At 36.2% G+C, this 72,089-nt stretch overlaps 1 protein-coding gene across 1 annotated transcript; it reads right to left on the bottom strand.

Moving 5' to 3' along the window:
* Positions 1–34,721: 34,721 nt before the first annotated feature.
* Positions 34,722–45,593, bottom strand: LOC113228112 (solute carrier family 2, facilitated glucose transporter member 8-like). Its single transcript, XM_026461270.1, has 3 exons — positions 45,438–45,593; positions 37,023–37,158; positions 34,722–36,509 (listed from the first exon to the last, which is right to left on the bottom strand). Exons 1-3 carry the CDS (start codon positions 45,474–45,476, stop codon positions 35,179–35,181), a joined length of 1,506 nt encoding a protein of 501 aa, XP_026317055.1. The 5' UTR covers positions 45,477–45,593; the 3' UTR covers positions 34,722–35,178.
* Positions 45,594–72,089: the final 26,496 nt, after the last annotated feature.

The raw sequence follows: 72,089 nt of genomic DNA, 5'->3' as shown, positions 1-72,089 counted from the left end.
TGAGTGCCGCTGATTCATTCCTTGGCTTAGTTGGCATAGCGTCTGGCATAGTATGCTAGAAGACGTCGGTTCGAATCCGGCCGGATCGAAGGAATTTTTTCTGAGTATACGATCCATGTATTAATAATTATAACAAACTAGTGGAGTAATTTCACAAAAAATAATTGAATATCATGGTAGTAGAACATCGTGATATCCAATAAACTAAATAAGATATATATGGCCCGCTTGCCAGAACAACGTGTTATCTCTAATACATTGACATAATATATATAAATAACACGTTGTTAACAAACGGGCGAATGAAATTTATTGCATGTAAATAAATTACACTCAACTATCGTATCATCTTGAAAATATAGGAGCTATAGAAAACATCCATAACAACTTAGGTGTTTAGCTGTGGATTCAATGTTACCTTATTGGTATTTTTCTTTCAACAAGTACCGTTCACACCGAGACAAAATATGCGCCCTATGAGTTAGAATAGAATATGTTTATTTGCCAGAATACAGTAATTACAAAGGTCTTAAGTAAAATTAGGTACATTGTATTCAACCTGCAAGCAGATGTGCAAATATTAATGGGATTCAATGTTTGTTTAGTTTGTATAGTTTCTAATTAATGTAATGAATTTGTAAATTCTAAGTATTCTTTATTATAAGAAGCAATGTGTCAAAAGCCATTTTGTCAATTTTAATTTAAAAGTATGTCCTTGTAACAATTTAATTTCGTTTGGTAATTTATTGTAAATAATTGTACACATGTTGAAGCAGTTATTCTTATAAATTACTTTATGGCAACGAGGTTGGTATAAGAGATTCATAATTTTTGCTCTAGCTTGCCTTTGAATGACTTCACCGCGTGTTTTAAAATATTGAGGATGAGAGTTGACAGATACGCAGATATCCCTAATGTACATGCATGGCAAAGGTAATATGTTCAGCCTTTTAAACAGCGGTTTGCAACTGTCATCGAACCACGCACCGCAAATTGCTCGAATACACTTCTTCTGGACTTCTGGACGCTCTTTCTAAGATTACTGAGTTACCCCATAGTACAAGACCGTAGCGTAGTTAGTTTTCGGAAAACATGTTTATTAACTACTGGTGTGTAGACAGATCCAGGTTAAAGTATGATGATGCCCGCACCTCATATGGCTACTTGTGTGACGATGTGACCTCCTTACATCGTCATCCCACCTTTTTATCGCCTTTCTCCGGTTCCTGGCCACTCGTATTTAAATTTAAAATTTGAATTGTTTCATAGTTCTTTTGCCTCGCATTCTGATTTTGTTTCGTTCTATCGTCACTCCTTGCTCGATGGCGACAGCGAACACGTCTTCTCGTTAATTTTTTGAACCAGTTACCAAAAATCTCTTGTGCCATAAACATTTTAAAGATCACAAATATTTATAAAACGGGAATAATATTTATAAAACTGGTTCTATTACCACTTGTTCTTTATCCCTTGAATTTTGAACTTTAAACTCACTAAGCAAGAGTATGGAGGCTGCGGAGGCTACTACTCTCTCCCTACATCATTCCAATCCATAGGACACGCTTAAGCAGTACAGCGATACACGGTTTTCACTTGTATTCGTTATTGGGTGTTTGTTGTACTTGGAAAAATATTTGACGTATACATACAAACACTGACAAATATGGCCGTCTACACATGGCTTAGAAGATGGAAAATTTCCATAGTATTTTTCCATAAGACACATGAGGCAAAATAAGGAGTTATAATAATGAATATAACCATAGAGTGGACGACGGTTTATTTGCGGAGTTACCTATTCGGCTTCTTTGATGTGCGTAGAGAAACCGACCAAAGCGTGGTAACACGAGTTTGGTGTTTGCTGTATTCGTCGAATAGGCAAACAAGGCAAATACTTTGTCACACATGTCATCTACACATGGTGATTGTTTGCCAAATATTATATCAAATACGCAAATACAAATAGTCATGTAGAGTGCCACCACAAGGAAATGAAGTATCGATTACAATAAGCCCAACAAAAGACAACAAATAATTTATTACATACAAATATAAAAGAAAATGTGTTAGTAAGAACAGTAATAATCCTATTATACTATCAAAAGGAGGTTTAATTTCGATAAGAAAATAAATAGGAATTAAGTTACAAAATGTACCTTTATGATGGTCCTTCGAGGATGATGAATGTTTTACCAAAATTGTAAAAATAATAGCGCTTACGCGCTTGTGACCACTTCTATGGAATATGGAATGCATAAATACGTCCATAAGAATAATACAAAGATTTTTAAATGAGTTTAGTTTAAAAGGTATGTTGTTAAATGTTTTATAGATCGTTATTCAATCGTGTTCAAACGACTTTAGTTTTAGTTATCTTAATGGATATATAATGTAAATCAACGTTACCATTTAATATCATTTAATTTTCTCTACGAACCGCAGTATTTTTCGGGGAAGTTTTAATGTGTTGAAGCAACGTGATATCTTTAGTCAGTCACTGGATTGCGTAGGTATTAAAAGATAGATAGAGATAGATAAACGCCTGGAAATGCACATAGCCGCTCACGCGATGCGCTCCTCCTACCGCAAAATGGCGGCTATTTGGTTTCGCAAATTAATTCAGTTTAAATACAAGTTTTTATAAATAAAAATTATTATTCTGCATTGCTAAATAAATACCCTCCGTACTACCAACAAAAACATCTCAAATAAAATGCAGTAATATACCGCAAATCCTGCACTTAAAAAGCACTAATGAAATTTTTGGTGTACTTGGAATAGCAATTAATATTATTTCTTTTACCTGTTATAACATCGATATCCGATAAATCGGTATAAAATCATCACCGGCACCTCTAGGTGTGGTATGCGTCTACGGCTGCATGTATCGCGTGAGCGGATAATATGATATTTCATGTCCTTGCCAAGAACTTTTATGTTGTTACGGACTTAGCGACTATTTTGAGGAGAAAGTTTGAGGCGTCGTCGTTTTGTTCGTATATTCAAAATAGTCAATATACACACATCAAAAGTGTCTAAGGATCAAGTACGTTTAAGAGTATTGCTGCAATTAGGGTTAATTATATTAACTTTTTTGTATCGCTATTGATACTTTTTAGTGAGTTTTAACATTTAAATAAGGAATATTGTTTAAAATTCGATAATAAGAAGAAAATCGATTGTCAATGTGGTTTTGTATAAAAATGAGTTATGGCGTTTTGACAAAATCATTACAATGTCTGCATCGGAACCGAAACAATTTACATTATTACGGAGAGACGACATCATTTAACCCGAGAAGTGATGATGCGAGCCGTCGGAATGTTGGAAGCTGGTTACAGGCAACGTGCTGTGGCTTTCACTCTTAACACTACACAGAGCGTCATAAGTCGCCTCTGGACGCGCTATCGCATGACGGGCAGCGTGGCCGAGCGACATGGAGGACGATCTCGCATCACGACTCGCAGACAGGACCGGTATATCCAAAATACTGCTCGACGGAATCGTACCATGACCGCCATGATGTTGGTTACGAGGCTCCACAGCTCCTCAGGCTTGCTAATAAGCGATCAAACAATCCGAAATCGTTTACGTGAAGTGGGTCTGCGATCCCGAAGGCCGCTCAGAGTTCCACCTATTGCACCCTGCAATCGCAGGACCCGTTTACGATGGGCTCGCGAACACAGAAACTGGGAGGAAGAAGACTGGCGCTATGTGTGCTTTTCGGATGAATTCCGCTTCGGTATGAGACCGGATACAAGACTTACTCGAGTTTGGAGAACATCTGGACGTCATGAACGTTTGAGATATTGTCAGGAAGTTCATCCATATGGTGGGGGAACAATAATGATATGGGCCGGTATTTGGATCGGCGGAAGAACCGATCTCATTTGGATCAGGGGTAACCTCAATGCTCAAGTTTACGCAGAGAGGATTGTTTCAGATGTTATCAACCCTTTGCGAGGCCAGTTGGGTGATTCATTTCAACTAATGCATGACAACGCACGTCCACACACGGCTAGAGTCGTAACACGCATTCTTGCCGAAGCTCGTATCAACGTTCTGCCGTGGCCTGCTCAATCGCCAGACCTCAATCCAATTGAGCACGCATGGGATATGCTTCAAAGAAGAGCTGTGCCGAGTATGCATACCGTACATACTCTACAACAATATTTTGACTTGTTACAAAACACATGGGCTGCCATTCCTCAAAGTGATTTTGATGAACTCATCTTAAGCATGCCAAATCGCTGTTATTGTGTGATTCGTGTTAATGGTGGAAATACAGATTATTAATTTTCTTATCTTTACAATAAAAATGAGCAAAATCATCATTTTCGCCGTTTTTTTGTCATTTAATTGACGCCGTTAATTTGAGTTTTTTCCCACAATTTGCAAAAACATCAATTTTACAATATTTTAATTAAATATAGGGGTAAGCGGTTAAATAAAACATAAGCATTAAAGTAAGAAGTCGTCCTGGAAGACTGGATTTGGTAAATATTGCTTAATTAATTTTTATTTCAAAAATATTCACTGGATCCCTAGACACTTTTGATGTGTGTATTATAATACAATACAAGTAATAGTCAATAGGTGCTAGGTCAATATAGAATTGTTATAGAATTATTTGATGCCATATATTTGGTAATACTATGAGTAGTAATAGATATTTATTGGTGGTTCTGCCGTGGAGAATGCACCGCCACACAACCACATTGAATGAAAGTTTACGACAAAACTAGTGATATAGATATTTTTTAAATAGGACTAGAATTTTATAGAAATCTTATACAGGGTGACTGGTTGAACGAAATAAATATTTAAAGTGGCGAATGAGTAGCTGATACCCATCCCGAATATGTAAAAATATCGCCCCAAAACATTATAAAAAAAATATATCGCACCATTTTACAAATACTAATACTCTGTTCGTTTGAGCTACTCTACGAACAGCTGATTGTTAGGAAAATGAACCGCCCGCCGCCGCCGCCGCCGCGCCGCGCCCCGCGCTACGAGCGCGTGTCAAGCCTCTCTCGTTTAAAATGTTTTAAAAATAATTCCATTTTCCCTTCATACTTTGATTTTGGCTTAGGACAGGCAAAAATACCAATTAAACTACGATAAATTATTTTTTAAAGTACACAATATTTTAGGCAGTTGTAAAACACAAACTAAGCTAGTAGGTATGAGCATGGTTTGGTATTTTTGGCGTATTTAAAAAATGGAATCATACCTATTTACAATAATTAATTTTGATTAAATTTACAAATTTACAGCAATCTTAACAATGTACGGGTGAAGACCGTCTCTGTGTAAGAGTTTCCACACTGTCCATTGTGACACTCCGAATCGTCTTGCTGCATTTCGAGTACTCCGGCGTGTGTCATGCTCAAAGTATTCCAAAATCGCTTCTTGTAAGTCCACTGGATACGGATCCCTTCCTCGCCCTTGAGCATGTGAGGGCACAGTGAACTGCCCAAAAGTCCTCAAAAAAATTGAGTCCTAAACATTAAAGTGTAGGATGGAACTCGCCGATTAGGGAACATTTGCCATAACATAACACCGTATCATGTCCCAATACTCCTCATTTGTGTAGTGATAAGGCATCGTTATGTGTCACTGCACTCCACGGAATTACACAGTTGAATAGACCGATGTATCACGGAAAACAAAGATCGGCGCGGCGGCGGCGGCGGCGGCGCGTGCGTTTAATCGCAAAATCACAACGTCCTGACTTACAGAAGGGCGTAAGCGAACTAACCCGGCGGACGGCGGGACGCGCGGGCGGGATTGGGGTAGCCGGCGCAAGCGGCCTTCAACGCGTAGTGGCGGGGGTGTCTAATGCACATGCGCAGAAGATTTTGTTTTGACGAACGCGGTGTCACGCGCAGAGTAATACAAAATGTTAGAGCCAGTATTTTCTTTAAATAAAAATGTTTAATATTTTTTTTTACATAGTCGTGTTATTTTTACATATTCGGGATGGGTATCAGCTACTCATTCATCTCTTTAAATATTTATTTCGTTCAACCAGTCACCCTGTAGATATTTGTGAAAAAGTAAAAATGTATTAAAGCTTAAGTGGTTCTGCCCGGGAGTATGACGCACTTTTATGTATTAACTTGTACAGGGTCATGAGCACGTCAAGCTTGGCACTTAAGATTTAAATCCAACTCTATGCCGCTTACGATAAGAACGGTCCAAAGTACAAAGTGTCAAGCTTGACGTGCTCTAGACGCGAGTACTTTAAGTAGTAAATTCACAATGTATATTTTTAAATAAATAGAAATCTAGAGTTAACAACGACCCTTTCCCACACCTACGATAACACCGTCATCGTCAGCAGCCCTATTGGCCTAAGTCTTCGATGAACTCAGCATTACATTTCCCTGGGGTCGGTTTAATAATAGAGGTGTTCCATTTCTTAGGGAACTGTCCTGCTTTTCTTAACGTCTTTACTATATCTTACTTGTTATCGCGATCAATGAGTGTGCCAAGTTAGGGGAATAATTTTCATCGATTTTATAATTTATAATATATAAAAGTTCATCAGGTGTATATTCGGTATAGTTAACACTGCAGTCTATTACGGTGAGGGAGGTAAGTTTCGAATTTGGGGATGTTAATAGTTTTCGAGATATCACCTTTTGAAAATTTTATAAAAATAATAATACAAACATACCTTTTCACACTAAGCGCAATTGGGGAGTTGAAGACACTTGAAAATGTAGGAGGGAGGGGTAGGGGTAGCCAACTTACGAAGTTTCGAAGTTAGAACGTTAAAAGATTTTGAGAATATTATTTTTGAAAAGTTGTAAAAAATAACCATATTCCGTGATTGTATAAACAAAAAAAAAACACAACTTTTCCTAACCAATATACAGCAAATGTTGTTTCTGTCCAGAAAAAGAAAGACTTCCGCGTTTTTATGAAATTCACCGCTTGTATTGGCAATGTATTAACGTATACTCGTGTCACGTTTCAATCCAGTGTCCAAATTTTTCGTACCTGTCTCGTCCTGCCCCCGTTCGCGTGTCATGCGCAAGCGCCCCGGGATTCACCTCTACATTAAACGAGTAAATCAGGAGTTACTCACCAAACGTAGATCCGTTTCAAATAATAATTCACTTTTAATAGTATTTATTATTAATATAATAATTACTACGTGCTTTTGAATCACTGACATCAAATAATCACAATTATTAATAATATTTCCTCTAATCGTGGGCGGCCACCGCCACAGCACCGCATTCTATTCTTATCTTAAGTGATTCTTAACCAAAAATACTTTTTATTTATTTACGTCATGACTTTGGATTCAAGTTATTCAGTCTATCGAACGCAGTTTCTTTGAATTCATCGTTTAATAGAAATAGACGATTAGGTAAAAAAACAAATTTTGTTCTAATATTATGCTATTACTTTTCTATATTACTCAATACTCAATATATTTATTGCATTTTTATAGTACATGTCTTAAAATTAAAATAAAGCTGCACACATGAGCCCCTTATTAGGGATAACAATAAGAGCAGAGGTAGGCCAAGGTTTCAATTATTAATTAGAATTGTTATTTATCAAGTAATAATATATTTATTATTGTATTACTTTCTAATGAATACTGATTAACTATAACAAATTAATAAGACGAGGTTTTTGTTAAAATTATGAATACTACGAGTATATATAAATTAAATTTTATTTATCTATTTATTTTATTTATCTATCTATATATTATATCTATATATTAAGCGCACTCTACTCCATTTCATTTCACACACACACTCAAACACACACACACACACACACACTCACTTTCACACACACACACGCACGCACATTCACACACACACACACACACACACACACACACACACACACACACACACACACGCACGCACGCACATTCACACACACACACACACACACACTTACACATACTTTCTACTTACTTTTTATTACTGCTATTGCTACTCTACACTAGATTCACGCCCCTGCACTACACTATTTCAGTTTTAGCCGCAGTTCAAAGATTGTTGTCTTTTCTGATTTTGCCAAAACGGAGAATCTTCGTAACACTCATGGAATTAATAAGTACTTCGTACAAAGTACTTATTAATTCCATGGTAACACTATTAACACAGGTTTTGTACCTAGAATAGGTTATGATGGTTCAACTTTTGTCTGCCCATACAATCGAATTGTATCTTATTGTAGTAGTCATCTAGTTTAAGTGCTGTATGTTTAAATTGAATAAATTTATTATTATTATTATATTATAAAAAAAATAAAATTATAAATGATTCGATGCACCTTAATGTTGAATCGATTCGCTTAAAAATCGTAAAGAAATCAATCGGTACAAAAAATTGAATCTTGAATCAATGTTCATAAAAATCGAATCGTAATGTCGATACCCTACCTTAGCTGTCGCCTGTCATTTTATTGTCGGGCGTGTTTTTAAAGTTACAAGTACAGTTTTTACTAAGATTATTTTTATTTTAAGTATAGCAAGAAGAAAAAACAAAGAAAGAAAGTGATGAAGAAAGTTAGAACTAAATTCCTTATCTTAAACCAAATTACAAATTCTTCTAATTAGGAATTCAAAGTTTTTGCTCAAGTTGAAAATAATGTAATATTAGTGAAAGTGAAAACAAGTGAAGAGAAGAGTCTCATATTTATGAGAAAGTGAAAACATATTGCATTAGAACCACAATCTAAAATATTTATTGAGGAGCCCGATAATTAATTAATCGAAGACATGGCTCAAAGAACTTGTTTGAAATTTCTGTGGTGTTTGTCATAGACAACTACATACCTACATAAGTTACAAGAAAACTATGAGCAGTGGTAAAGGAAAACACAGTTCCTAAGACAAATTTTATTTGGCTTGAAATTTAAGAAATGCCAAATGAACAGACTTGCTGTCATAGAGAAACCAGGAATTGCTTTAAAATGTGAGTATTATTTAAAGCATGTAACATCAAAAGATGATGACAACTGAAGATAGCCCGACAAACATAAAAAAAAAACACTCACCCAAAAATGTATCATATTCTTTTTTAAATTCATACATGTAAATCATATTAAACTGTAGATATTATTCATGCACTAACACTATATTTAACATATATACATGTTTCTAACGACTTGTGTTGTCTAATTTGTGCCGTCTCCTTTGTTCTAGAATTCAATTTGTGCAAAAATCTCTTCAAATCTCCCTCGTGAGTCACCAAACAAAATTCTAAGACACCTTCCATAACGTTTATGAATCTATAAAATAGCACTGGCAGAATTGAGGCTGTGTAGTCTCACAAGCCATTCATTAAGAAAAAAAAAAACTTCAAAAAACATTCTTTATTTGAGTGAGTTTTATAGAAGTCCTTTGTAATGACCTAATGTTGGCAGTGTATAAATATTGCTGGTGTCCAACAGGATGTACCTATCCAGGGAGAAAAGGGTTATTTTGCATGCAGAAAGTCAGGATGTGAGAAAGGTTTTGTACCCAATGCACTTTTAACGTTTATTATTAAATAAACAAGATTATCATTTTGAAATGAACGTACACAATTTTACAAAATGGGGTAGTTATTAGTATTATACCACTCCATTACACACAAGTATTGTGTGTGAATAGAGCGGCAATGGCAAAAACTGTTACCATGCTGAACTGCCCAGGCTGATATTTGTAGGGCCTGCATCTATTTATCTCGTGAGTTTGGGTGTAATTTGTGGTTGTCTATATGTGTGTCAACGACACCCGCGATACAGCGTTTCCCTAGTGCGGGGCTTTGAATGTGTGCATTATTATTATTCAACTGCAATTCTTTAGCCAATGTAATTTTTTTGGTATTCTGCTCTTCAGTACCTAGTTATTTGATGGCACATCAATGGTGTAGTCTACTAATGATATACTACATTTCATTTGAAGGCTAAAGTATTGCTTAAACAAGATGAAAATTAAGATATGCATGGTAATTAGGGATGAAACAATATCATTGATATCAATACTTTTACTCAATACAGTATCAGTCGTGAAGCATTGATACTTACTTGTATACATATTGATAGAACTAAAATAATTTCTTGTCATTGGCTTCAAGACGGACCACCAAAAGAAAGGCCGCTTCCACTGCGTGACATTGGCATACCAAGTGGCATACTTTACTTGATTTCACCAAGACCTACTTTATACTTGGTTTTAAAGTATTGCTTGGTATCGGAAGGAAAGTATCGAGTATACGATAATAGCAGTTTTGACTGATACCTACTTAATACTTGATTAAAAAGTATTGATACCAAAAGCACTTGGTATTGGAAGGAAGGTATCGAGTAAGTACTTGTATTTACTCGTATAGTTTACATTAATGCCATTCCACTGACACTTCTTAGACTCGGCTGCCATTTCAAATAGATTTTAGCAGAATAACAAATAGTATTCTAATTGAAGTATAATCTCAGCGGAGTTTTGATGGAATTAATTAAAATAAGGGCATACAATGGTAACATTGTATGCCGTTACCATAGTGATCTTTTCAATTAATTGGGTAGTGGTAAAAATCCTAATTGCATAAAGAAACTTTTGTGGTCAAGTTGTTGCGAAGTTACTCAAGAAAGCATTTGAGTAACGGTACAGGAATGGAAAAATGTGTTGATGATTTGTCATCAAAATAAAGTAGATTTTGCTTGTGGAGGAATGCTGTATGATGATATAGACATAAAAATTATTATGAAACTAGGTAGTCTTGTTTTATATATTTCTAGTTTATGTGTCTCATTTTATCTTGATTTATTTAAGATGTCATTATTATATCAAACTTAATTTATCTTGCTGGACGTTTTGGTTGACTTGTAAGTCACAAGAGTCTTATTGTAAATAAATAAAATAAATAAACTTGTTCAAAATGCGTGCGTCCGTTTTACCTTCAATGTGCCTAGGCGAGTACACATTACTCCCTATTTGAACAAAAAGGGAATCCTCAACATGAACGCGGGAAGAGAACTCCAGTATGCTTGTTTGGTTCAGAGAGTGGTATGGAACAAGGAACCTGAGTATCTCTTTGAAAAACTCACTTGGCTGAGAGACGTTACGCACAGGAGTCTTCGCTCTACTGCACGCGACATGCTCAGGATTCCTATACATAAGTCGTCACGGTACAGGAGCTGCTTCAGGTTTAGTGCAGCAAAGATATGGAACGATCTACCCCCACCAATGAGGAAGAAAATTGGTGCGAACCGATTCAGAGCCTTATTTAAATCAGCCTTAATAAAAAAGCAACTTGCAGCAGTGGATCTGAAGCACTCTTACTGGAAGGCACTAAAGCTGGGAAATATTTTAAGCCCTAATTTCTATTTGTACCTTATTATATAAGTAATAAACACACACGCACGCACACACGCACGCACGAACGCACGTACGCACGCACGCATACACGCTCAGCCCATGCACGCATACACGCCCAGCCCGTGCACGCATACACGCCCAGCCCGTACTCGCACGCACGCATATTTACACACACGCACACGCGCACATTCACACACACGCACACGCACCGATTCACACACACAAACACACGCACGCACGCACGAACGCACGCACGCACGCACGGGCACGCGCACGCACACACGCACACACGCACACACACACACATAGTATTGGTAAGAGTAACCTATTGATGTTGTTTTTTTATCTTATTTTTTGTTCTGTTCTTTTTTCGTTAAAATTAGTTTATTTTCACCTATTACATGTATAATAACATTGAATTATTAAATAATATAGAATAGCGGTTGCCCTCTGACATGTTTGGCGTACCGTTTATTGGTTGTTTATGTTTTGGCTTAACATGTTATTTATGTCAAAAAGTGTCATTGTGGCAATAAAGGATATTTGTATTTGTAAACTTATACACAGGAGTTTCAGGCAACATTTCGGGAATCGAGAATCTTGACTTAGATTTTGACTCTAACAATAATGTAAGGTAAATAAAAAAGTATTATTATTATTGTAAACTCAATTTTTTTTATTTTCTGTTCTATTCTTCTTCTTTATTTATAAGTGGCTTGTTTTGTGTCTTTCACAATTCCGCGAATGTCACGTAGGTAGCCTCTGCACGGGAGGAGTGGATTTATTTTCAATATTGGTCTATTCTATTTCCTTAATGGCGCCCCCTAGGCTTAGGCCAGTGTCAGTTTCGTTTTATTTTCTGCGTCTTGAGTGTCTGCTGTCTGTCAGACAGATCGACACTGTCGTAGAACAAAGACGGATCTGCAAAATGTCAACTTTACAAGAGAGCATTTCAAAGTTTGGGACTCACATTTTTCAATATAACTTTTCACGTAATCCTTTAAATGAAAATTTATTTAGTAATAGCTTTATGTCTCGTACTAAAGGTTATAATTACACTACAATTCTTTAATTTAAATTATACGTGGAAAAATTTGCTTTCGTATATAATGATCCGACGTTGTACCGCGTAACTTCGAACGTTTGTTGTGACTTTGCGACGTTGTTCTATGGAAAGTACTAGAACGTATGTATACACGTTACACTGTTCCAAGGAATTACATATGAAATTCGATGTCGTATATTGAAACTAGGTAAAATGAAAAAAATATATATTTAGAAATCTTTATTGTTTAAGTACAAACGCTATCTAAAATAAAAAATATAATCAACAATTTTTTTTTAGCGGAAATTGCACAAACAAATGAATAACTAACTACTAAGATTATCTTTAAATTTGGTAACTTCTGAGATCATGAAACATAACTAAAGTTTTTAACTAAAAAGCTTAATTTTAATACTATGGCGTTAATCAGTCTCAATAGAAACAAGATAATCAAGCTGAATCACAAGTCTTTATAACGATATTTAAGACTAACAAAAAACAATCTGTAACAAAGTCGAGATCAATGAGACAATTTTTTAACTTTGCATCAAAATATCAATAGTTTCTTCGTTTGAGTAACTTTTGTATACTTAAATATACTTTTTTATCTAGGAACATTATTTTAGACTTACGAGTACGTATTCAAAATAACAAGATCTAGAAAGAAATATTTACTTAAAAATAAAACAAAATAAAAATTTCCACACGTCGTGCACACTAAATTTCTAGTCACTTGTTCTCTGTACCGTCTTAAATTATTATTCATTAGATATAAGTAATTTGAAGCAACACAATCATACTTTTATAAAAATATAAATCTACTTTTTTATCTTGGAACTTGTCGAAATACTTTTTTGTATCTTAAATAACGAAAAAAGTGATATTTATTTCAGTTATTCTAATAATAAAACAAATCCAAAAATAACAATAACAAACAATACTAAACTTCTAATCGTTTTTCATCCGTAAATATTATTCACAATTATAAGCAAAAAAATAATAGTAGGTACAAGTAATTACCAGATAATTTAAATTTGCCAAAATCCAAAATTCTTAGATCTAATCCTAAACAGAACGAAATTTTTGGTCAGAATAAAATTGTCAAATCATAATAAATCTGGAATGTCGTTAAACCAACATGAAAATGGAAATACAGGAAAAATAATTATATTGGAATGGAAATAGTATAAATTATCTACTCATTCATCACCACTATCATTGTTATTGGTACCATGATTATTATCAAATGGTAGAGATTTGAAATAGTTACTATGTTCAGAAATAATTACATAGGAATAAGATTATTATATTGGTCTTTTGATATTTTATACAAACTGTTAGAAATAGGTGTAAAATTGGGTAAAATAAATTGAAGAGTTTCTGGTACTAGATCCAACGACCAGACACTCATAAGCATGATTTTCATTACGATCATACTTGTAATATAATTTATTGGGTTCATTTTTATGAACATGAATTTCTTTTATCTGATTCCATAGAATTTTTTCATTCTTGCTGTTTTTAACCCATAATTTATTGCTTAATTTATTTTTAAAATCAAAGAAATCTTTTGCTCCATATTTTTTACTCGATAGGGATAATCATCGGTCTTAGCCCATCTTACGAGAGTTCGCCACTCATCTGGAGTATAAACGATCCGAGACTTGGACACACGCTCTACGAAGGAATGGGCACTGACCCCCTCATTTTGCGTGTGTCCCTTCTCTAAAAACCTATGTGTTATTGATAAATTATACTTTTTTGCAGCATATGTATGCTGCAAAAAAGTATAATGTAAAAATAATAGAATGAATTGCTGCGTCCTTGTCGTTATTTTTTAATTTACGAGCTATGTTTTTGTCGCGAATATGTTTTTCATACAATGCAATCTCGTTTTCAGTAGAGTTATTTTTTTTCCTATAAATGCCATCGAACTTTTGAAAAGCTGTTTGAACAGTCCTTTCACTCATGGCCAGAGTATTCAAAAACATAGTTTTATACAAAGCAACGACATCCCTCTCAGAGGTGTTTGACGTAGACGGTATGGGCAAGTTGTACTTGTATGTAAATTTGTGCAAATTAGGTTGATCTGTATTAAGGCATCGATGCTTCTTGACATTAAGAATAAATTTGACCACAAACGCCCACTGTTTTTCCTTGTTACCTAGACTCCAAAATCTTGTAAAGTAATCTAGCCTCTGTGCATGAGTAATTTTATCGACACATTTGAATCGACATTTACATGGCTCACCCATAACCTTTCCATCAACAACTTTACCCCTCTTCGACACGTATTTTTTACCAAGGTTGGTTAAACATTTTCTTTTGACGTCTGACCATGATTCTCCATACTCTTTTCGTTTACTTTGCCCTGGAGACGGTACAGGCCTGGTATCTGATTCAGACAAAGAACTTACTCCACTTATAGTACTTGGCGAAGATGGTAATGCCTCATTCCAGTGGTCATGTACTGCACAAAATGTGTCGTGGCAGTTCCTGTGATTGTTAGTCGGTGAAGGCATCGTTGTGGGAATTTTTAAGGGTGATTTAGGTGTACTTAGAACATTGTCTTCAAATTCCTCCATAACTACAGGTGGGGAAGCCTCAAAACTGGTGTTGGCATCTTCTATACCAAATGATGTCAAGTCCTCAACTAAATTTTGACTTTCTTCGTTATCTGTAAAAACTTCCTACGCTATTTCGCTTAGTTGACTGGATATGATTTCTGCCCCTGGTGGTAATGGTGATGCGGGTTTTTCATCGTCAGGACCTGCAAAGCCCCAAAATATTTAAAGGTACATGTAACCAAAATAAAAATAAAAATATGAAAAAAATCGGGTAAGTTATATAGGTTTTATTAGCATTTAAACTTGCCGAATAAAATCGTATGTGACATTATACTGAAGAACAAAGTCGGTTCTCAATATGCTACTTGAAAAATGTAACAAAACTTCGGAGTACAACGTCGTATGTGCACAATCCACTTGTATAATCGAAATAAATTTGGAAGAAAAACGAAACTTTAAAACATACGACAGCAAAAAAATCGTATTCTTAAAAATTGGTAAATAAAGTACGTAAATAAATTACATCAAGAAAACAACATTACAATAATATTTTAACCAATAAATTCACTATTTTTTATTTTTGTAGAACAAAGTCGGTTCTTCACATGCGACACAGGATTTGAATATTTCGTAATAATAAATATAAAATTACTTACCGGTACCATGTATATTTTCGTGTGAAATATTTAATACATAAATTTTATAAATATAAAATTACTTACCGGTACAATGTGTATTTTCGTGAGAAATATTTAAAATACTGGAGTCCTCCGCAAAGTGCTCGCTTATTTCTTCGTTATTTAAAAATAAATTTAATATTTTTTGTGACCGAGACATTTTTTATATTGCTTTTGCTTTAGAAGATTAAAAAAAATAACATTGATAAAGCAACAATACGGTATTAGAACGTGACAAGTTTTGTTGGGCTTATACGACCGCTTGCCATAGAACATCGCCGCTACTGACGATGCACCTACTGCGCGCGGCGCACGCGGTGCGTTGGCTTCCGAGCGACAGTGCGGTTAGTGACCTTCGAATGGTTTTCTTCGGAACGATTTTCAAAAGCGACTTTATTCGATTGTATATCTCTGGAATTAACTGGAATATTTTACTTTTTCTTTCTGGTGTCGATAGATTATTGATTATAGGAGCCGATTTTGCAATAATAACGATTTCGTTGTATTATCACATCCGTCTCTGTTCTACGACAGTGTCGAGATGTCATATTTGCTTTCTGTAACTTCTTGTTAATGGACACACTGTTATCACAAGTACTCGGTATGTTATTATTAGCCAGGGTATTGTTGCTGGGATCCAAAATTAATAAAGTTTTAGAAATATATTCATACACTCTATTGTCTCAGTGGCCGAACGGTTACCACGCTGGTTTGCCACACCGAGGTCTCTGGTTCAATTTCCAGGCCGTGAGAAATATTTGTATGGCAAATGGCAAACATTTATTTCTCTCGTGAGTTTGGGTGTCACTTGTGGTGTTCTATGTGTGTGTTCATGGCACCCGAGACTAATGGTTTTCCTAGTGCGGGGCTATGAGTCTTAAAAAAATCTCAAAGGCTTTTATAGAAAGACTACATGGATACTGAATACATTATGTCAAATTATTCGTTTATGTAGGTATTGATATTTTAGTACTCGTACATGTTCATGCACACCCTACGAGACTACCCCTTAGATGTAGATAATGTGCATATGCGTGTGTGTGGAGCCTACCTAGCCACACACACACCTTTCCACTGTACCTACTTTGTTTTAAATTAAGGTCAACCTCATTTCATATTTCTTATTCATTTTCAGTATGAAATTTATTTCAAATTGTTTAGTAGGATTGTTCTGGGTCCCTAGACAGTCTATCTACTTTGCCACCAGTCTCCCGTTATCACTTGAATGTACTTTCAAAATTGTAAGTGAATGGATGGAATAAATAATAATAATTATTATTATTCACAAGTAAAGGTAGACCTGAGTGTCATGCGCATCGCATGCCAATAAGTACATCTATAAAAAAGATACGATGCTAGCTCGCTCGCAGGTAAGAAACGTATGCAGGTGCAAATCTGCACGACAATGAAGGGGCCGCAATAATAAATCAATAAATAGGTAATAAAATTATTTGTACAAAAAAAAAAACAAACTACTTATCAGAACTTTTCATTCGAACTCTTTGGAAACAGTCTATTTTTATGATAGTGACGGGACGAACAAGTCGTGCACCTGGATCTTAGAGGATAGAAAATACATAATTAAAAAAAAATCCATGGTCCAAAATGGCCCATTCACTACCTGCATGGCAGTCCGCCCCCGCTGGCGGGAAACTGCTCGCACACTATCTTCATACCTTGCGTATGACTAACGTATGGAGTGTCGCAGGACGCATTGCAGGACTGCAGGATGGCTTGCACGCTGCGAGTACATTCCTAATCCTGCATTACGCGGCGGAGGGCAAGGCGGACTGCAATGCAGGAAAATGAATGCCCGCTTTAAGGTGGTAAATGAGTTTTAAATCGCATGGATCTGAGGGGCACTGCGCCCGTCACCCTGAGACATAGCTTGACAAGTCCCATGTGCCTGTAATTTCATGGTAATTTCACCAGCGCCTTAACCCTTCAAAACCGGAATGCAGTAGGTAATACTCAAAAACTAATTCGCAAAAAACTAAACAAAATAAGGCAGTTTTAAATGGAAATATTTAATTGCATATCAGAAGACTTAATACATAATTATAAAATTACATTACACCATTCAGATAACTTTCATATCTAAGAAATTATTTCACAACCAATAAAACATCAAAGTATTCTTATATATTTTCTAAGAAATGGGACTATATAACTTCGAAACATCTTGTACCAGCAGTACAAGTACAGTACAACACTCGTACTTCGAATAATATACATTATTGAAGACCATCTTTCATAGGTAAATATGAATCTTTTACATGTTTGCAGCTATAAGACTTACTATGGGTGTTAAGGTAAGCATGTTTTCTTCCATCTTTATTGGGACGGGAATTACAAGCTGCTCTCTGAAGATGTTTTTATTTCAAATATGAAAAATGGCTTCATCATTTTTGCTCTTACTTTCAGCAAGTAATTCAGACTGCATGTAGCTAATAGGTAGTGTTAGTTCCTTTGACAAGTGTCTGATACTATGTTCAGTTCATCTCGAAGTTGTTCTGGTGTCATGAGATGAATGTTGAACGAGCCATAATGAATATTTGAGACTGTCCAATAGGATATCTTGAATGCTTTTCAGGTTCATCAAAACGTTGTTAGCGATGATAGACGCTAATACGAAGTCGTTGTTGTTTGAAACACTGGATGTCTCTGCTTGGAGATCATTGCTTTTTCCAAATTATTCGTATATTGATTAACGAGCATGTTTGTTTATCAAAAGTAGATTCTACTCTTTTCAGTGTATTGAATTGGCTCTGACTGTGGCTCTTTTGTAAAGGGAGGATATTGATTACCTTCGGTGTAGTAGGACGTTCGTCTTTTGTAGTTGATAAATGCAGTGTGGAATCTGTGGATGTATCTGGCTTGTCCACTAATCTTTTTTTCTCTTAGATATTGCTGAAGGTATGAGTTCACTTCATCATAGAACTTCTTTGTTTTTTCGTCAGTATTTTTGGTAAGGTATCCGTTGTTACGAACTTAATAGCGGCTTCTTTTAACTGAAAATGATTATTCCGGAATTCAATTCAGTTTGCTGGCGTCTTGCGATCGACACCATCTTTTTTGAAATTGCTCGAGCTGCTTTTGATTTGCTCATAGATTTGCATAAGCAAAATTAACGGTTCAGAGTAATTGTAGGCTTCACGTGGTATATGCGCCTTCTCAACTCAGTCGGTGAGACCCGCTTGTGGGAGGCCGGCTAAACCGATTCGCTACCAACGCAAAGACCTACAAATTAACACTGAAATAGCTGCTGCAGTGAACCTGCTTTGTAGCGAGAACTGTCGTGCTCTCACGTGGTTGATTGCTGCAGTGCTGAATTGTTGAATCTCATACGCAGAATTTAGACGACTCGAGGCCGATCGAAAGACTATACGAGATTCATCCGGCTCGAAGGACTATAAAGGTGTACGGTGCTCCATACACTTATAATTATGATAGTAATACGATAACAGTAACAATGTTTATTACTTCTGCCTTACATCTACTAATGATACATTTCAGAGGTGTGAAATGAGTAAGTGCACGGCGCGATGGCTGATTGTAAATTAAAAATAAATTATAACTAAATGTCCCACGAATACGTAAAATGCTGCATAAACACAATGTGCAGTATGGCACCGTACAATACTAAAAAAAATTTGGATTACATAATATATAGTTTTAATAATAATAATATCAATGCCAGAACCACTAATCAAATTACTTATTGTAAATAAAATATTCATAAATCTAATTACAAGAAAATAAAATCATATAAAATAATAATATGTTCTGTCGCGTACGATCGCGATTGACAGCTACTGGTGAGTGCCTATATTCTTTCTGAACGGAATGTTAAAAATGGCAACACAGACGGAGGAATGGGGGGAAGGAGGAATGTTTTAAAAAAGAAAAGGAACGTTAGAGAGAAAAAAGAGAGATTAGTTTTTTAGAGTAGCAAAAAGGGTGAGAGGAGGTGTAGTTAGTGCGAAGCAGATGGTTAAGTGTTTTCTAATCTGGTGAGTGTTTGTACTAATAAAGAGATATGGTAATATTGAGATATAGATGAAAAGATTATTGTATCTTGCTGGAGGTTTGGGTAGATCTAAGGGGAAGGTGGAGGATCAACATGGGGCGTCAGGGCCCCCACCTTCTGCGCGTCGCTCTTGGCAACAGGTGTGCCCGTCTGATGAGAGGATCCTACCACCATGTGGCTCTCGGGCTTACTTGTGGTGTCGGTCGAGACACGCAGAAGGTTTAACGATAATTGTAGTATGCATTAGCGCAATTATAAATCCCTATATCTCTATGTTATCATATTATTAAGCATGAGACTTTGTCGCATATGAGAATTGACATTACATTGAACCAAGGCTACCCGACATCATGACAAAACGTGTAGGATATAAAACGCGGCGACATCTTCTATCAGTAGAAGATGTAAACAAAAAATCGAAGGGAATGTTTTCAAATGATTTTTGATCTTCTCTTCTTCTCTGCTCGTTTGACTAAGCATACATCTGTCAAATTCGACTGTTTAATTACAAAACGTTGCTAGGCAGCCAATGATGGCTTATGAAAAGAACATTCATCACATATTACTTCAAAATTTGTTTTTCACCTCCCTAGCTCGGAAATGCTTTCTCGTCAGAAATCTGCGCGTAAAAGCGTTTTTAGTAGAGTCTAGTAGAAATTTCAATTATTCGAAAGAAAGTGTGTGCGTGCGCGCGACAGACACTATCGTTTTCAGTTTGACCTGACCCACACACCGATTGCCAACTAAAAATTGTACTAGAAACAGCTGCTGACGTCTGTCTTCGTGCTTCGACGCACAATCAACACAAGAAGCAAACTAAGTATGTGATGATGCGATCATCGTCATCCCACCTTTTATCACCCTTTTCTCTGGTTCCTGGCCACTTGCTTTTGAAACTTTTAATTTTTGAATTGTTCTCTTTACTTCGTATTTGACACTGCTTGGTTCCGTCTTCACTCCTTAGAGTGATGGAAAAAAATAAAGGCTCCTATTAAAATTCTCTACGTGTAAGGTCGTGTGCATCGTAAACCTTAATCCTCAACCATGTTAACTTCGCGTATTTGAAGTGAGAGTTTTATACCATTGTACCTGTTTTTAATTCATTGTATTTTGTTACAGCCTTCCTGTTCCTTCCTGTTCTCTGTCTTTCCTTACTTTTGTTACTTTTACAATAAAATATGGACTGAGCATTCTTTTATTACTTAATCAGGCAAAACCCTTGCGATGGAACACTCCGAAATTGAAGTATAGAACTGTACCGGTGTCCAGAATTAGCAAACGACCACTGTATTGCCGTTACCTGACACAGCGACCACGGTTTCCTGTGATGCAGCTCCTTAGTTATTCCTCTTTTAACAGGCATTATTCAAAATGAATTTTTGTTTTTATCGCAAGTTTTTCGTAAATTTGTGATTCCTATGAACAATTGGCCATACCACATAAGCTGACGTGACTTTTACCCGAAAGCCTCATGAGAAGATTTTGATCTTCAGACGGTTGTAAGTTTGCAATTATCACATTTTACTCGATATAGTGGCCCCTATAATGTGTTGTGTTTTTTATTTGTATGACTTTATTCATTTCTGCAAGGTTCGTTTCATATTCGCCGGAAGAAATCAGCTCAAGCGCAATAATTAATAAATGTAAGTCATTAGTGGAATACTAAAGAGTTTAACAACGACCAATTATTTTGTCTAAGAGTTAAATATATCAATGACGTCCCAGTTTCAAAACAGAGACAGTGAAATAGATTACCATAAATATTTTCCTTCACTACAATATTTTGTGCAATATCGTATGCTTCATTGTTTAAACAGTTGAACAGCATTTCTACCATATCCAATAAATGAAGAACAGCTGTATTGCCATGTGTTTTGGCAATCTGTGCGGGAGTGGAGCCATGACAGTCAGGCACGTTGTACCACGCGCCGTGAGAGAGCAAACATTGCGCTATTTCTGCGTTACCTATCTCAGCTACATAATGCAATGCAGTCCTGCCGCCGTCTTTGGTCCTGGCGTTTACCACGCCAGCCGTTATATGTACTTCCTTATACGGAAGAGGTACCGTCGACAGATCGTGTACAAAGTTAATATTGTAAGTTTCTATACGTCTCAAAAGTGCCTGCACTCGAGACAAGTTATTGTTCTTGACATTGCTCAATAATTCCGCCGCTGACTTAAGTATATCGTTGGATTTTAAAGCATTGTCTGAAAAATCTTCAATCCGGTAGTTCTCAAGTAATATACACACAATTTTGTTGCTGACTTTTGTGCAATCGAAGTATGAGCAATTTTTCTTTGATTTTGCCTTAAGTAAATCTGAAAATTCTGCCCAAAGAACGGAAGCTATAATGTGTAGACGATCAAAAATATAATTTAATAGTACATGATCAAATGGTGTAAGTGGTGGAAATAAGGCCATAGTCAAGACTAAACGCTTTGCAATATTAAACGGCAGTCCGTTAATACAGGTGAGCGTCGTCTGATCACCGGCAGTAATCTCTAACTCTTGGTCAACTTGCACAGTTTTTTCGAAATACGCGACATATTTACCGTCATTTGTCTTATTTAGGTGTGCTGGTGTTTTACCTGTTTTATCTGGTATATCAACACGCGCATTTCTTTCAATTAAAGAAATGACACGACGTTGATTTCCACTTTTAACAGCATAGTGTAAAGCGGTTCTTCCTCTCGAATCTACTACGTCCACTAAATGAGGAAATTTCGACAATAATATTTCAACGTTGTTTTGTGTGCGATTTATTATGAAGATAAAAATATTTTTGTGGTCGTCATTATTAGCGGATAGTGACAACAGGTCAGTAGTTTCAATAATATACTTCGCTGTCTCAGGAGGCAACATATCTAGAAAAAAGACGGTAAGTGCTTCAATATTTGCGACAGGCAGAAAAGGTTGATCATACTGATCAAATATTTTCTCTAAAAGAGTCTTTTTCAAAGGAATTTTTATAATGGTGTTTATACAGCATTTGCCTTCCTCATGTGTAACGTCTAGTTGTACGTATTTTTGGATCAAATTACTTGCAGCATTATTGTGCTTTTGTTTTACAGCATAATGAAGCGCAGTCCTGCTCATATGGTCTGGTGCATCAAATTCATCAAAGCCGAAGACGTTGTAGACATGTTGTTCTATAAGTTCGGTAATATAGTTCAAACGAGTGAGGTAAACATCGTCACAAGTTGAATTATATACGACATCATTTTGATCAGCGTATAATCGTTTGAATAGATGTTCATTTTTATTAGTAACCATTGAATTAATCATGTCCACAGGGGTTGTACCTTGACTGTCTGGTATATCAATACGAGCACCGTGTTTTAATAGAAAACAAATTATTTCTATGTGATATTGCCAGAATTTTGAATAAGTTTGAAATTCAAGATTCCTTTCCTGAGAAGAAATAGAGTCCTTAAAATTTTGCAGGGCATAATGAAGCGCTGTTTTCGAGTAAGTATCTAGAATGTTGACGCTTGTTAAATTGAAATTTAATCTACTGTTTGCTACCGACACTCTTGAAGTCAACGAGGAATTATTTAAAATTAACAGCATCAGTGGTGTTCGGCCATGGGCATCTTTTGAAACATCGTTTAAATACTGAATTGCAATAGGGAATTTTCTTATAATATATTCAGCGAGACATAATGTCAAATAATGCGTAGGCATCCACGTAAAAAGAGTGTCAGGAGAATGTTCGATCAATGACTGACTCAGGCGCTGAATAAAAATATGGTCATATTTGTACATAGTTGCTGCTGTTGTCAAATCTGTTGTTCGATAAGCATTTTGTATGTTCTCGAAAACGTGGCATAAGTTCATAGCAATGAGATGCATCGGTGTCCTGTTAAGAGGATCAAACATATCTTTCACGTTTTCGATTTTGGATAGTTTCCGTATATTGCCAGTAATGGCTGCTTCAAAAATGTCTTTGTTTTTGCTGTTTGCAACCACTACATAGTTGAAAAAAGTAAATAGTACATAATAATATTCTGTGTTGCAAGTAATACTATTGTACAAAAGTGATCTAGCGGCTTCCTTTCTTTTATTTTCGACAGGACTTAATAAAATTTTAGCCAGATATTCTGCTGCAAAGTATTCTGCAAATGTTCGGTGTACAAATCGAGGTCTATTGTTAACTACTTCTGCGACGAAGCCGAGTTTTTCGTTTCCACTTTTTACAATAGTTAGAAGTTTCATCCTGTCTTCGTCTGGAATCAATTCTATTAGTAACTTTTCGTCAAATATCTCTGCAAGACCTAACTTACCGTGATCGGTCTCTGTTTCTTTCTTTTTCTTTCGAAATGTTGTATTTTTTGGGTCCTTTAAGTTAACGTTGTAAAGAATTTCATCGAATTTTATATTAAAAAAATTTGAATATAAGTCAAAAATTGTTAATGGTTTTTCGATAGCATGAAAGTCGACAGAGAGGTTCTTGTCTTGCGAACAAAACTTTGTAAAATCTTTTTTCAATACTTTAGCCAACATATAGCAGTGCAATGGCACACCCAGGAATGTCGGACTCCTGTTATTTGAATATTGCTTTTCCTCAGCTTTATGTAAAGCAGATAAAGTAGTCATATTTATTGAGTTTAAAAAATCCTTTGGAGATGATATTAGATTAGCGTGTTCAGATTTGATCTGATGTTCCCAGAAATTTTCGATAAGCATTAACTGGCTATCCTCTGACAGAGGCTTCAAGGTGTAAGCGAAGGTTTCTAAATCGTTTTCTAAAGTTTTCGTGATGCCATATGGACGGGTGGTTACCCACATTTTACGCACCTTGCTATGTTTTAACGCGTGTAAAAGATCCAATGTTGTTTTACAGTAATCTGGCGCTATCTCATCGAAACCATCAAGTAATAATACGATTTTTTCTTTATCATACATTTTACAAAATACCATGGCACGTAAATGATCCAGGTGACCAAAATGGGCGTTAGGTGAAAAAGTTATACTTCCATCTTCCTCAACGGTTAAAAGGTTAAATGCGCTTTTGCTTTCTTCAATTTGAGGCGACTCAATTTGTGTAGCAATAAACGCAAAATATATTGCTTGCTTAATTGTTATACTTTCTTCGTCTATGCTGTCCAGTTGTGTACAGTAATCTGCTAGGTTTGACTTAAAAATCAAATGTGAAGCATCCTCTTTCTTCGCTTGTTCTGCAACATGTGATAGCAAGATTGATTTACCCATTCCTGGGCTAGCGCTAATTAGCACCACGTCGTTTTTCAAATCACTAACATTTGTGATAGGTATACAATTTTCATTTTTATACACACCTTTCGCTGCGACATACTTACGAATATTTGAGAGAGAACCCTGTGAAGTAACCCAGATGTAATCACTGTTTACTTCCTTTAGCCAGTGCACATCAATATTTGTTTTACGAAACTGCTCAAATAAATTTTCGTTTGAAGAAATCACTATCACCTCCTGATTTTTAATATTCGTCTGAGGTTTATCTTCATATACAAAATGAAATTTAGAATCATCGGTGATGTTCTGAGCCACGATTATTGGCTCTAAAGAACGATTTACGTAATACTGTTTTACTTCTTCATTATAGTAATGATTAGTGGCTGCACCGTCGTCTATTATAAATTCGCATGAAATTAAGCTGAACAGCATTTCGTCTTGAATATAAACGGATAACTCACTGTCTGAAAGTAAATCTGTTATGTTGTTGCCGTGAAGTTTGAATCGGCCTTTATCCTTCAGTTGTTGTCTTGATTTTTCATCGAGTTCATTGAAACTGTTGTCAAGGTCGTCAAGAGATTCAATTTCGATTCCAAAGTTTTTGAAGCAAAATTTATTGTCATACGCAGACTTTTCTTTTTCGGGAATACCAATAATGAGGCGTTTCACAAACTGTGGCTTCTCAGCGCTGCGATTAGACTTGATCATGATTTCTAACAATCGATTTAGGACCTCAGTGTCATGTAATTGGCCTTTTTGAAGTGACAGAAACATAATGTTACATGTCGGCGAACTGAATGCCTTCATAGGACACTTTTTCGTAGTCTCCAGTTCAATTAAATCTTTAATATCACAGAAGATAAAATGTTGGTTAATATTTTTACTTGTAAAAGTTTGAAGAGCTTGACATACTTTTATTTTACTGAACAATTCGACTTTATTATAAAGACAGAGCACGTTTGTATCGTTTTTCGACATTAAAAAATTGGATAAATTCTTGATCACCTCATGGCCTTCTTCAAAAGTACACCCGTACTTTTTGACGTCATTAATTCTGATTTGGTTTAAAGATTCCTGTCCCCAGACAGCGAATTGTCGATCTATGTCCTCGTTTGTCAGATATCGACCTTCTCTCTGTTTTGACCAGTCTTGAATGTATAATTTGAATTTGCTGGCTATTGACTGTCTGTCAGTATGCTCCACGTAATCACCAATTTCTTGTTCAATTATATCTCCAAGTGTGGTCTCGTTTGGTTGTTTCACTGCGAACACTAGTAAGTTAAGAAACTTTTTAACTTCATCTTGTCTGGTCGTTGTTGTTTCAATTTTAGTAAAACATTTAGGTACCTGAAATTTGACACCTGACAAATCATTCTGGATGCTCGTTGTATCTTCTTTTCCTTTTTGCTCATCAGTGTAAGCATCTAAAAAGGCCTTCCGAAAATTTAATACAGTACTCTCTGTAGTGGAAAAAAAACTTTCTTTAAATGTCACAAAATATTTGCTTTGTGTTTTATTGACTTCCACAGTAACTTCTAAAACATTTTGTAATAGCCACTCACGATACCTTACAAACAATTCATCTACGTTGATACTTTTCTTTTTATTATTTAAAACTGCCTTCGCGAGATTCTCGGCCACTTTGGACGGTGGCTGTTCCAACTCTTCTAACAAATCTAAAAGCTTGTTATATAAAGGAGATTGTTTTTTAATAATAAAATAGTTTTCCACATGTTTGCCCAGTGTTAAAATCTTGTTACGTGATAAACTTGATAAAGCTGTTATAGGTTCAAAGCTATTTGAAACGGAGCTGTCAACATCAATGTTCGTATTTAACATCACTGTAATGTCTCTGCCTTTTAATTCTTTTTGGAATTTCTTTTTATTTAAAATCTGGAGATAAGAATAAAAATATTTTGAAATACTGAAATCGTCTTCCTTACTTAACAGCTGGTTCTCATTTATAGATAACTTCTCGTTAAGTTTATGCTTCGCTTGAAAAAATCCGATTGCGTTATCTTCATACAAGAATAATAAATCATCAAGCTTCACTGCTTCTTCGACCTCAATACCTACTTGAAACTTGCAGTTTTGTCGCAGACCGCGAGCAATGTAAAGCATTGCTAGCTTCATTTGATAACTAACACCATGAAACGTATTTTTTAAACTCCGCCAGTGTATGATGGTCCGGTGCCTATAACATTAGTATTGTAGGCCTGCGTAATATGCGCCTGAACATCTGTTTTGTTGGTCTTCTTATTTTTAGTTTGTTCTGAATGCTTGGTCGTAGAACATGGAGTTGCATTCAGTTCCTTATCAATTTTTACTTTTACTTGAGTTTTCATTATAATCTTTGGTGAATGACGGCTTCCCTCTTTGTCACATGTATCACAAGTCGTTTCATCCTTAGTTGCCATTCCTACAACAGTTGAACTAGTTGACGGTACCATGTCAACATTGGGTTTATGGTGAAATTGATTGTTGGGTGGGGTATTGTTAGTGTTTTCGTCTTCGTTGCTACATTTATTATGATTAGTAGATCTGACTGTAAGATCAGGTAAGCTTTCCTCGTCGTCCATGAAACTTGTGTTGGCCGACATGTAAGTAATAATGTGTTGTCGTTTCAAACTGTTGACCTTGTCACTGTTTTTGAAACTGTCACCTAAATTTTGACTTTGGAAAAGTACTAAACGACGTCAACCATCTTATGGTCTGACCATAGGGTTATTACCTTATTGCGATGAAATTGTACAGGGTTACTGTACGTTTCTGGGTACCGTGACTGCAATGCGCTACAGGGAGGGAACTCTGAAATGAAAGAGCATCTTATAAGAATTACGTTAGTAACTTAATATAATTTATTAATATAAATATAATGTGACATCCTGACAACGTTTATTGTAACTACAATTGGGAATTCAGACGAGTTCGATTTTCCATCGACTTAATGTAGTAGGTGAATGAATTAATTAATGAAATTAACAGAGGTTAATTATAATGGTTTGTTTGGTTTTAACTTTCAGTCAGTACTTATTCAGTTTTAAGCTGATACCGCGAAACGGCAAATATTTATATTAGAGTATAAATAAGTGAGATTTACCACTATGTTAATGCCCTTCAAACGCTTAAATTTGCGCTCGCAATTCGTACTACTTGTTATAATCCAGTGATCGGAACTTGCAGCTTTCCCCAATAAGTGTTCAGCTCCCTGTAGAAGACACAACATGTAGTTAATAAGTATTTTTTTGTTATAATTATATTGCCATACCATGTTAATAAATCTTCATATAAATAGATCATAAATCATTCCCTAGCCGCCCCTTGGAAGTTGCTTCCTTCATGCCTCTACGACGTGTGATAGTATGTATTTACACTGACGAGACAAGCAGGAGATTATGTCTGTTCTCAACTGGCAATATTATTAATTTATTGATTTTAATAAATATGCAGTGCCTCTAAGATCTTTGCAAATTAAAGTCTGAGTGGCACTGCAACTGTTATGGATATGCGTGTCGCTTACCATCAGGCGCACGACTTGTGAAATTGGGTTCCCGCGGCAAGGTGCCTAAGAAGCTGACAGCGTTCCTCATTTGTTATGGCTATGCTAATGCGTTGGGTAAGGTAACTGCCGGTCCTTGGGTTTCCGAGACAGTCTAATAATTTTTTGGATAGAATTTTGTACAGATGATGGGCACCGGTACCCCACGGGCCAAGGGTTTCGACTCCAAAGGCTGTAAGTAGGTAGTCGGAGCCAAGATCCTGAACAAGCTACTTTTTATTTCCGCCTGCTCAGCTGCGGAGCGAGCCCTCTTGCTGGTGTGCTGAAAATGGGATGGGGTAAGTGTGACGGCACACGTGGCGTCCCACACCAGTGCCCGGCCCATATTCCAAGGTCATCCCTTGTGTCATTCCGCCCGTGCGTTTGGTATCAGTTCGCGACATGCCGCTTTCCTCGAGTACCTATAGCAGGCACGTTAACTGTGGTTAAGGCTCGGTGGATTAAATGTTAAATATTAAAACTATTAATACAAAGATCGAACAATCAGAAAAAATTCCTTCCATCCGGACGGATTCGAACCGATGTCTTCTTACCGCGTCAGACGCTATACCAACTAAGCCACGGATCGAACCAGCGGACTTCATGAATTTTTGTATGTGCTTGTTGTCGTATCTTTGCAGTTTGTTTTTCAACGACTTTTTAGCCGTAGCGCCATCTATGAGAAATCTATGGAAGTATTTCGTCACCCAGTTTACAGCTACCACCCCGGCTAGAGACGTCGCTATTAACTGTATTTATATTTTTATTTTTATTGATATTCAATTATTTGTTATTTATAGTAGTATTTAATTATAGTTTGTTATTAATTTATTTACCTTCTATTTTATCATTAAACGGTAAACAGTAAAAGTTTTTATTCTATTTAATTTTGCGTCAAATAAGCTGTATTTTGTATTCTGTCGTAGTAGTATTACCGAGAGGGGGAGCCAGGACTGCCACAGCACAGGATTTACCTGGTTTGGGCCGCTGTATCCTATAACTAAGCTATAAATCTTGATAGTTTTCTTGTATCTTGTAAAAATATATTGGGTGCATGTAAACCTAGGTCCTATCAAAATTAAACCTCAAGGCAGACATCAGAACACAACGGACTGAGAACTTTATATTGTTTATCCATAAACAGCTTTGCAATTAGAGTGAATGACTACCTACTTACGTGTGAAATAAAAATCAATGACTATATCGAAATTAAATAGCTTGTGATTTAGGTATACTTAGAGCTATTTATATAGATACGTACGAAAATCAGATACGGGGCCTTCAAGGTGTATAATGTATTAAATCTCTTTGTTATAAAAATGAACTTTATTTTATTTACACAACGTTTAAATTTGATGTTGAAAAAATAACATTTTGTCGGAAATTCGGATAATTGTTCTCTAGCCATACATATTGGCAAACCTGCTAATCAAAGTATGTTGCGCAACTCGAAAAATACTGGATGAATTATCAAAAACTATTGTATAATTTGTAACTACAATATAAGCCCCTGGAGATTACAATTCTTCACTATGTTGGTGTAAGCTGTCCTTCTGCGGACTAAGAGTTCACATACAGGTAAGTTCAAGAACTCCAGTGCAGTACTTTTTATTTCTCTTCATAGACCACTACAGTTAACAAACATTACTCGTAAGTAGGTACTGTAGCGCAGGCTGGTTAGATTATATTATTTTATATTTAGAACTGTATAAAAACATAGAACGTCGTCAAATGAACATCGCGGTTGTTCTGGACAAATTTTCAAACTGAACGCTCGCTGTAAATATTTAATTATGATTATATTACAAGTTGCGATGTACAGAGTACGCACTGTCATTTTTCAGAAAACTATACCTCGGCGACTCTTCGGCCGAGCGTCGAGCAGTCAACACTAGGGAAAACCTGTGTCGCGGGTGCCATGGACACACACATCGACAAGCACAAATTACACCCAAACTCACGAGACAAATAAATGTAGGCTATACAAATATTTCTCTCGACCCGGGATTCGAACCTGGGACCTCTGCGTGGCAGTTCGGCATGGTAACCGTTCGGCCACTCACACACACATATATTTTGAGATGTTTAAAAACTAAACAGAAAAAAAGGATATACTATGCATTGACGAAGCAACGGGTATGTCCATACTAATAAAACTAAAACAATCTTTAGGTAGATTAGTAGGAGTAGAGCGAAATATGAAAGAGATCGTCCAGGGAAAACTGCCACCTTACCTATTTCTGCAGCCAAGCAGTAATGTATTACTGAGTTCCGATTTTGAAATTACAGGCACATGGAGGTTGTCAACTTGTCTCAGGGGTAACGGGCGCAGTGGCAGTACTATTTAAAGCTCTGAATGGCATTGCAGTTGTGTAATATAATTGCAAATAAGTAACATCAACATAAGCGCCCAATTACACGAGGCGAAAGATTTCTATTTAAATTCCTCTGAATAATACAAACTTTCTGAAAAGCTAAGTAAATAGAGCGTATTTTGCCATGACAGTTAGGCTCAATTCACACTGGCGCAGAGTCGAAGCGTCGCGTCGCGTCCTATTTTTCGAAATTCGTGTCAAATAAATGCGCCCTTACCGTGTTCCGGTTTCGAAGGGTGAGGGTGCTGGTGAAATTACAGGCACATGGGACTTGTCAACTTATGTCTCAGGGTGACGGGCGCAGTGGCAGTGCCTCCAAGAACTTTGCGATTTAAAGCTCTATCTACTTAAATTGTCGGTAGCTATTATAGACATTTCAAGGAATTGCTGGATTATTCTTGATATCTATTATCAACTTTACCTATATAATTGTTATAACAAATATGATTATATGTACATGCCAATGCATAATCTAATTGAGCAACTAGATAACTATTTTTGCGGTGGATAATATATTTAATTATATCTAAAATTAACTTTACTTGAATCTTAATCGCGTATATTTTGTAAACAAACTTAAGTTTCGGGCTTTTTGCAGCTCCCTTGATCACAGATAACTGGGGCCTGTAAAGAGCCCAAAAAGTTTGAAAAAAAAATGCTACAGTAAACACTGCATCCAGTATGCACTATGTCTCGCACGAATTCCTCCGCTATACCCAACGCCCCTAGATTGTAAAGAATGTAAATCTGCCGTCCACTAACTAAAATACAGCTAAGTGACAAATGGTCAAACATTTTACATTTTATATAGCAAAAGATAGAGCACAAAATTTTCTTTTAAAAACAGTTAAAATTAGTTAACGTGTTCTAGTTATCGGAACTTAACCTATCGATGCATAGCTGAAATATTATTAAACAATTCCAATATTCAAAACTGGGTTATTGTTTTTTTATGACATCTCAAAAAAAAAATTTAGTTAGCGGGCGGCAGAAATAAGCCTTCACTCACCAATTAGTTTCTTCGTATATTCGTGTTTCTCCAATTTGATGTAAACACAAACTTTGTAAATTATTTATTGTCCATTCGTGAATCTTTGGGACATTTTCTTTTCTACTGACCATTATCTGCTTTACTTACATCAATATATTATCTGAGTATTATCAGTTTACCATTTATACTATCTATTGGTATCGATACATCCATATGGATCGTATTTAATACGTCAATGATACTAGCAAAGAAAAAACATGACTTCTTGTAGGATTCTTTGTCCATACAGACTCCACCTGGGTACATATCAACGCCCTTGTCTCTCACAGGTGACACTCACAGCCCGTCCTCTACCATCTACATATCCACTGTCGGCGCTAACCATGCCCTGGCGCTCTCAAGTAGGCCGCGATCAGAATGGAATACTTCCAGTCATATTTTCCCCAGTGATCGGAATTATAAATGTTGTTGGGAAGCCATAGCCCGTTGCATGCGCTCGGCACCCCTTAAGGCTGCCCATGTGCGCCTCACACCCTGCACTGAAGGTAGAGCCGGCTCTGTCCTTATTATTTACTCACCATAGTTGTATTATAACTCTTCCCGGGCCGGGAAAAATATTTGTATGGTTTACATTTATTTCTCTCGTGAATTTGGGTGTTATTGGTGTGTGTCCATGGCACCCGCGACACAGGGCTCCCCTACTGCGGGGCTATGTTGAGTGTGTGCGTTATTATTATTATATAGTTCTTATTATACTAGTAGGTACTTACTTTACTACCATTTCACATGTGATTTTATATACCATGACCGGCAATGCTTTTGCGACGTGATGGAAATTCAACTAAAACTTTCCTCATGTCTTAAATGTGATGTAGACAGCGATAATTAATTTCCATTTGGTAAAAAAAGCATATTATAAAAGTACACTGTGTGATACAAATTTATTTCCAAAACTATTGTTTTTCTGACAACAAATTGTAAGGACAATACATTAAGGTACCTACATGATGCGCAATTTAAAGGGGTTTTAAAATTTTACAACGGAATCTGTCTTCGGTTAATCTGTAATGAAAGTAGATAAAGTAAGCGTCAGGCTCATATTGATAATCTATCGTATTGATAAATCGGTACTCGTTTTTTGGACACAGCCCTGCACTAGGGAAACCCATAGACAACTACAAATTGCATCCTCTCTCACGAGAGAAATAAATGTAGGTCATATAAATATTTCTCTCGCTCCGGGAATCGAACCCGGAACCTCTGCGTGGCGTCCAGAATGGTAACCGTTCAGCTACGGAGACAGTTATACAATGAAAAAAAAAAGTTAGTTATTTGGACTTAGTATAATAGAATATTTAAAACTTATCCGTGGCGCCACCTGTACGACTTTGTTAGTATAAATATAGCACTTACATTGGTCAAAGTGTGCAAAACATATAAACTATAATTGGATAACAATCAGCCTTATTTAGTACGGTACGGTTATTATGTACGGTACATGTTCAGTTGTTTTCTTTCAATCAAATTGCAAAAAAAGCCTTGGTTTTAATTAGAAGCAGAAGAGTGTCACCATTGTTTTTTCCTGTGTAGTTCTGTGTTAGATTACCACAGTTCTGTGTAGCTCCTTTTGAATATAAATTGTAATGATCTTTTAGAATATTTATTAGTTTTAAGAGTATTAATCAATTCTTAATTGATATGAGGATAGTTGTTTTTATCTTTATCTTAACAACATTTTACAGACGGCAGCACATCAACCTTTGACAGATCTTGTTTATATCTGTCATTGTTATTCGAACAAAAGTGTATAGCTTGATATGCCGTTGATTGTACACAAATGACTTCAATTTCTAAGTTATGTACATTTATGAATGCTGAAAAGCAATACCCCTCTCTAACAGCGAAAGAAAGTAACAATGAAACCTTATTGTTCTTCTCAATGCTGCGAATTGCTGGAAATGTCAAATTTAATTTTAAACAATGGTCCGATGGTTTCAGTGAAAGAATATTTAAAAATACATTTTTTTTTCTTAATATTCGATTATATTATATTAATATTTAACATTTTTCAACTACATGTGATAAAAATTAATCAAATATTACATAAAATTACTAATAACATTTTAGGTGTTTATTTTCTATCAATTTTATGCTTAATCAATTCGTCAATCAAAGCGCATTCCATGTTAGCGAGCTACTGAATTAAAGGTAAATAAGCATCTGATTGTCCGACCACTACTTATACGGTATGAATTAACAATGGCATATTGGAGGTGGTAAAGTTATAAAATTTCGACTTTGTAACTAGTATTTTCTAATTCCCGTATTTTCAGCAAACAAGACGTAAATTGAGCTGTAAAAACGACCTTAATTATTTCTTGTGCATTATTAATACTCGTTATGTATATACTCGTTATGTACGTAATTACGTTACGAGGTCAGCGCGGCAACATAGCGAAAATTCTAACGCGGATCTGTTATCAATGATTCTATTAATAGAATCCTAATAATTATACATGTCTATTAGGTATTTATATCGATATATTCATTAATTCACTAACTAGAGTAATATTGAAGATTTATTTCAAAAATATATTAAAAGCACTTAAAATGTTATATTTCGGACATGTACTTTTAAGTAAGGTAACCAAGGTATTTGAAATTGCTTGTCCAATTTTGGGTAATAATTAGATAAATTCACTATCTATGTGATATTTATCGGCAATACGAATAGAAAATTCGCAAAGTCATGGCGTCTTTATATTGTATATTGATATAATAAATCTGTATTTTTTATACGTACATATATTGTTCTGTAGTAAATAAATGAAGAAAACAATAACTGAATAAGTCTCAGACATAACTTTTTTTTACTTACTTCGTTTCATCTTTCGGAAAATGATGGTAAACAGCCGTACACAGCACAATTCACGACCATTATAAATAGTAACGTAAAATAATGTTTTATATTAACGTACAAGTTTCGTAATGAATAAATGAAAACTATATTCAAATATCAAAGCCGTCTTTGCGCGAAAACGGCTCGCCGGCAGCCTTATTGTCGTTCAGGCAATGTGACCGGGAATGTGTGGGGCGTGGTGCGGTATCTAAAACTGGGGAGGGGCGGAGAGTGTTCGTTCTCTTATTCTTTATTCTCTGGTATGGGCCTGTGGCGCGAGTACGCTCGTGCTAATAGGCGTGGCGCGACGCTGCTAGTAAAATCACGGGCCGTGGGAAGCCACCTTTATAATTACTATTTACTTATATTATCTAATTTCACTTATAATTTTGTACATTTGTGTCTTTGCTTCGTATTCCACGATTTCTTTAAATCTATGTCAAAACTTAGAAGCCATATATTCTTTGTTACATAATAAAAATATTCGATAATTTTCAAATAACGAGACTACTGCATCGTCTATCTCTACTTTTCAATTTCCAGGACGTCAACGACTCCATTGATTGTAACTCCTCAGGAGACAACGGTCTGCCTCGAAACTCGTCTTCAATATCCTGCAAAGTTCTATCTTTTGTCTCTGGCAAGAACTTCCAAGCTATAAACAAACAATATGTAACTATTCCGGCATAAATACAGTATGCACCGTGTACGCCTACAGTATTAAAAAGGAAAAGTACAGTTTTCACTATTATAAATAAATTTGTTGACAAAAATAACACGCTTATACCTCCAGCCAAACTTCTGTACTCCAATGGGAATAATTCACCTGCTATTATAAATGGCAAAGGTACTGTACCGGTAGCTATTGAAAACATGTGGACGTGTATCAATGCTAAACCTATTAGAGGATGGTCAAACGGCAACATTCCATGTGTTTTAGCATAGGTATACGCGGCTGTAGCTAAGAAAGCAAACAGATTTATACCAACAGTAACAAACAACATTGTACGCCTCTTAACTTTTCTAATAACAAAAACTGCACAAGCATTTGAAATTATTCTCTGCGTATCTAATGTTATGATCATCAACGCAACATTGACGTCTGGACCAATCACATTGTGGAATATATCTATTGTGTATGAAGCTAAAATGGTAGCTCCTGCCCATTGCCCTAGTGTATAAATATGGATCATTATAAGGATAGGTTTATAGAACTCCTTCTTCTTAATCGCAGCTCGAAAATACGAGACACCGTTACGTATTTTCTTGCCAATTGATTGATCAATATTAACTTCTAATTTAGCTTCTCGAACAATGATAGCTGCTTCTATCATTCTCTGTAATTCTTCTTCTTCGTTATCTCCTCTTAGCCATCTAAAAATCGTTTTACATTCCTCATATCTCCCCTGATCAGCCAAAAAACTTGGCGATTCTGGTGAATAGATCACAATAATCAAATCAATAAATGCTATGAAAGCACACACTAAGGCAGTCGTTTGCCATGATAAATAAGATCCCATTGTATGAACTATTAGAACTCCTGTAGCGATACTCAGAGATATCATTGTCAAGAAAGCTCCACGATTGCGTGGACTTGTATATTCTCCAATTAAAACCGGTCCTAACGAACAAGATATTCCCATAGATAGTCCTTGAAGAAATCTGGCAACTAACAGTAAAGGAATACTGTTAGCTGTTAGTATGCAGAACCATCCAACGAGCATGGGTATGATCGAGATGAGATTGGCCGTCCGTCGACCACATTTGGCCATGATTGTCGAGACGATGAAGTTGCCTGCCACCAGAGCGAATCCTGGAATGGATGCTGCAAAAGAAAGTTAATAGATATTATTGGATAAGTAAAATATTAGCTATCGGACGGTGATGAAAAACTTATTAGACTTGTAAATAGTCTTTCAAAATCATTGACTTACAATTATATGGACGTAGGGTCCGCGCTAAAAAGTGTCCGAACTTATAGGGCGTTAAAATCGTATACAGAGCGTCATTTACGCTTTAGTCTTCGTTTGTTCGACTGACAGCGAAGCAAGCAAAATTAGACAGTACTGCGATGACATTACAATTTAAATTCAACGTTTTAGCGTTTTCATACTCCTTTACATGTCACTACGTTTAAATAGGTTGACTTGGGACATTTTTTTCGTGGTTTTTGTATTAGACCCGTCGTCCATTTATTTGTAAGTCAATGTTTAAAATGTAATAAAAAACAATTTTCCATACATAAAAGATGTAAAATATTCCAGAATTCACAAAAGGGAAGTTCCTCACTTCTTAGCGGCGCTAACTAATATTGTCAAAGGTGAAAGCATAAACTCACCAATCCAAGAACCCGAGGAGTCGTCAATGGGGATCAGGGACCCGGGCTTCTTCAGCTGCGGCAGCAGGATGGCGGCGAACCCTATAACGATACCGTGACCCGCCATGTTTAGGCACACGCCGGCTGTTACGAAGCACTTGCAACCAAAAGAAAATTACTGTTTAGGTAATTGTAAAGCTTTTTCTAAGTCTAAGTCAAAATATCTGTATTTCATAGGTAAGCAAATTGCAGTTGAAATTAAACTCTACTGCTCATTCGTAAAGTAGATTCCCCTAAAAAGAATGAGCGAGAAACTCAAGGGGTTGCTTTTTATAAATAAACATTTATACTCATTAATATATTACAATATACAGGATTATTTGCAGGAATACATTACTAACTTTTTAAACAATAACTTTGTTTCATGACTTTTCCACAAAACATAATTTTCTCAAATTTTTTGCATTACTTTCAAAAAACTAACACGGAAAGTTTGTCTAATAAGGAGCATGCGACTTCTTTCCGGCTAAGGCCTGTAAAATAAATATGAAAACCCTGCTGTCCTCTTTTCTAAACTTTTAAATCTACCTACTAATAATGAACTATGTTAACAGGCAAAAGAAACACTCTTACAGCCAACTGCCCAGTGTTCATAGCCGCGAGAATTAAAAATGGCGGTAACTATTGACCTATTGGTAGGTCAGTGACGGTAACATTTAAAAAATGTTTTGGTATTCTTTTGTTTTTTCGTCTTTTTTGTATTTTGGTCACGAAAATGAGTGCTAGTCAGAAGAGCGATAACGAAAATACAGTAATACCGTTTCACAGACATCATCAGAAGTTCAACAGACTACTATTAATGTGCCTTACTTTTTTGACTTTTTCTGTTATACATCTTCCTATCTTTAGTCTTTTATTATTTCCCCACATTATTTGAGAAAACTTTATACAGGTATGCCTCGGCAGGAACTGGGATTGCTTGACTCGTATTAATAAAATGCCTCGCTGGCGTTCTTCTAACACATACTCTTTGCAAATAATGTACTAAATATTTACCAAAAATTACACTTTGACACATTGACTTACAAATAAATGGACGACGGGTCTAATATAAAAACCACGAAAGAAATGTCCCAAGTCAACCTATTTAAACGTAGTGACATGTAAAGGAATATGAAAAAGCTACAACGTTGAATTTAAATTGTAATGTCATCGCAGTACTGTCTAATTTTGCTTGCTTCGCTGTCAGTCGAACAAACGAAGACTAAAGCGTGAATGACGCTCTGTATACGATTTTAACGCCCTATAAGTTCGGACACTTTTTAGCGCGGACCCGACGTCCATATAATTGTAAGTCAATGCCTGCCAGACATAAAATGAAAGTAAAATGTAATGAATTATTAAGTCACTGAACAAAAATTGTTGTTGCTGCGAGATTGTTAGTATTTTACAAACACACCTGTACATTTTAAACATCATACATCGAGACAACCCGCAAGAGCTAAGCGGGTCAATACAACGGATTTTTGTCGTCGCAGAAGCTATAATAATAATACAACCACAAATTACACCCAAACTTACGAGATAAATAAATGTAGGCCATACAAATATTTCTCCCGGCCCGGGAATCGAACCTGGGACCTATGCGTGGCAGTGCGGCATGGTAACCGTTCGGCCACGGAGGCAGTGTAATAGCTGTTAACATTAAGTATACAATTTTTGTTTAAACCTCGTGAATGGCAAATTTTGAATATCAACCGGAATCTTATTAAAGAAGAGTACCTATTTATATATTGCCCCCTAAACTTCAAGCGGGCGCGCAGTCATCGAAAACGGCAGAAGTCTCGCGTAATCTTATTGGAAATAGTAGAGATTTAAATGACCAATTAATTATGTATTCATTTATTTTTTTTACGTTTAGACACATTGTCATACAATATTTAGGTTTGGAAACAATTTGGTTGTAACAAATTACTTAAATCGAGAAAAAATAAAATTATAAAACATACTCATTCTTCTTTGAACAAAAACAACTTGGCAAGACAAATCTTACTTGTACACAAATACAGTCAACATTATGAAATCAAAAAGCTTGGTGAAACCAAGTTATAAGTCAACAACGTTTTTTATCATGAAAATATTCCATAATGGCTCAGGTTTGTCCTGAGCACGACGAGATGCCCGTGTAGTCGCATCGTCAAACCGCAACAAGTTTAGTTCTTTTTAGCGGCATGGTTGTTGGGAAGATTGATACGCCTGTGCCATCAATAGCGTACAAGTCTTCTAAATACGAATGCGACATTCGCAAAGTTCTTGTAATATATCATCATCAAGCAGCCTCTACTCTATCCGTCTTCGGAGATCGGCCTGCGTCATATCTCTCCATTTATGTCGCTTCCGTGCCACATGCATCCAGTTGCGGCCCGCGAAAATTTTAATGTCATCCACACAACGAACGTCCGCCACAGACGACCTCTGCAGCGCGTGTTGGCCCATGGTCGCCATTCCATGATCCTCCTTGTCCACCGATCTGGATCCATCCTAGCTATGTGTCCTGCCCATTTCCATTTCACCGTCTCAATTTTGCGTACAACGTCGCCGACTTTATTTATACGTCGAATACGCTCAATCGGTATACGACTGAGCAATGTTATTCCTAATATTGCTCTTTCCATTGCTCTCTGTGCAATTCGTAAGTTATCTGCGGACTTCTTCGTCAGAGTCGTTGTTTCCATACCATAGGTGAATACTACTATGGCATACTGGTTGGTCTTTAGCCTCTGTGATATGTGTTTGCATCGCAATATTTGCTGGTTTGCGCCAAAAGCTGACCAAGCTTGTGCTATGCGCCTATCGACCTCCGCCGTTTGGTTTAGTAGGCCCAAAGTAATTTTGTGTCCTAGATAAATGTAGTGATCAACAACATTAACAGGCGTCTGATGAAATCTTAGTACTGAAATGTTGGACATAATTTTTGTTTTTGAGATGTTCAGTTTTAGTCAGACAGGAGAAGTATGTCATTCGCGAATTTTAGATTGTTCAACCTTTCTGGGGTAATACTTAGTCCCCTGTCTTTCCAATTTAGATTTCTAAATAAGTTTTCAAGGGCCGTTATGAACAATTTCTCCTAACGGACACCGCGTTCAATCTCGAAAGATTCCGTGAGCTTATGCTATCGAACCGACGATGATTCTTCTGCAAATGTTTGTCCCTAAAAGTGATTATGATAGGCATTTGGCCTGCAATATATAGTAATCCGAATAGAGCTCAGATTTCGACAGGATCAGTTGTCTTGCCGCAATTCATTAGTAGTTCATTCGTGCGTACGATGATCTCTTCAATAATTTCTTCGCTAATAAATAAATCCCAGGGTTTTATAGAGTTGTAACCCTTGCGTCACTCGCCGTTTCTCGGGCCTTCGGTGAGAATATTTTGATCTTGGAGTATCATCCTGTTGTTGTTGCACTTTCTACGCTTTGTTATTTTATCACGCCCCGTGAAATATGTACCTATTTCTGGCACATATTCATCACGCGAACTCGAACCGATTGTTTCTTCTACCGATTGAATTTCTTTTTCTACGCCTGACAGAAGGTCGGAAGTTTCTGAATCTTGCTCACTTTCTCTACTTTCTTGCATTAGATTAACCTTTATTACCGAAACAAAAGGTATGTATGTACCACGGGACGCACTGGTTAGTGCGTCCCGTGGTACACGCGATGCGCTCCTCCTACCGCAAAATGGCGGCTATTTGGTTTCGCAAAATAGAAAAGGATTCAGTTTAAATACAAGTTTTTACAAATAAAAATTATTATTCTGCATTGCTAAATAAATACCCTCCGTACTACCAACAAAAACATCTCAAATAAAATGCACTAATACACCGCCAATCCTGCACTTAAAAAGCACTAATGAAATTTTTGGTGTACATGGATAAATATGATAATATTCCGTTTGAGTGGTTCTAACGTTTACCATGAAATTACTCCTTAAAGTATAGTTTATAAACATTTATATTCAGGGTAAACTTAAAAAACGCTACTTACGGTATGTTTTCAATAAATAAACACCGAAATCACCAGCCCAAACAATAACACACACGATAGTCGTGACGTATTTTTGAAGTTGTTTATTTTTTAAATGACAGACCCAGGCATTAAAAATTTTATGGTTTGCTAGAGTAGTTACCGAAATAGCAATTAATATTAGTTCTTTTACCTGTTATAACTTCGATATCCGATAAATCGGTATAAAATCATCACCGGCACCTCTAGGTGTGGTATGCGTCTACGGCTGCATGTATCGCGTGAGCGGCTAAGAAGTGGGAAATACAGTTTCTTTTGTTCGTTGTGCACCTGTGATTGGCTACTAGAGACAGGAAATGCATGCGCCGACAAAGTACAATTTTATGAACGACAATAAAACACGTGCGGTCGATTCGAACCTCGTCGTCGCCGTCGTCATTAAGATTGTCGATGTTATTATTATTATATTTCGCTGTGCAAACGCGAATCTGTGATGAATGATTTTAGTTCTTACCTAGGTAAACATTATGATACGATAACCTTACAGCGATTATTGCTTACGATGGTAAAGTATGGACTTCACGATTATTGCGTGCGGTAAACTCTCTCCATCTAAATGGGCCTTAAATGCTTAATGAGAACATACTTTTTGCGAGCACGACTTTTATTAAACTTTACAGTATAAAACATACACCTGTGCAAACTGTTTTATATAGTCGTCTGACGACATACCTTTGATGTGTCAACATACGTGTCAATACCATAGAAGGTCGCAGCATATGTAACGTGATTTTTACTGGGAACTATAGTTAATATCGTTACATATAAAAACGTAGTATTCAAGTATACAGGTACTGTATTAGTACAGGTACACATTTACTTAGTTTAGGTATCGCAATTTCACATTAGGTTCTAATATTAAAATGTATAGCTTTACTATCTTCTTCTTGGCGTGTCGACTCTGCCGTTTATATTTGTAAGGACGAGTACTTAGCGACTGCGATAGCATTATCAGTGGCGTTGTACAGGTCTTCGCGTGTGTAGGTGTAGGGACACGCAGGGCAGGACAAAAGATGTGCCATTGTCTGGGGAGAGACACGGACATACGCTCTCCGAGCTGTAACACATGCGCTCCTTGCTTCGGTCGACTTGGGTCTGCAGTCTATATAGGGACTTCCAAGTTTGCCAAGGTAGATCATGCCCAGGAGGGAGGTATTCCGACAGCGGGATGAGTGACGCCGTGGGGTATCTCTCCTTCCAGAGACCTTATTCGGGCCTACTTAGTTTCTCCGTCCAAAGGGTGTACTTCTTTAATGAAGCTATGGTGACTCTTTAGCCTCTGGATTACCGGCACATGATGGTGCAATGGGTGCCGCGGGTCAGTCTCTTTTTTTAAGCATTCCAGGGAGCTAGCCACGTCTCTACGGATGTGCAACAATAACTTTATTATGACAGTTGCATAATTAGGTTCTCTTCTTAATGCTTATTGTAATACTATAATAGCTTTATTTGCATTTTTATTTTTCTTGTATTGTATTAGATTAAGATATATATAAATGAATTTATCTTTTTCTTTATATTTATACGCGACGGGAATGAGACGTAGTCCGAATGCGACGTCGCAGTGTTACGAAGTGTGTCGCAGCGATACGAAACAGTGTTGTGCATGGCGTTAATGTAGGTACCGACAGATTCGGTCGATTTTGTCGATCGTTACTGTCGACTGTCGATCGTTTTTGTTGTCGACGAAAGACAAGATCTGTTTAGGCTGCTACTAAACGAACTGCATGCGTGAAGTCCATAAAATACAACTCCATGTAGACGAATGCCTGCTAGCATAATTATGTGATCGTCGGGATGGAAGCACGGACGCTACTTCTGTGCCTTCGAGTGCCTTCCAGAATGTGTGCGAGTGCCTGCGAGCGCTTGTCTGGGGCAGTCTTAGACACTCGAAAGCATTCGAATGATCTCGCAGGCACTAGCACGATCTTGCACTTGCAGGCACTGGCATACACTCACTCGCACGCACTCCACGCAGAGTTTTAAGTCGCAAATCTGTGTTGCACCGCCCCTGCGCCCGTCATCCTGGGACATAAGTTAACAAGTCCCATGTGCGTGTAATTTCACCAAAATTAATTATATTTTTACAAGACTGATGTTTAATAGTAAATACCTAAACCATTTCTTCTAGTAATACAGTTTTTCCCGCTACTCTTCCGGATAATCGCCTTAATAAAATGACATCAAATAGTAGACTGGATTTGTGCCTGGTACAGCTGGAGCAACTGTCCCGGTGTAAAGTTGGCACCCTGGAAAGGATGCAAAGCTTCCTTGCTGCATTTTTGGCCATGGATTCAATGTGTCTGCCGAAGTTCAAATTCGACAACAGGTCCATTCCAAGTAGCTGGAGATAGCCGGCTATCGGTGTGGATATATCACGAAAAGTCGGAGTCTGCTCAAAGGGACTTCGTTTTTCATCGAAAGAAAAAGTTAGGTACACTACAGTCCATCGTCAACTTCGAATTTCAAAAACTTTACGCTTTTGCGGGGAGGTTTGTAATGAGAAAGAAAGTTTTTCCGTGCTAGTGATGTGAAAAGGATATTTCTGTATAGCACGAAAATACTGAAACTGGTTTTTTCAAATCATGTTTACAACTAAAATAATAATGTAACAAGCCTACGCTACGGCCTGGTGTTGGCATTTGATGTAAACAGGCTATAGTTGCCCTACTTGCCCTTATTATACTACGTATCTACAGTATTTAAAATAATTTCCTTCCGTGTCGTATAAGCCTTGGGATACCCTGTGTATAGTTTTTTCACTCTCTTTTGAAATTATTTAAAATTACTAGAACACAGTTGTTTGTTAAACTTTGGTGGAATAACATGAGGAAGCCTCAGCATATCAGGGGTTAACCTGGCAAGGGCAGAGAATGGAAAGCGGTTTCAATTAATCAGCCGCGACCATATGACCTTTTTTTATAATCCCAAGTGATGGGAGGAACTAGTCGTGCGCCTGTTGGTAAGCGACATTCGACAGTTGCAATGCCCACCCAGTGCTTTAAATCCCAAAGATATAAAATATTTATAATAATAATCTCACAGAGATTACTAAAAAAACCGACCTCAAAAGTACGTGGAATTACGTCTATTTGCTAAGTTTCATTGAAATATCCCCTAGTTCGCCACTACACAGGACTTGATACTGGAGATAATAAAAATAGGTTCTCACTACGACACTACTCAAAGTATATCGAGGGAAAAACGCCTTGAATTGGAGAAATAGCAAAATCAACTAAATAATTGCTAAAAGTAATTGCTCCTAATTTATAGTCAGGCGCTATTTATAAAAATGTTTCTTCATGCGTGAACAGCCACCCTTTGAGGTGGTTGATTTTCTTCAAAATAAAATGGGACCACTATGGAATTACCCCCTTTCCAACAAAAAAAGAATCATGAAAATCGGTTCACAAATACCGGAGTTATCGCGTAACATACATACAAAAAAGAAAAAAAAAGAACATACAGTCGAATTGAGAACCTCCTCCTTTTTTGAAGTCGGTTAAAAATAAAAAGGTATTTATTTCTCCACAAAACACAAGAAATACAATACTTAAAAAACGAATAGAAAACAAAACAATTGAGTGATGTGGACAAAAAGGTTAAAGACTCAGCATGGCTGATTTTCAGTTTTCACCTAGCTGATTGTTCGCTTGCTGCACCAAGCTAATTTGCGGAGTGTACACAAAGTAATAACATACCTTTAGTAACAACTAGTAATAAGTTAAAATTTAATGGCTGTCCGTGTAAATTTATATATAATTTTTTATGCATTTAACCTAAAATTATAAATTAAGTAAATATTTGAGAGGCACTACATCTGCACTCGACACTCTAAGGGTCGTATTCTAGAACTCTACTCAATGCTCAAGTCAGGAATTGAGTATGGTTTAAAGCACTCGAAATCATACTCAAGTCCCTGCCATTAGGGTCGTATTTCCAGTGCTTGTGTTTCCAGTGCAATCCTGACTTGAGCATTGAGTAGAGTTCTAGAATACGACCCTAAGACATAAGATGAAAAGTTTTCCATGTGCCTGTAATTTCACCAGCACCCTTACCCTTCAAAACTTCTAATGATGCTCACATTATTGCTTTGTGTCTGAAATAGCTAAGACAGTATTACTTTCCAGGTCGAAATCTTTCATAAAGTATCTAGGCTCTACCTACAAAGGTACCTACTAAAGGTAGGGGTCTGTAAAGAACTCGAAATGTTGGTTTCTTTCAACAGAACAAATATAAGTGATTTCATATTTAATTAAGTCGAAGTTTAAAGTAAGAGTTTTTAAACCTTTAGATAAGGAGCTCCGGAGCCGGCGACATAAAATTACCATCACTAAAAATGTATACTCACCTGTTTCTTAAATGGCGTGATCCATGTTTTCTTCTCCATTTTCTTATTTATTATATCCAATTTAATCAAATATAAATAGAATCATTTTCACATACACGGTCGCAGAGCACTTGTAACTTTGAATTGTTTACATTATCACGAAATGTTGCTTTATCTTTTCCAATGGTTCCGATAAAAGATAAATTGATGACCTTACTTATTAACTAATCATCTTGTTTGAATAGAAACGGCTCAATTTTGTTTTCAAAAAAGGCGGTTTCTTGAATTCTCTGTTTATGTTTTTATTCCGTTTTTTTTTGTACAATACTACTATAGTTTTAAAAATAGAATAGTGAACTGCTTAATTACAAAAATTACATTAAATTATTTATAGACAAGGTGGAGTTGAGGTGACAAACTCAGAACAATTTTTTTAATTAAATGAGTTAAAACGATTTAAAATTGGATGTCTAATTATATACGAGAAGTTGAATTTTTATTTCAAAGTTTTTAAAAAAATTTCCCAATTAAAATTATTTAAAAGTATTTCGGTGCACGGATTTAAATTTTAATTACCAATATTGAAAATCTTTACACAATTTTCGAAACTTCTTGAACGTAAACATTGGAAACAAGCTTGCACGTCTGTATCTAAATAACCTGTCTAACTGCTTACAAGGCCTGGCTTTGAGCCAAAGCACGCGAATCGAAATACATCTAGACTAAATTGAATGGCTTTAAAACTGAAATCGCTGCTTTAGAGCAGAGGAATGAATGCGAGGAAGCGGGGGAAACATTAAACATGATTGACCGTTATAACTACGTAACATAAGGCTGAAAATAAATCTTTAAACTTTTAATATACAATTGAAATGCTATGTTCGGTCTTCGTAATACGGTCGTATTGCACTGATGTTAGTATAGTAACGACCATGTGAATTGGTCACGTGAAGTTACGTGAGTCAGGTAGATTCGTAAAATTGCCATTATATAAACATGCACTGAGAACGCGAGAGGTGTCCTGCCGCTCGACCCAAGCAAAATGAACCGTATTAGTACGGAAAAAATTTAATTTAAAAATTTAAAATTTGCACCAAGTGACGCGATTCGTTTTTTGAGCCTCAGTCAAATTGTGTGGGATCTACCGAGAGCACAGCTTTTTCACACCCAAATGTTTGTGTAGTATTGACTGTATTTGACTCATGCCTATGTCTAAAGATGCCCGAATCTCATGGTATGACACATGCCTGTCTATTTTGATCATACGGCGTTCAGCATCGATGTTTTTGTTGTTCACAGCAGTGGACGGGCGATCATCACGAAATTCGTCACTGAGATTCACATGAACACGTTTGAATTCTGCAAACCAGCTATAAATAGTCGTCATGCATGGTGCTTCATCGCCAAAAGCAGTTTAAAGCCGAGCGAAGCTCCGCTGAGCTGTTAAATTACATTTAGAGTCGTAGAAAATCATACTACGAAAATTTTTACGAGTTAAACCCATGGTGATGTAGACAACCAATTTCTAAAATGACGCCACAATGTAAAAACAAGTGACAGTCAGATGAAACAAACTGTATTCTACAGCCAAAGAGTTCCATTTCCAAATGTTGTAATTTCTTTTTAAATATTGTTTTTTGTAAGTGGCCAGTTCCGGAAACTTATAGTGCGCCCTATGTCACCGAGGAACGAAATTGTAAGCGAAATTGTAACACTGGGTAGTGCGTTGACCGAGTCTGATCCTTCTCTCTGTTATTCCAGCACAATTTCTTCGCCAAATATTGAGGTACACCGTAATATCTCAGGTTAAATATCATACAATTCAATTTTAAACGACGCCTATTGGATATATTTAAAAGCCCAAAAGAATTAAGAAAAGAGGTAATATGAGAGCGTGGAGGGACTAACACCACAAAAGAAAAAAGAAAACGAAACAACACAGAAGAAAAACAAAACATTCAACTGCCTTCGTGGCCGAACGGTTCTGCTACGCAGAGGTCCCGGGTTCGATTCCCGGGTGTAATTTGTAGTAAAGCACCCGCGATACAGGGTTTCCCTTTAAGCTATAAAAATGTGAAAAAAAAACCAAATTAAATTAAAACACGAACTTTTCACACAAACAATAAAAGAACACACACACACACATATATAAAGATACTTTGTGCCAGCCGCGGTAACAAAAGAGTCACAAACTCAGTATTTGCTGGAAAACTTTCAGTTAGGACCCAAAGTGAGCTTATCATAATTTATTCACAGGTTTTATAAGTGCTTATAAAATTTTTGTATTTCGTATATTTTTGATACTTTCGTATATGTACTTATAATTTTATATACTTAGTTAAGGGCGATAAATTTAATATTTTATACATTTTGACATATATAATTTGATACAATTTAAAGTTTGGATAAATGTAACATACAAAGAAAAAAATATATTTGTTAATTTTAATTTTCAATTTGTATATTTGTGACGTCCACTGTGTTCCGTGCCGCACGAATCATCGCCGAATCCACTGAAAATCAGCGTCGTACCACACGGCGTGAGACGGCAATAGCTGAGTGGATGACGGATTCAGTGGCTGCACAGCACACATCCTGTCTCCCTTATCTGTCTTTCTTCTATTTTTAATATTTTTGTTTTGTTTGTAAATTGTATGTGTGCTGTGCTTTACATTGAATAAATAATTTCTATAATTTCTACTTTTTTACCCTTTAAAATATCGTCACATGTTGCAATTTCAAATAAAGCGGTGTTGAGTAGCCAATATTATTAAATCGCTCAATACCGTTGACAAAAGAATAACTATTTTTACTTGGAGGAAGTAAATCGATTGTCTTCGCTGCGCTAGCGCATCGATTAGGTGAATTTATTTATAGGCTCATTGTTTGCGTAATACAAGTGCATGCATAGTAATAATATTAGTTTTAAATAAGTGCAATCTTATATATTTCATTTGTCATAGGTTGTTTAATAAATTAAAAGTCGTAAAAATTAGAGATAGTAGTAGTAGTAGTAGAGTAGCTCTATCATCATCATTATCATCGTCATCAATAGCGTATCGCAGTCCACTGCTGGACATAGGTTTCTTTCAATGCGCGCCATTTCGCTCGATCCTCTCCTGCTTGCAGGCTTTCGTAGGGCGTGCTACACAACATTTGCCGAGCCGTGGTCTCCAGTCAAGAACTCGCTCACCCCATCGGTTGACGATTCTTCGACAGATATGGCTCTATGGGTAGAGCTCTTTGGGAAATGAGTTCGTTCTGGGAAGTACTGCCGCCTTATCTATTTCTGCCACCTAGCAGTAATATGAGCGTTACCGTGTTTCGATTTTTTTTGGGCCTGGTGGTAAGACACACTTCTGTTCATAATAATAATAATACTTTTTATTTCTCCACAAAATACAACAACAAATAAGAAGTACATAAACAATCTTAGTAATTTTAGAACAGTATTTTGAAGGAGCTGGTGCTTGCTATAGGCTTAACACCTGTGCTACAAGTCACCAGGCCCCAACCCTTGCAAATGAAACATATGTTACTTAGTATACATATACCAACCACAAATTATATGTATGAGAGAAAAAATAAATAAATAAATAAGTTACGGTAACAGAAAAACCTTCGAGATAATTCTTTTATGTGCACGCGCTGTGTTTGGGTGTGTGTGATTTGGATACATGTGTGTGTGTCCATGTAAGTGTGTGTACCAGTAACGGAACATTAAGTTCGATTCAGACTATTGGATGAAGCAACAAAAAGCAGCAAAAAGGAAAAAGCAAAGTTCATAGCAGGTGTAATGTCATTCAGAGCTCTAAACCTCACAGATTTGAGGGTGACTGGCACTGCGTTCGCTACTCTGAGACGTAAGTCGACAAGTCCCATGTGCTTGTAATATCACCAGCACCCTTACCCTTCAAAACGGATACGCAGAATTACTCACATTATTGCTATAAGTACCGTGGCAGTACTTCCCTGGTCGAACTTTTTCACAAGGACCTCTACTTTTGCTCAATTGTACTGTAATTTGATATCAAGTTTATAATGTTACAAATGTTATAACTAGTTCTAAGTATTATTTATACTTTGTTATCCGTTGTGTAAAAGGAAATAAATTTTAAGGAAATAAGTTTATTTAGCGCCCTTAAATAATTCTAGAATATACCGCTGTGTGGTTTTTTTATAAATAATAGACACACGCTTGGCTACAATCTCACCTGATGTTAAGCGACGATGAGACGCGTTTGCCTAAAAAATGCCTATTCATTGTAGCCTTGAATAGCCCCAAATTGTGCTTTTCGGGAAACACTGATGCCGTGGAAGATGTCCCGAGATAATGTTCAACTGTTCCTGGAACTCTCCTGGAGTCAGTAGATAGTATCCATAAGGCCATTTCTCACTTCTATTATTAAGTCCAGTAACTGTTGTTGTACTCTGTGTATATTGGAGATAACCACATTTATAGCCAACGCAGTCGCAGTGATATGAAAAGCATGGTTCTGATTAGTTATTATGTGATTTTTACTCTCTTTTAGATGTTTGTTGATGATGTATAATTGTTTGTTCATGACGTCTTAATTTCGTTTCAAAAGGTATTCTCCTTCTATGATTGATGTGTGTTCCTTGTATAGGCTTAGGAGATGAGTTTCGTTGTTTTGTGTGTATTTAATATCCCTTCTGTATTTTTCAGCGAATCGTTCGTCAAGCACACCAAATAGTAAGTTCCCTACATAGCCTACTCCGTTAACTAATACTCTTTTTACACGCCTTCCATGTTCAGAACGTCGAATATCATTAAAATGTTTTAGCTCCTTCACTTCATGTTCAAATTGAGTAGCTATAGTGCTAAACGCTGTTTGTCCTTGACATAGACTTTTCAGATGAGTTATGTAATTTTCGATATTGTTGATACTCTGCCAATATGTTGTCATGTTATAATATAAGACTAATTTCCAATGATCTTGTGCAATCTGCATATCTGATATTTTATCAAAGTAAATTAGTTTGGCTGGACTGAGTGTTGTTAAGTTCGTCAACTGTTGAGCGGATCATGATATACACGCAAATAATAAACACAGGAGTGATATAAATTAACTGTTGAAACTTTTGTTTGTTGTTCTTCTCACTTGATCTGCTTTTTCTGGTGCATTTGTAGAGGATGATGCGTCATTTGTTTGTTCATCGCTCTTCCGTTCTTCTGATAGCAAACGTGGTAATTTTGTTAAGGGCCGTTTGACGGAACCATTCTTTGTTTTCAATGTCACAACGCGTACGCGGCCATCTGTACCTGCGTGCGTTTTTGTCACTCTAGCCAAAGGCCACCTCGCGGGTGGAGTCAGGTCTTCTTTGATGAGCACCACATCACCGACTTCAAGATTTTTGGAAGGATGCTGCCATTTATTACGTGCTTAAAGTTTGTAAGTATTCATTGGGCCACATCTTCCAAAAATCTTTGAACATTTTTTCTGTTAGCTGCCATCTAGTTTTGACGTTTCTAGGTTGCATGTCAGCTGAAAGTGGGGAAGCGAGGACTTTGTCTCCAACCAAAAAATATCCTGGAGTAAGACAATCCTGGTCGTCAATGTCATCTGTGAAGGCGATCAAAGATCTGGAGTTGAGGCACGCCTCAATCTGTGCTAGTAAAGTCGTGAATTCTTCGAATGTTAGCTTCTGTTCACCGAGGACTCTTCGTAGATGATGCTTCATGCTTTTCACCGCTGATTCCCATAGCCCGCCAGCTGACTGCCACCCTGGAGCATTAAAGTGCCATTCCGAGATTCGTTGCGAATTCGATGAGATTAGTGTTGATGTAAGTATGTAGGGCTTCCTTATATTCACGCTGAAGTATCTTGGCCGCAACCACGAAGTTGGTCCCATTGTCACTATAAATATGTTTCGGGGTTCCCCTTCATGAACATAAGCGCTTTAAGGCTGCCAAGAAAGATGATGTTATCATGTCAGAGACCAGTTCCAAGTGAACTGCCTTTGTAGCCAAGCAAATAAATACGGCAAATGTAGCCTTTTGTAGTTTTTGATTTTTACTTGTCCTGTGAAGTCGACTCCGGTATATGTGAATGGTCGTGATGGTGTTATACGTGGCTTTAGTAGCTCCGCCATAAGTTGGTTGTTAGTTGTTGCCTTGAAACGGCGACATCGTACGCACTTCAAAATATGTTTACCAGTTCGAATGCCTCTCAGAATCCAACATTTGCTTCGTAGATACGTTACAGTCAACCTCGTACCTCTATGTAGGGTAATCTTATGAGAATCGTCAATAAGTAACTCTGTTAGGTTGCATTTGGTTGGCAAAATAATTGGGTGCTCTTTCATGTCTGCCAAATCAGACCGTTGAAGTCGACCGCCGACTCTAAGTATACCCTGTGAATCCAAATATGGACATAAATTCAAAACACTACTCTTTGAATTCATCTTGTTGTTCTTTCGTAATTGTTCCAACTCATTAGAAAAAAATATGTTTTGAGTGTGTTTTATCATTTATTTATTTTATTTATTATCATCGCGCGTGTCGCGCATTTTCCAATTCATTCAATTGTAAGTAAGTTGTAAACATTGCATTATTATGACGGCGGGCTCCCCAAGCGGCACACCCACTTCTAAATATATACTATAAGATATCTAATAGAATTTAATTCGATTGAATATTTTAAGAGTTCAAATTCCCTCAAATATCTCGAAGAAGGTTTATAGATAATTTAAAGTAAAAGTGGGCACAACTTTATTAGTAGATCATGAGAGTGCTTTGAGAAACTATCTGTAGGTAGTGTTAAGAGTGATTCTTATCTTTTTTCTCAAGTAAACCTTCTAGAATTCTACAAGACCATTTGTAGAATGTAGACAGTTTTTATTTAATCTTGTATACAGTTTTTAGATAATTTATAGTCTATGATAGTGTTCTTAGTAATACTATTTTAAAACCAAAATACTAAAGCGTTACAAACATAAGACGTAATTCTCTTAATACTAATAGATTTCAAATTTAATATAAAATATAAACTATCAAACATTTTGCAACATGGCGAAATTAGATATAATATTTCTGACTTTTTCGCGCAATGTTTAATCGCTTAGAAAGCGCGAATTGACGTGCGACTTTAAATATATTGTGAAAAGTGATGTAAAACCTGTCATAAAAGTAATGCGCTCGCTAAATTTAAAATATTTATGTATAAAATCTAAACTTAATAAAAATACTGTTATCGATTTTCGGTTTTAAATATTTATAGAAAGCTTAAATATACAAAATAACTCACAAAGCAAACCATTTCCAAGAAGTTCTAGGCTTCTTCAAGCTAATTTCAACTTAGATTTACTTTTTAAAAAGAAAATAAATTTTTCTCGGCTACTTCATAATCATTCTTTAAAAATAAAAATGGCGATAAGAATTTAAAGAATTTAAAGGATCGAAGGATTTTTTTCTGAGTGTTTTTTCTGAATGTTCGATCTTTGTATTAATAATTATAAGAATTTAAAGCTTTTTTCAAAAACTTTCACTGTTGGGGCATTTTGTCTATAGCTTTATCTATAGAAAAACTTTAGAATACGAAAAGACTATTTTTACTTGCTTTATGTAGTTGATCTTGTAGAACAATATTCACTTTTAAGAAGCTTCTGTGATTGTCTACAAAACGCGACGTTTCTAAGCGATTTTTTCTTTTGACAGTATTACAAAACCTTTATAAAAGTTATAGAATAGTCAGCGTATTATGTAATAAAAAACTTTTCAAAACACTAGGTCAAAAAAACAATTGAAAAAAACTAATTTGTCGCAAAAAAAACGTTATTCTGTATAATTATATGGAATGTGTTATGTATAACTAGAAATGTGGATGAATTCCCTATCATATAAATATAAGGAATATTTTAATGACATACCTAACTTTTGTTGGAAGAAATAAAATTTTCATTACAAAATTGAGGTTATTTCTTTACGCCAACCACATTTCACACAATGATTTCACTGTATTCTATTGACAGACGGCACAATACACGTACACAACATTGAAGTACAGTAGTTTACGCGCTCATTTCAATTGTTTTATCACTTATTTGTCAACAAACAAATGCCGGCCATGACCGGCCCGAGCGCGAATTACGACTATTGCACCCAGCGTTGCCAATTTGTGGGGAATTCCCAAAATTGTGGGGAGTTTCAACTAGATTGGGGATTTTGTGGGGATTGGCGCTATGTGAGGAAAGTGTGGGAATTCTAACATTTTATCATTTTGTTTAATCTATCAATTGCTGATGCATCGCTAGTTTGATCGTTACTGTTAGAAACACTGTGATGGACTATATCGAAAACTCGAGATGTGGATAATTTGTGGGAAATAGATAGATAGATAGATAAATGATTTATTTGTCACAAAATACACACATGCAATACATATTAAAAATTCGAGAGAACAAATTAAAAAAAAAAAGGACAACACAGCTCAAATTACACAAGAAAATTACAATACAAGCATTACCTATGCTATAATATAATAACAATGATAAAACATAATCAAACAAACAAGACATTTTTTTTACAACACAAAAGCACGCAACGCATTGTATGTGTGCGCTGTGGTGACAAAACGGCCGTAGCTCAGCATAGTTGCTGCTCAGTTAGAGTAGCACACTGATATTCTGCTACGCCCGAAGTAGCAGGAAACGTGAAAAACGACGAAACCTCTGCGCAGGAGTGTTCCGTTAAGCGGCATAAAAAGGAAAAAATAAAATTAAAAATTAAATGTGTCTATAGAAACAAATTAATTATGGTTAATACTGTTAGTTTAGGTCTACCTAGAAATAATAATAAAATAAAATAATCAAATTAAATGTTAGTGTTTCATTAGTATAAATTAGAAGAATAAACTGTTGCTGGAAGGCAGCAATACCATAGACTCAAGGTGCTTCGGAATACCAAGTTTTTGTTTGCGTAAAATAGCAGCTTTAATATGTCTCCTAAAGGTATACTTCGTATGCAAAGATCTTATTGGCGGAGGAATATTATTCCAGCACCTTGTAGCCTGGTGGCGGAAACTACCCTCAAAAGCTACCGTGCGGTGTATGTAGCCCACCAGAATAGGTCTATTAGTTCTAATGCGTGCAGAGTCTCCAAATTCTAACTTATTGAACAGATACTCAGGACTTTTAAATTTCATAATGTCAAACATTAGACAGGCAAGGTGAAGTTTTCTACGAGAGTCCATATTGAGCATTGACGCGTTGTTTAAAAAGGTTGATACGTGACTTCGCGGAGGTACCTTGAAACAAAATCTGCAGCAAGCATTCTGCACACGCTGCAATAATCGCTAAGTCTTTGTAAGCAGACGAGGACCATATACAATGTCGCCATAATTCAATTTGGATAACACAAGCGACTCACATACAGCAATCCGTGCCTTCTCACTAAGCAAGTCACGGATTCCGTATAACACTTTAAGGCGATAAAAGCAGCTACGAACAAGGTCCAGCGCGTGACTCTCAAAGCGCAAAGAATTGTCCATAATTATTCCAAGAGTCTTGGCTTCTTCTACGCGGTTAATAACCTGGCCTGAGATTACTACATTCGGACTAGCATCAACAACCTTCTTTCGTTGAGAATCTGTACCCAACACCATATATTTGGATTTACTTGGATTAAGGACCAGAGCATTATCACAGGACCATTGGTAAATAGTCTGTAGGTCATGATTCAAGGCATCTAAAGCCGGACGTATACTATCAGGATTCACATGAATGTAGAGCTGCACATCATCTGCATAGCAATGACATTTACTATGAGAGACTGCACGTGTCAGGTCGGCAGCATAAATAAATAAATATAAATAAATAAATGTTTATTTCAGTAATACAATTAACTTTACATTAACAGTGGATGGTACCTCCTATTAAGCTTATCAAGCCTGTGTCAGAAGGCACCGCTCTTCCTTAGCTATAAATACATATTTAACATTTTTAACTTATACTTAATGTAGTGTTTAATTTTTACAGTTCCAAACATCGACAAAAACAAAACAAACAAACAGCATAAATAATAAACAGGAGCGGTCCTATTATGGAGCCCTGAGGCACTCCGCGTTTTAAAGTGCCAGGTTGCGACAATAATACTGTACCATTTGCCGTAAAAAGCCTGACCCGCTGCGTTCTTCCACTCAAATAACTTCTAAACCAATTTACTGATAGAGTGCTTAAACCATAATAAGTTAGCTTTGAAAGAAGGAGCGAGATATTTATCGAATCGAAAGCGCGGGAAAAATCTAACAGAGTAAGCAAAGTCGCACGACCAGCGTCCTGTTCAACAAGTACACTATCTGTGACATCTAGTAGTGCTGTGACAGTGCCACGCCCTCTCCGGAAACCAGATTGGCAGACAGGAAGGATGTTATTATTTTCGACATAGTCACTAAGTTGAATGTGCACTACTTTTTCCAAGATCTTCGAAAGAAATGGTAGAATACTAATGGGCCTAAGGTCCTTTAAGTCACATGGGTTATCCACCTTTGGTAATGGATTAACCAACGCCGCCTTCCACTGCACTGGAAATTCCCCAGTAAGCAAAGACTTATTTACTATATCCGTAATAACTCCCAAAGTGCTCGGCAAAGTGAGCAATACCATATCCCTACTGATGCCGTCATCGCCAATCGCATTAGATTCAATTGAGCGGAGGACTCTGAGAATCTCAGTCTGAGTTACTGCCTTCAATTGCAACTGAGAAGAGCAGAAACGATTAGACTCAAAATAAGTTTGCTGAGTATCCAGTGCAACGTCAACTCCCGGGAGAGTCAGAAAATGACTATTTATCTTATCAGGATCATTAAAATTATCTGGCAAACACCCGCCCTTACTAGCATGGACTAAAATTTTTCCCTTTAAATTTTTCCAAAATACCTTACTGTTACCAACATTTTTATTAATTAAATTATTAAAATCTGAACTTTGCTCTCCCAAAATTTGGGGACCGCCACCTGGGGGGTTCACCACCTACATCTGATCTTTTACATTCTTTACTTTATCCATTTTGCATAAACTCTTACAACGTCCAATAGAGTAAAAACCCTAATTGTAGTATTTTTTTAAATAAAACCTACTGAAGACGCGCTATAGCGTGTTTATCAATAAGTACAAACAGTACAGAATGTCTATAAATCAAATATATCTAGAATAAACTTAATAACACTTGTAAGCATTTTATAATTTTAATCATACAATGTATTTGTAACAACATAATAATATAGAAGATAGATAATAAGTACAGTTGTTGATTTGAACAAGTGCTGGGTATAGATCGAGTTCTTAGGTTTTCGCGATTGTTACACATAGGAATGAAGACTGTACCACCTCAGTCAACCGTGACCATGGGACCTGTAAAGGGCCCGAAACGTCGGTTTGTTTGAAAAAACAAATATACGCGATTTAAATCCGGAAAAATAGTTTCATTCCTATGCTGGGTATAGGTTTTGAGTAGCCATGTGATGTTGAATATTACCGTTTAGGAACTTAATTATACAGCCTGATTATTATTATTCATTAATTATACATCACGTTAATTATATATTATCCTTATTACTATAAGTAAATCTAACTGTGGTTTTAATGTACAAATGTTTAGTCTAATCAGTGTTGAGAGTAGGATTTGATTCGTCGTTTTCGTGTTGAATAGTGGGGTAGTAGGGTAGGGGTAGTTAATAAAAACTGTGTAATATTGGTAAAATGTTCAGTTCTGTTGTAGATTTTTAGTTTGAAAATACGAATAAACGTATAGTGCAAGAAGTTGTGTTTCTCATTTTTACACACTACTTTTTAGAGTATTAATAAACTTTCCTGGATGTGTATAGAACAATTTTACTAAAAATAATCAGTTGTTATACATATGAACTTAAAATAAGGACTATAAGAGTAAATCTTAAGAGAGATTACACTTAATTAAGTTGTTTGGTATTAAGAAGGTGTTAAAATTTTGACTTGAGTGAAATAAGTCTATAAGAACAATTTCTTTTTTCTAAAACCATTGATTGAGAACTATAATCTAAATCAATACCATATTAAGACTGTTTATAGACATAACAATTTAAGGCGTATAAAGTGTGTTCCTTGAGACGCCATCTTTCAAGTTATATAAGTTATCAATTTAGATGCGTTTAGAAAATTTTACGTTATGGATCGCCATTATAGTATACATTCATACAAAAAATATTAATAACGCCACCTAGCAACTTTCTCACTTACTACTTGGTGGAACTTTGTATATCGCGCCGTAATGTTAAGTAGCGCTCTAGCCAGATGTCGTAACCCAAGGAGCACACTTTATACGCCTTAAAACTGTTATCTCTACAAACAATCTTAAAATGGTATAGATTTAGATAATAGTACTCTATAAATAGTTTTAGAAAAAACAAGTTGTTCTCATAGACTTATTTCACTCAAGTCAAAATTTTAAAACCTTAATACCAATCAACTTAATGAAGTGTAATCTCTCTTAAGATTTGCTCTTATAGTCTTTAAGTTCATTTGTAGAACAACTGATTATTTATAGTTTTTTAATTTTAATAACGCACACACTCAACATAGTCCCGCACTAGGGAAACCCTGTATCGCGGGTGCCATGGACACACATAGACAACCACAAATTACACTCAAACTCACGAGAGAAATAAATGTAGGCCATACAAATATTTCTCCCGGTCCGGGAATCGAACCTGGGACCTCTGCGTGGCAGTCCGGCATGGTAACCGTTCGGCCACAGAGGCAGTTAAATAACAAAAAAAAAAAAATTGTTCTATATATATTCAGTAAAGTTTATTAATACTCTAAAAACTAGTGTTCTTCAGTTTATTCTAGATATATTTACAACAATTTAATTTCAGACAACATCTTACATTATTTTTTTAGGCCCTTTCACGTTTCCACTATTCTTACAATTTTACAATCTTTTTGTGCAATGGTATGGTATCACCTTTGTTTACATTTTTGGACGTTGTTTTGATTCCATCTCAACTCAATCTAGTCAATCTCAGAGTTCAAAGTTTATGAGTGAGAGTTTTATAGTCAACGCGCTAACCGTAAATTCGAAAAAATTACGTGCTTTTTGCTACCCGGGTGACCTGGTTTTATGCAAAATAAAGCGAATAATATATTTTATTTTGGACATTATGCAGACCTTTTATTTTCAAATATGGTTTTTGAATAGTGATACTTTTATTTTAGTTTTAAGTACTTTATAAAACTTGAAATCAAGGTGTAAATAACTGTAAATAAGTCCAGATTATTTTTAGTGGTAATTGTAAATATAAGTAACAGACTTACAGACAGACACAGACATATACCATACATACACATTAATTATCCGCATCTTTCTTAGTTTTATTTTAGTTAAATATTTACGGATAAAAAAGAAATGTAACCCTAAAGAGCGGGGCTTCTAACACAAGTAACTTCTACTTACAAGTAGCCCCAACAAAGGATACTAAAAAAAAAGTAAATATGGCTGCTAAGAGGAAATATAATCCTCTTTGGAACCATTTTGAGGAGACCGAACCAAAGCGAGAAAAATATTTGTACTGTTCGCGTATGATCGTTTTCACGTCAAGCTCTATTGGAAGCCTCAGTAGGCATATGAAATCTATTCGCCCTACTGTAACAATTGAATCCAGCAGACAGCCAAGACAGACACCAATAGATATAGACGAAGCACCTGCTACTAGTACTGCCGTTGCCTCTGCTGCTAAAATCGCTGAGCCTAGCACCACCCGTCTCCACCAGCCTTCCGTCCCAGTTTATATCACATGCTCGGCAACTACCGCCAGAAAAACATTAACAATCGTCGGCGGTGCCGCGCCTTCTATGGCGGATTATCTCGTAGTAAAGAAACCATTGCCTTTAATAAAAATTCAGGAGCTGGATGAACAGCTAGTAAAAATGCGAGCCGATGGCTACCATGCCTTGAGGATGGTGGATGAAGTCGAGTTTCGCAAGTTCGTAGAAATGCTAAATCCGGGATATACTTTACTTACCCGTAAACCCTCTCAGAAAGCCTCTTGCCGAAGGTGTATGGGAAAATGGTAGAGGCAGTGAAAGCAAACCTTTCAAAAGCCAAAGCAATCTGTGTAACGACGGATGCTGTACCGTCTTAACCATAAGGGCACACGGGGCCCATGCCCAGGGCCCCCATTCTCGGGGGGGCCCCGAAGGATCCACAATTTCTCTCATACATTTATTCTCAAAACATTTTTGTCGGGCACATTACACTTTTTTCACAAATCAGAAATCTTATCAGAAGGTTAGATTTACAAGGCATATCATATACTACGCCATTATATTATCGATGACTGCGACTTTTCCTACTGTACTAATTAATAATATTTCCGAACACAATACCTATTTTACTACGTACTCCATCTAGCGGTCACTCACGCAATCACTCCAATTCCAAAGTCAAGCTGTACCGTCTAAACAAGGCGTAACATAAATGTCGACATTGTCTATGGTTGGGGGAAACCCCGAATGATGTATTGAACTATGTACTTATAGCTCAAAAAGAAATAACGGACAAACTTCCAAAGCTCACTTCGTTTTTTACGGCTGAAGAAACAAATAAGCAGACCGATTATTCATCCTCATCACCGCAAGACAAAAGTACCTCTGAATATCACCAGGAAAAAGAAGTTATGTGTGATGAAAATGACAAACACACATTAGATCCTGAACCATCGACTTCAAGCAACTGTGAATTAATAACTGCAAGCTTAGAGAATGTATCTGTGTCTCCTGACCCTGGTACTTACTGTGACGACATTTTACCAGAAGAAGTCCGGGATATTTGGATTCGAAAAGGGCCAGAGTTTTTCCAAAATATAAATAGTGACTTCTCCGAAACTTCTTCAAGTTTTCCAGATTCCAAAGGTAAAACGAAAACTAGATACTTGACTAAAAATATTTTTTTTCGTAAATTGACGAATGGTGAGTCGTTAGAAAGAAAATGGCTCCTTTATTCACCAGCAAAGAAATCGGTATACTGTTATTGCTGCCGTCTATTTAATACCACTACTGATACTGGACATAATTTAAGTTCTCCTAATGGATATAAAGATTGGAAGCATATAAGTAACTTATTGATAGAGCATGAGAACAGTTCACAGCACAGGGAATTTATGATGAAATATGTTGCAAGAATGAAAAGTACTGGAAGGATTGATACTGAGTTGCTGTCCCAATATAATACAGTAATCAACTATTGGAAGAACGTGCTTAGGAGGAGTGTTGCAGTAGTGAAATTTTTGGCTTCAAGAGGACTTGCTTTTCGTGGTGATAATGAGACATTAGGATCGCAAAATAATGGCAATTATTTGGGGTGCTTAGAGCTGATTAGTGAATTTGATCCTTTTCTTGCTGATCACATACAAAACTACGGAAATCGTGGAAAAGGAAGTACATCATATTTATCGGCAAATATTTGTAATGAATTTATTAATTTAATGGGACAGCAAGTTTTGAAAACTATTGTCAAAGAACTTAAATCAGCAAAGTACTACTCTATTAGCGTAGATTCTACGCCAGATCTGTCCCACGTTGATCAACTGACATTCATAGTTAGATATGTAAAAGACGGACAGCCTATTGAGAGATTTTTGCAATTTATGCCTATGTATGAACATAATGCGCAATACATAGCAGATATCATTTTAAACTTTTTTGAAAGCCTTGATATTCCTATAAAAGATTGTCGCGGGCAGAGCTACGACAATGCATCAAATATGCCTGGAAAGTACTCTGGTGTTCAGTCAAGAATAAAAGAAGTTTGCGAATTTGCGATTTACGTTCCTTGTGCGGCACATTCGCTAAATTTAGTGGGTATTCAGGCTGTTGAGTGCATTACTGAAGCAGTAACATTCTTTCAATTTGTACAAAAATTGTTCAATTTTTTCTCGGCTTCGACAAAACGATGGAAAATTTTGACAGAACATTTAGATAGATAGATAGAGTCCTGAAATCTCTTTCCGAAACTAGATGGTCTGCACGTGCCAATGCTATTAATGCTTTGCAAAGTGGTTATTCAAATATTTCTAAAGCATTGTCTTCAATCGCAAGTGACGTCAATCAGCCAGGAGACACTAGAAACGAAGCCCAAAGCCTAGCAAAAAAAATGGAAAAGTTTGAGACTGCTCTTCTAACGGAAATTTGGAATGATCTTTTGGGAATTATGAATAAAACTAGTCTAAGTTTACAGAATAGCACTATCACCATGGACGTTGTAACGAAACTTTACGAATCTCTGATCAGTTATGTCAATACCGCACGCAATAATTTTGATCAGTACGAAACGGCTGCTAAAGAAAAAAATCCAAATGCTGACTACAAAGATACATTTGAAAGAAAAAGATCTCGCAGCACACGCATCACTTTTTTTGAAGGATCATCAGAGGAGGCACAGTTGCGCGGCAAGGAAAAGTTTCGTGTAGATACTTTCATTCCCATAATTGACACATTAAATACACATTTAAAAAAACGTTCGGCAGCATACCAAGAAATAGATAGTCGATTTAGTTTTCTTTGTCAGTTAACAACAATCGAATCTGGTGAGTTGACCAAAAAATGCAAAGAATTTGCAGAATTTTATCATGAAGACATTAATGCAGATGAGCTCAAATCAGAATGTTTTCATTTAGGCCAATATTTAAAAAACATAGCAAAGGAATCAGCTGATTTAAAGATCTCAACATTACATACCTTAATAAAATCAGATAAATTGGAAGAAACTTTTCCAAGCGTAGAAATTGCTACAAGGATATTCCTTTGCCTAATGGCTACCAATTGTAATGGAGAGCGGTCATTTTCGCACCTTAAAAGAATAAAAAATGAATTGCGAGCAACAATGTTACAAGATCGGCTGAGTAATTTGTCAATTATGTGCATAGAAAGTGATATCCTTCAAAAAATTGACTTCAAGGATATAATAGAAGATTTTGCTCAACAGAAATCGCGAAAAAAACCGCTAATGTAATCGTAGCCAAAAAACCTATGCTGTATTTGATTACCTATAAATGGGTTCATTGGTAATTAGTAAAAAATGTAAGTGTTTTTCTTTTTTTACTTCCCAATTCGCTTTCTTTACTTTCAAAAAGGGCCCCAAATTCTTGTGTGCCCAAGGGCCCCAGCCTAGTTTAAGACGGCGCTGGACGGATGGTTGGACGACCATTACAAATGATGGATTACAATTACTGTCCATTTTATAGATCAAAACATGGATAAATTATGTTCTGCCATAGAGTTTGAAGAGAGACATACAGCCGTCAACCTCGAGGAGTTCCTAACTGCTAAATTTCGTGAGTGGAATATTTCTGATATGGTAGGTGTAGTAGTAAGTGACAATGCTGCCAATATCCTGTCTGCGGTTCGCCTTGGAGGCTGGTGACCTATCTCGTGTTTGGCTCACACATTAAATCTAGATGTGCAGGGGAGCCTTACAAGTTTATCTGAAACAGTGACTAAATAAAAAGCCCTGGTGGAGTACTTTCATCGTAGTATTCGCGGTTCTAAAAAGTTAAAAGAGATACAGGAGCAGATGCATCTAATGCCATTAAAGCTGAAACAAGATGTAGCTACCAGATGGAATTCTACATATGATATGCTCAACAGAATATTTTTGATTAACATTACGGCATTATGGAACAAAATTATGGCATATAATCTCGACATTAGCTCTGCTGAGGAATGATTTGAATTTAACCAATGATGATTGGACGATTACAGAAATGGCGCTTCCTGTACGTAAAATATTTTACGATGTCACTATCGAAGTTAGCGGTGAAAACTATGTATCAGCCTCCTTATACATAGTTTATATCAAATTATTAAATAAGAAGCTTCGACAGTTTTCTCCGCAATTGACTACGTCACCACCGATGCAAAGTTTTATGGATAAGCTAAAGTCGCAGATGCAGGCTCGATTTGGTGATGTGGAGTCTCACACATTGCTCAGCGAAGCAACTATATTCGACCCCAGATTCAAGAAAAATGGTTTCGCGGAGATTAGGTGCTACGAAAAGGCCGCCAATGCCTTGAAACAGAGAATAGGTATGGTAACCGTGCCCAGGGAGGTCACAGCCAGCAGCACCACAAATGAACCGGTCTTAGCTACGAATGCTGGACTCTCAGCATCAAGTAGCAATTCACTTTGGGACGAGTTTGATGCTGAGATAACATATCAAGTTCCTCAAAACCCCGTGGCAGCCGGGATTGTCGAATTGGACAAATATATTCAAGAACCTGTAATAAGGCGCCATGAAAATCCACTCCAGTGGTGGAAGGTGCGCCGTAACGTTTATCCGCACATACGCATACATGCTGAAAAGATTGAACATTACTGCGACTTCCGTGCACTGCGAACGGGTATTCTCGAAAGCTGGACTCACGCTAAATCAACGGAGAACACGCCTCACCACAAAAAAAATTAACCCAATTAGTGTTCATAAGTTCAAACTGACAACATGTACATAAAATATAAATCATGAAAATCACATAAAAATGTAAATATGTAAAATTTATGAACAACACAATCAAAAATCGTTGTGAATATTTTTAAATACGCCAATCTTTATCTTTTTTTTCTTTTTCTAAGCCTGGTAAGCTACCAAAGTCTAAAGTATGAAGGGAAATCGACATTAAACGAGTTAATTCACTAAATTGAGTATGCGATACTAGTCAAATTCTGTAATAGCTGGAATTTGTAGGTATGGCGCAAGCTCTTATCAACAAATACAACAAGATAAAATTGAAAGTAAAATAAAAACAGTGAAAGTAATATCCTTAGATTGCAGTACCGGTCACCAGCACATAGATTATGAATAACCCTTGCATTCCATAAAATAATCACATTGAAGTATTGTTGGGGTGCATGAAAGAAGCCTCCATGCACAACATACATAAGTTTAAGGAAATCCATTTCAGTCAGCAGCTGTACTTTTTATGTAACAGCCTTTTCTCAAGCAACATACAATATTTAGTGCTCTCATACTATTCACAAAAGTGTACACTACTTATTGTAAGACTTTTTATAATAATTATTATTATAAGTCCGTTGTGAACAAGTTAGGTCCGTCTTGAGTTTTTACTGCAATTCTCATTGAATGGAGTCAGGAGACCTGTGGAAAACGAAATTGATAATGATTAGTACTTAACATATCCATATTACTGAATTATTTCAGACTTTTATTGCCAAATAGTGTGCACCCGAGCTAACAATTTCTAAATTTGTAAAAGAAACAATCAATTTGTTTCGCGGTCTCAAATTAGCTACATAAGGATTATCTCTTTCTTGTCCAAATACGTGCCTGTATTTTCTTACAAACTTACAATTTCAAATACATATATTGATGTCAAAGTCAAAACTTTCTAACTACATAAATGTGGTCTACATGTATCTGTTTCCGTTATGTTTACCAATACTCTCATGCATTTCTTTTGCAGAATAAAGAGGCTGCTGGCATGAGCGCTATTACCCCACAAAATGATAGCATAAGTTAGCCAAACTTGCGCATAGGCGTAATATGCAGACAAAGCGGTTTTTAAGTTTGTACATTATTTAAATTCGTATAGAGCGTATGTGAGAATATTAAATAATTGAACATTTTTGACGTATACCTAATTTATGAAAAATTGATTATAACATAAATGTAATATGCGCACTTCGCGGCACGGGGATCTGGTGACCTGTAATAGAGGCATTTGCATGCCTGTCTCAGTTACCAGCCTCGCAAATAAGGTTTAATGTTGAAACTTCTTTGTCAGTCAGCATTTATACAATTTACCGTGTATGCTGAGAGAAAATAAATTAATTATTATTATAATTATTAATACAAAGATCGAACACTCAGAAAAAATTCCTTCGATCCGGTCGAATTTGAACCGACGTCTTCTTGCATACCGTGCCAGACGCTATACCAACTAAGCCACGGAACGAACCAACGGACCTCACGAATTTTTCCATGAGTGTTCGATCTTTGTGTTAATAATTATAACAAACTAATGGAGTAATTTCACAAAAAATAATTGAATATCAATTCAATAAAAATTTAATAAATAATTATTGTTTAAAATGTTAAACACCCCTAAATAATTCTTGAATACATCCCTCTATGTGGCTAAAAAATGTTTGCACTTCATTTGTACTTAACTTGAGATTGCTCATATTTAAAGATTAATTCATTTTTACTGCTTTTTTTTATAAAGTCAAAGTCAAAGAATCACCTATTCCATTCAAAGAATCCAATGAATTATATCATTTATAAGAATAATTTATTATTTATGAAAAGTAAATAAGTTCATTACGAAACCATTTGTATAAACTGTCTTAGTACGTAATATCGAGTTTCCTCAGTACGAATTTGTCTGTTCGGAAAATTGGTCTTGTGTCAGTTACCGATTAAAATATTTTTAGCTGATATTATGTTTCAACAAGTGATTAATACATTTAAATAGAAACACTTGCTAGAGACAAGAACTATTTATAATTATATAACAATAAGATGGTGGCTCCGGTTTTCAGACAGGTATGTGTCTCATTCAACCTGTATTTCAAGGAACACGATGCAAAATTTACAACAGTACTATGTCACAAATAGTGTCGTGTTAAAAATGTATAGTTTTAATGAAGTATTGTTTATATAACTGTTCGGCGGTAAATTTGAGGAAGCCGTGTTAGCCTAATGATTTAATCTACCGCCTCTGAAGCCGAGACCGTGGGTTCGTATCCGGTCTCGCTCCTGTGAGTTTTTAGGAATTTATGAGTGAAATTCAATTTGAAATTTACTATGAGCTTTTCGGTTCACCGAAAACGTGTCCTTCAGGACAACATCGTGACGAACTTTCATGTCAAGTCGGCTAGCGGTCAGCGCGGCGGACTATGGTCTTAAACCAAACCAGAGGGCCTACTATGAGCTCTAAGAGCAATCCTATTTAAACCTTTAAGTTCGATTGCCTGTCAAATTCGTACTATGACCTCACAGAATAGAATAGAATCATTTATTTCATATTATCAATTTCATAATATTATTACGATTTGAAATATAATGTCAAGGGTCATGATCGTCATTAATGTGAACAATAATAATATAAAATAAAATAATTAAAAGACAAAGAAAAATACGAACTACGAAAATACAAATAAAAATTAAATATTTTCAATATATAATAAAAATATAATTACAATTTCTTTAAAAGAAATTCCTCTACACTGTAGAATTCAGTATCCAATAAAAGGTCTTTCAGTCGGGAACAAAACACTTCGTCATTTGTAACATTTATCAGATTTGTGTGCAGGTGTTCGTAAAATCGGGGCCCTTTATTATTCGCGGATTTTTCGTTGCGTGTTCGGTTCGATGAGCAACGGGTTTCAGTGTTCCTATGTTACGTAATAGTCGGCCTCCGCCTGTGCACCGCTCGTAAATATGTATATTTTTACGCACAAAAACAATTACATCGTGACTGTACTGTGGATATGCCGTCATCACGTGGTGCTTTCGAAAAAGGCTTCTACAGGACTGATTTCCTTTGCGCGCTTCTTAGTGCGCGTTTCTGGAGAACGAATACCCTTTTGGACTCAGTTGAATTGCCCCACATTGTAATACCATAGGACATCAATGAGGGAAGTATGCAAAGTACGTTTGCCTCAACACCGCAGTGGACACAAGGGGATGCAGTTTCCGCAGTGCGTACGTAGCACCTCCAAGTTTCTCGCACAAAGACTGAATATGGGCTTTCCAGCTTAAGTTTGAGTCTATAGTGAAGCCCAAGAACTTGCATGTATTGCAAAGTGGAACCGCAGAGGTGACTATTGGGCATGATACGGGATTTCTTCCTGAGAACAACACTAGGTTCGACTTAGACGTGTTTAGAATAAGCCCACTTGCAGAAAACCATTCACAAAGCTGACTGTTCGTGTATGCTACTTTTTCGTCCAATTCTGAAAAGTTTTTAGCACACACTATAACAGTAGTGTCATCCGCAAACAGAATTACCAAGCCCTCCGATATATAGTGCGCAAGGTCGTTGATAAACGTCAGGAATAACGTATTGCCCAAGGCCGATCCTTGAGGGATGCCGACGGTGATATCACCAGCAGCGGAGTTGGTTTTTTTGCCGTCCGTACAGACTTGAACTGTTTGCTTTTTGTTTGTTAAGAAAGATTTTAATAAATCGTGGGCAACTCCGGTGACACCATATATAGCTAAATTTTGTGTTAGTAATTCATTCCTAATTACATCTAACGCCTTTGTGAGATCACAAAAATCCCTGCTGTTTTATACCCATCATCAATGCTGGTAATGATAGAATCTACTACACTTTGCGCGGCAGCTGTGGTGGACTTACCTTTCCTATAAGCAAATTGTCTGTCGGATAATAAGTCTTTTGTTTCGAAATGTTCCATAATACTTGTGGATAATAATTCTATCATTTTTGATGTTTGGAATTATTGTGATAGGCCTGTGGTTTTCAACCTGGGTCTTATCCCCTTTCCCCTTGAATACCGGACTTACACGGGTATTTTTTAAATGTTAGGATATATACCTTTGGTCATTTTGGTAAACATTTCATTTATAAGGGTTACGAGTATGTATCCGATTACTGGCCAGACAGACATTAATATACTTATGGAAATGTCGTATATGTCCAGTGTTTTTGATGCATGCAACATTCCCTTCACCACCCTCTCCAATAGGTCACAAGTAACAGTTGGAAGTTGAACTGGGGAACATCCCTCTCACCTACACGCTTTCTAAGGAATGACAGAGATTTTTCACAATTACTATGTAAATCTAATTTTGAAGTAATTGTAAGGAAGTAATCATTGAAACAATTTGGAATTTGATCAGTCGGTACAAGGTTTCCGTTATGCGTTATTTGTACATTCATAGTCGAAATTTCATTGTTTACGATTTGCCATATTTTACTTTACTTGAGTTTTTTTCTTTTTTTTCTTTTGTTTTTAGTGGACATTATCTTATTGTCATTTTAACATTGACTTTATTTGTAAGTCAATGCATTTTAAACACGATTGTCGCGCAGACTTATAGATTTTATTAAATCTGAATAGTGTTGCACGCTATTACCTAATATAGTGTTGTGTGGAAACTATTGTTTCATTGCGCAGAAATTGTTATAAATTGCAATGCAATGATTCAAAGTCAAAGTCAAAGATTATTTATTCCATAGGTAAAATAAATGTACACTTGAAAACGTCACATTTAAGCTACTGCTCGTTCACTACGCTGACCTCCCTGAGAAGAACGAGCAAGAAACTCTAGGGATTGCTCTTTTCAAATAAACTTAAATGCTATGGAATACACTTTGAATCAAATTTGTGTGGATTCTGGAGCCATGTCGTCTTTCCATACATCATTATCTAACACGTAGTCTTCAATTTTGTAATATGATTTTTCGATCAAAATATTTTTAATGTAGTTTTTAAACTTAGGAAATGATAAACTTAATATATGCTCCGGAATCTTGTTGTAAAAACGTATACAGTTTCCCATAAAAGAGTTGTTTACCTTGGTTAAACGAAATCGTGGTACCATGAGTTTGGACTTAGCTCTAAGGTTAATATTATGGATATCTTCTTTCTTATTGAAATTATGTATATTTTTACGGGCATATAAAATATTTGAGTAAATGTACTGTGATGCCACAGTCATGATACCAGTCTCCTTAAACTTTTCTCTGAGAGATACCCGGGAGCCTAGACGGTACACGATTGAGTTGTTTACTCACTCACGGTGTATGGTTTTCTTTTTTAATCGTAATTTTTTTTATAGGAAAATCTATGTCAATATAGTATGCCAATATTCTTATCAATGAACTAAATTTTTCATTAATATTAATGTCAGTGTTGTAAATAAAATCAAAAACACAAACACTCACAAAAACAATTCACTATCCATGCAGTTTACATTTCCCATTCGAAATCCGTTCCCCTTTTCTTTCATAGCAAAATCGTATCATGATGTGCCATTTGCCCTGCAAATTGCGGTCTCATCTGTAAAAATAAGCAATTCAAAAAAAGTTACTACGTGACTAACTTTTTTTAGATTTTTGTTACATTTTTAAGATATTTCGTTAAAGTTTTGTTATATTTTCAGTTTCATAATTATTTGTTATCTTTATAGGCTATATAGCCAATTGTCAATAAATAAATACTTATTAACTATTGAGCGTTTTTGGAAAATTTTAGTTCGAGTAAATTCGAATCTTTAAAGTATTGTTGATAAATTATTGGCATGAACGTTATCGCAATTTTTAAATGGAATTTTAATCAATTTAAATAATTTTATTGGCCGAAAATCTTAAACATAACTTTTAAATAGTGCCAAATTTGACTTTAATATCAATAAAAATGACAAACTCACGTTATTAATTTCAATGATAATGACTAGGCATGACATGTAATTTTGTCGTACGACAAATTGTAAAGTAATTGACCAGTTGCCGATATTACAAAACAACGTAGTAAGTATAATCAGTAATAAAATTAATAAATAAATTATACTTATTCTCATTTTGAACACAATCGGTTAATAGTGCTTGAACGCTCCCAGGACAGTACATCTGTCTATTTCTTTCATATGATTTAGTATGTGGTTCCATCTCGCTCTTCTTAGATGTCAGCACTCCAGCCAGAGACAATAAATAATTAACGTTTAAAAAGTAAAACTCATCATCTTGTCATGCCATTCCCTTTCAATTTTTTGTAGGTACGAATTTACACGATTCAGTTTTACCACGTTAAGTGAATTGCATGAAACTTTGCTGGCTGCTTATAAGCTCATAATAGGCCCCCTGATAGATGACCCGTGTCCAGCAGTGAGACGTATTAAATAGGTTGATGATGATGATGAAATCTGAGAATAGTGTAATGTACGGACAACAGCGCATCAGACTACACATTTTTGTTCGAAATTCGCCTCCAGTGCAACGGAACAAGATAAGTCAATGTGCTGTTGAAACAAGTTCTCAATAACCTCTAAGGAAGCACCTACACTCAAATAATTGAACGAAACGAAATGGCCGCTTCTCCGCTGTTTTGCGTAATGGCGGTTTTAAAGTGACATGTGTATTTTTTTTTTTTTTAAGTTTTTAAGGCTTTGGCAAAGCCATCAGCCTAAACATGAAGTTTAAATTATGTTTCTGTAAATATGGCCGCCACAAAAAGGATAGACAATTTGAGGCGGCGTGTTAGGATTGACTCGGGATTCCTTAAAACGGGCTGTTACGGGTATTTTAATTCGAGATTCGTATAATTTCGCGTTTTAATCTTCGATTAAGGCACAATAGCACTATCCTATTCCACTTTAAACTAGATTTCACAAAATAATCGAAAGTCAAAATAAAAACGACACTTTTCCCTCCAAAAGGTCCAGAGCGAATCCCACATGTGTATTTACCACGACATTTTCAAACTTCGACGCAATGTCTATAGGGATGTCGGTAACCTCTAAATTTATGTAAAACCAAATTTTAGCTCGCTAAATATTCGTAAACTTCGCTAAAAACGCAACACTGCCCAGAAAGATCTTCTTACCAAAGTGAACAAAATAGCTAAAGAAAAGGGGTTTCTCTATTCGTGGGTGAAAAATGCAAAAATATATGTGAGGTAAAACGACACGTCTCCAGTTATACAAATGAAATCGAAAAAAGACTAAGTTTTGTTCAAGTACTTATTATTTAGTATACCTATTCAATTTAGTTATGTTATTATGCATATTATTTCTGTTTTTAATTATCAATAGTTTGAGCATCACCAGTATTTGTTGTGCAAGTGTTGTATTCCAGCTTCAACTGTGTCCTATTCATTCAAAACCTATTAAACCTACTAGCCGCCGTGCATGCGCCGTCTGTTGGTCTTTTGTAAAATACTGCTTTAAGCGCCTTGCAATAGTGATTAAAGTTGTCTGTCGGTGGATGCCGCTTACACTCTTTAGTAAAAGAAGTCATTAGCTAATGACCATATTGTATTCCTCGCAGTCCATTCAAATAACATATTATTAAACATGATCTTTTGCGAGTTTTGGGGTGCTCTGTGTTTCTTGGGTAAGCGTCTTGAATTTTATTACACTACCGTATTTAATATTCTCCGCGAATTATTATTTAACTACTTATTGTTATAAAGTTACCATATTAATAGATTGGTGTTATATAGTTGTAGTTTTAATGCAAAAGTTATGCTTTAAAGATATACTGCCAAAATGCCAGGGGTTTGCGTACGAAGGTCAGCGCATTCTACAGAAATGTGTGTGTAAGTAGTTATGATATTATGTGTTACGGAAACTTGGCTGTTGGATGGCATTTTGGATAGTGAATTGTTTGATACCTTGTTTTTCGAAGAGATCGCGACTATCTTAGACTAGGGCAAAGTTTAGGCGGCGGGGTGTTATTGGCGGTGAGGTTTTTTTTTTATTTTTTTTATTTTTTATACATGACAGGCAAATGACTCCACTCCACCTGATGTTAAGTGGAAAGTGGTATCCAAACGCGAAGGAACCTAGTGCAGCGATGGAACCCTCACTGCACTAGCCACCTCCACCCTGCCTGCCTACAATATGCCTCTTCACGCCTCGTTTGAAGGACTCCATATTATAAGAGGGAGGGAAGACATGTGCCGGAAGGGAGTTCCAT

This window comes from Hyposmocoma kahamanoa, unplaced genomic scaffold (assembly GCF_003589595.1).
Source record: "Hyposmocoma kahamanoa isolate Upper Pololo Valley unplaced genomic scaffold, ASM358959v1 224, whole genome shotgun sequence".
NCBI lineage: Eukaryota > Metazoa > Arthropoda > Insecta > Lepidoptera > Cosmopterigidae > Hyposmocoma > Hyposmocoma kahamanoa.
The sequence above is the reverse complement of the archived record's forward strand: the minus strand, read 5'-3'. Positions and strand labels throughout refer to the sequence as shown.

What these genes read in the sequence shown, in the direction of transcription:
- LOC113228112 (XM_026461270.1), bottom strand. Translation starts at nt 45,476, where the DNA reads ATGGAGAAGAAAACATGGATCACGCCATTTAAGAAACAG. An exon ending in TCACGCCATTTAAGAAACAG is followed by an intron (nt 37,159 to 45,437) that starts GTGAGTATACAT and finishes TTTGGTTGCAAG; the next exon opens with TGCTTCGTAACAGCCGGCGT. An exon ending in CTCCTCGGGTTCTTGGATTG is followed by an intron (nt 36,510 to 37,022) that starts GTGAGTTTATGC and finishes TTTCTTTTGCAG; the next exon opens with CATCCATTCCAGGATTCGCT.